The 72,089-nt window shown below is 39.1% G+C and overlaps 1 long non-coding RNA gene and 1 other non-coding gene across 2 annotated transcripts; one reads left to right on the top strand and one right to left on the bottom strand.

Moving 5' to 3' along the window:
- Positions 1-4,265: 4,265 nt before the first annotated feature.
- On the bottom strand, positions 4,266-4,397 carry LOC112850581 (small nucleolar RNA SNORA71). The gene has a single exon (XR_003222690.1). It is a non-coding gene; the product is annotated as a small nucleolar RNA SNORA71 (small nucleolar RNA).
- Positions 4,398-35,253: 30,856 nt separating this feature from the next.
- LOC147577106 (uncharacterized) lies at positions 35,254-52,595 on the top strand. The gene is made up of 3 exons (XR_015255743.1): positions 35,254-35,577; positions 36,243-36,334; positions 51,983-52,595. It is a non-coding gene; the product is annotated as an uncharacterized LOC147577106 (long non-coding RNA).
- Positions 52,596-72,089: the final 19,494 nt, after the last annotated feature.

Genomic DNA, 72,089 nt, shown 5'->3' with positions numbered 1-72,089 from the left:
TATTTCAGTTACAGATTCCGAACTCAACCGTTTACCTGTCATTGGCATGCCCCATCTTTACCTGCAGGTGGTTCTGGTATCAGGCTATATCTAAGTCTGAGAGTTGTGTTTCCCGGTGTGTACGAATAGCCATGAATTTAGGGTCATGACCTCGGCTATCAGTATCACATAGAGTTACTCCTTTTTTTAGGTCTGCTGTGTCCCTTCAGGTAAGGTCAAGAATAATCACACTTGCTAAGTGAGCTTTCGATTAGCACGAAGAGTTCTTTAGACAAAGAACTTTGCCAGCCAACTTACCTAACTAGGATTTAAAAGCATTGTTTTGCTTTCTGTGGTTTTTTACGGGGTGTGCGTGCATATGTGCATGTCACCTATTTATATGTAATGGTCCTGGTTTTCCATTTGTGTTTGTCATATAGAATTTTATTTTCAAGTAAACGGAATAATTTCAAAACCATATTCAGTTACAGAAAAAAGTAACAACAAATGTAGCTCAGAAAGCAAATACATGTGGCAAAAGCTGTGATGAAAAAAACGAGATGTTCAGATGTGTGCCTCCAGGGTCTGCCGACCTCCCAGACCTCCAGCCTCCACTCTGCAGAGCATGGACACGGACAGTCAGGGGACCACTGTCCTGGCTCCCAGCTTGCCTTTCCTGTTCTTGCTTCCATCCTCATCCCAGGCTCCCTGGAGAGGGGGTCTTGAAGGCTTTAGAACATGTTGGAGAAAAGCACTACTTCCTATGGAAACACCCGCCCTGTCCTGTCTTCTTCCCCAGTTAGCACGAGGACCTGACTGTAGAGTCTCCAGTGAAAAGGCTCCTCGGAGACCCTTCAGGCCCTTACTCTTCCCGTTTTGAAACATGTAGGTGCTGTTTAGGGCTGAGTGTACCTTACTGTCAGGAAACTCCTAAGACCCTGCAGGGCTGAGAAGGCTGGATGAATTGCAGCTCCTTCTAGGCCCTGGGCTGTGAGAAGCAGAACTGTCAGGGCCCTTGGAGTTTCTTTTGATAGTGTTAACTCCACTCACCAGTCTAGGAAGGCACTAGCTCAGGGCTAGAGAGGGAGAATTTTCAAGAAACTATCTTTGAGTATCTGAGAAGGGCATAAATCCAGCAGAAAAAGCAGAGGAGGCAGGAACTCTCAATAGTCAAGCAGTTTACATTAGTCCTTTGTATGTGCCAGATACAGTTACTTGTACTGGGGATAGAGAAGTCAACAAAACGGACAGGGACCCTGTTCTAGTGGTGATGACATCCTAGTAGCAGAGACACAGAGTAAACAAGTCTGTAAAATTACATACAGAATAATACCAGATAGTGACAACAGATATGAAGAAAAATTAAGCAGCCTGAAGGGATTAAAAATGAGCATCTATGAGTGTCTACAGGGTGTGTGTGTGTGTGTGTGTGTGTGTGTGTGTGTGTGTACAGAGTGCTAGTTTTGTTAGAGTGGTCATAAAAGTCTTTTTCATGGGAAGACACTTGAGTAGAGACAGGCTGAAGTATTTCCTAGTTAGAGATTGTTAAGTGGCTGAATACGGGCCAACTTCAGACCACAGATGTGATTTGCCTGGATGACATGCTTGGCCAGCATTTCACATAAAATCTGGATTTGGGACTTCCTTAAAATCGTTCTAGAAGCAACACTGGTCCCACCGGACAGTACTTTACTGGAGTGAGTGATAGCTGCCAGCCTTGGATGAGCCACGTGCTTGCTGACTGGCCTGCTTCTCTCATGTACTTTACGTGTCTGGCCCTACATATACTTGAGTTTGCTGACGTTGGTAGTTAGATCAGAAAGCAAAACAAAAATAGCCTCCAAATATTATTAGCAAAACAGGCTCTACTATGTTTTAACAGACACGTTTGGAAGACTGTGCTATGGCCTACTTGCAAAACGCATCATTCAGTCAATAAACATTTTTGACGTAGAGACGAAAATAACCAGGATGATGAAAGCAATGTCCCCTGCCCTCAAGGGACTCACAGTCAAGTGGGCAAGACAAATATTTGAAGAAAGAATCGCAATGCTATGAATGACAGAGTGCTAAAGGAGCACTGGGTTAAGAATTTAACTTGGCTGAGAGGAATGGTGGTTATGGGGGTGGGGGAAGCATTCTAGAAGAAAAAAGCATGAACAGATGATGGAGATGAAAGAGAACAGGGGACTACCCCCTGTGACTGGAATTCCCCCCACTCCATCCTTACCCATTGTGCTACCCTCTGCAGTGCCTTCTTTCTCTAGAATTTTGATATTTCCTTTCTTACAAGCTCGCCTTTGTTGAAGGTAAAGCCAAGAGGCAGGCAGCTTCCCTCCCCTGTTCTTGGAGAGTTTGGGGCACTGCTGAAGAAGAAGGTGGGAGACTGCTTTGAATTTTCCACTTCTCTCCTGTGAAATGCCTCAAAAAGTCTGCTAACCAGTGGTCCCCAGTACTCTCCGTGTATCAGTGTGCAGTGGCACCAGCAAGGTTCCTGGTATTTAGTGCTGCGTAACAAGCCACCACAACATGTAACGTCCTGAAACAATTTATGATTATCTCTAGGCTCTGTGTGTTGATTGGACTCACTTGGGCGGTTCTTCTTGGGGTCTTTTATGTAACCGCAGTCTGAAAGGGCTGGGACTGGAGTTATCCGGAGGCTCAGCTAGGGCTGGATGTCCAGCACGGCTCCTTCATTTGTACATGTGGTGCTCTGATGCCTCTCCTTGTGGCTCTTGGTCAAAGCAGTCATGGGACAGATCAAAGTCAAAGGGATGGAAGGATAGACCCCATCTTCCATGTGGAATGTCATGTATGTACTAAGAGAAGGAACTGGTGGCAACTGTAGAGACATACTACCTCAGTCAACATGGGGGGACATCTTCCCAGTTCTCAGATAATTTCTGGCAATGTCAGGTCACTGAAGGGAGTCCCTGGGCTGAACTTCTTAGGGTTATTCCTTCTGAAGGATTGTAGGGGTTGTTACCTGTGAGATGTCACTAGTAGACATCATTAAAATCAGAAGTCAGCAGTGATATTTGGTTAGCCTTCCTGTTCCTCGGTATGCTCCTCGCTCCTCAAAAGGAAAATTAAACTCTACTTGCCAGTTGGAAGTATTCTAAAAGTTCTCTGAGATGACCATGCAATATGGAGGAAAGAATATGGCCAATGAGACACAGACTCGTTTTTAGGTTCGGCCACACGAGCTAGCCTGGCCAATTTTTACTCTTTCTGAGAAACATTTTGTTTTTCATTTGCAAAAAGGGGATAATAATATATCATTTGTTCTCAGGACTGAAGGGATTGATGTACGTCAAATGCCCATCATAGTCATTAAGTAAATGGCTGTTGAGGCATTGCTGGAAATGCCAGAATATGATGTTCCTCAAATGAAACTTATATCATTCATTCCTTCATTCATTTTTTTCAGCAAGCCTGTAAGGTGTTTTGAATGGGTAGGCAGAGGGGAAAGTGATGAGCATCTGCAATCCAAGAGAAAAACTCTTGGTCATTAAAGTTATTCCAGGCATAGCAATGGGACCTGGGGCTGGCCTTCCCTGTCAATGGCTTCTCAGGGCACCGTTATTAAGACTCAGAGCCAGCTGAAGTGGACCCTGGCCCCAGCCCCAGTGCTTTCCCTCTGACCTCCTGTGTGGAGTGAAGAGCTGATCCATGATGCTCTGAGTGTATGGCGGGAAGTGCTCTCAGGATGTTTCATGTGGGGGCTCCCTTTCCACTCTCTGCCCCTCTGGTGACCACTAACACCACCAAGAGAAACTTGGGGAGAAATATCAGCAAACCCGGACCCCAAGTCATCCCGAGGGTCACTGACTCACGGTCTTAGGACTTACTTCAACAGCCTCAGGATCTAAGGCTGACTTCAGGGCCTTGGGGTCTGGCATCATGGAGCCTCTACATACGCAGACTCACCATGTGGTGCCTTGGTCTCCTCCATCTTGTTTTGTTTTGTCTAAGGCTACATGCCAGGCACCAAGATGGAGGCACTGCCCTCAAGATCACAGCATAGGGGGCATGACAAGCAAATCACCAACGTCTAGTGTAATCAGGGCTGAGAGATGGGGCTGAGGGTGTGGGAAGGGGTGTGATGGGGAGGCAAAGAAAGCTTCCCAGGGAGAGCCCTGGGAGAAAAGGGCTCCTATCGTGGTTCCACCACTGGCCCATGAACAGAAACACCCTGAGGACGGGCCCTACTCTGCAAAGGGCACTCAGTAAGCCACACAGCACCAGGTACCAGGAAGTAACACAAATCAGTGGAAAGAAAGACGTGTATGAAAGCTCCAGAGTTTAGAAAGGATAGGATGAGCTCTTCCAACATGGGGAAATGCTTTCAGCGGTTCCTCTCCCTATACTATCAATGACCAGGGTGCTGGCAGCCCAGAGCACTTTTGAATGAAAGAGTCAAATGAAACTTTTAGAGCCTTCTCTTCCTCTTCATAGGATTCTATTGAATTTACATGACAGAAAACTCAAAATATCTGTGACAAAAGCCAGATAGGACTCAACTTCTCTAATCACATGAAAGAAATGTGAAGTAGACAATACCAACCAATATTGCCTTTCCATGAGAATCAGAGGATCAAGTACCTGTTACTGCGGTGTTCTAATGATGATTTCCTATTTCCCTTATTCCCTACATGCTTATTAATTGGAATGTTGTGAAGAACAGTTGCCTTTTCTTTCTTATTTAATCTTTTCACAGGTCTTTTTCTTTCTTCTTTTCTTTGAATAACACTTCCTTTGTGGCACCACAAAAGGCTCCCAAGCTACTTTTTATTTTCCTTGTTCCAACACTGGAATCAACCACTTGTCCAAGAAACCCTGGTTTCTTTTATCATAGAACGGTATTTCAAAACCAAGATCTAGGTACTAGGTTGCTACTGGGATTTCATTGCTTCTGGGACTTATAACTAGTCTTGGCTTGGAGAGATAGATAAATCGATAGCCATATTTGTCTATTTATCTATTATAACTCATGCAGACACAAATCTATATTTATTTCTGTTTCTATTCCTCTGTGTGCATGTTTAAAAAATCATGAGTTTACCGTGAGACTTTCTTCTTCAACACAGCACAATAGGGTTCTTCTTACCATTACCTTTTGTTTATTTGTAACTTCTGTTCCTTCTCTGACAACAAGAAATGTGGCCCTCCTTATCACATGTGTTATAAGATCCTCCTAAAATTTTCTCAAAATGGCTGTAACTTTTTGCATTCTGATCAGAGTTTTAGTTGCTCTCGAATACACATCAGCATGTGATATCGCAGCGTTTAAAACTTTAGCCATTTCAGTAGATATGTAGTAGTATCTCCCTGGGATTTTAATCTGCATTTCTTAGATGACTGATGATGTTGAACATCTTTTTTTTTTTTTTTTTCCCTTAGAGAGAACGAGTGAGAGAGAGAGTGCATGTGCAAGCTGGGGAGATTGGCAGAGGGAGAGAGAGACAGAATCTTAAGCAGTCTCCATGCTCAGCACAGAGTCCAACACAGGGCTCAGTCCCACAATCCTGGGATCATGACCTGAGCCGAAATCAAAAGTTGGATGCTCAACTGCCTGAGCCACCCAGGAGCCCCTGTTGAATATTTCTCATACTTATTCGCCATTTATATATCTTCTTGGTGAAGTGTCCATATCGCTTGTTTGCTCATTTTTTAAAAATTGATGTTTGTTTTCTTTGTTTTTCATTGTTGAATTGTGACAGTTATTTATATATTCTAGACAAAAGTCTTTTATTGGATATATGATTTGCAAATAATTCCTCCCAGTGTGTGGCTCTTTCTGTTTTCTTAATAGTGCTCTTCGTAGAGCAAATATTTTTAATTTTGATAAATTCCATTTTCTTTCACGTCATATGTTCTTGGATTCATGTTCAAAAATTTGGCCAAACCCAAGTTGTGCAGATTTCCTCTCATCTTTTTCCCCCTAGAACAGCTATAGCTTTATATTTTACATTCTGTCTACGATTAATTTTTGGTTAGTTTTTTATAAAGTATGAGGTATTTGTTGAGTTTTTTTATCTAAACAACTGAAAAAAAAAACAATTCCATTTATTAAGATAGGAGATTCTGCAAAAGGAGTTGAGATTATGCAAAATTTTCAATAGACTACCCCCTTTACAGTCTTGTACCTCCCTGTCACCCTCTTCTGTATTTGGTGCTTCTGAATACAAGCCTTCCCTTTCACTTTCACTGGAGAATAGAACCTGGCTGTCAGTCGTGGGCAATGGAGCATTTGGCTGCTGGCACGTCTGCATGGGGATAGAGGGAGGTGGGATATGAACACACATCTGGGATTTCAAGCCGTCCAGGCACCTTTTTTGCGTAGCCTTACCCCTGGCCATGGGTCCCTGTGTTTTCTGCTGAGTTCTCCAGGGCACATAAGTGTACTTCTCCTTGGTGTCCCTTTGGGTATGAATTGTAGGTTTAAGCTTCTTCTTCTATCACATCAGCCACCACTCCACCACCTGCTTTACATCTTCCAAAAGTGTGAACAAGTCTCTCCTTTTCCTTTTTTACTCCTTTACCACTATTTTGTTGGAGGAGATAAGGGAACGTGTTCCATCCATCATTTGTAGCTGTCCAGGCAATGTTTGGAAAAAGGAGGAAGATAGGGTGGGGTGTTAAGAGTGGATTATATGTGATTTGGGGAAAAAATGTCAAAATATATTTTTATATTTGGAAAGCAAAATGCCTTTGTCACATAATAATTCGAAAACTTACCACCATAGTTTTTTTTCTTGTCTGACGTGATATGCAGGAAATAGAATTTATTTTCTGAACACACAAAACCCACTGGTCAGGGTAGGAGTCAGAGGTGGAGGGAAGGTGTCATGAGATTTTCAGGTTTATCCAAAGAGGCCATGGGTTTAAAAAGGTTGCAAAGCACTGCAATAGTGAGATGGACTGGTTTCTGAGGAAAGGTGAGAAAAAACCATTAACTCCAACTGTCACTCTTCCAACTGAATATTGAAACCACTAGGGAAAAAATTTTGAGTGAGGTTAACAGTCATAAGCAATGTTGGTGTTTTTGAGGTTTGCCTGTGAATCGCCATTTAGCTGTACCACATGCTTCCTAGAGATGTAATTAATTGTCATATTGTAAAGCTTTCAAACGTGTTAAGTTGTGTTACACGGGGCTAACTTATGGCAAGGTTTCTGTTTGTTTAGATTAGTGGACTTATTTGTTGCATTTTGGGTTAGTGGACAGAAGATTCAGGAGACTGGAATTTTTATTCTACTTTCACAGTGATGGTTTATAAACTAAGTATTTTATCGTTAAGTCTTTGTATAAAATACACTGCATGCAAGGGTGATTTGGCTCGAAATTTGTTACCCATGGACTGCCAAGGTTCGTTTGGCTGATTGACCGACTTGACCAACTAGGTAAGTGTCTTTCTCCTCCTTCCTTCTCTATATCGAAGATAAATGAGGGCATGAAATCCCAGGTGATAGTTACTTGTTGTAGTGTTAGTAGTCATGACATTAATGGTAGTGGTAGTCTTACTACATAGATCACTCCTTAATGTAAGAGGGGAGATGAATTAAGGAGACCGGAGCATTAAAAGCAGTGGGTCTAGAGGCAAGAAAGCTGATTTTGAGCCTTAATTCTGCCAGCTCTGTGAGCTTGGTCAGGATGGCTTAAGCTCTCTGATCTTCAGGTTCCTTGTTAATAAAATTGAGATCACAATGGCTACCTGACAGCATTGCTTTGAGAACTAAGGGAAATAATTTTAAGAACTAAGACTGTGCCTGGCATTCTGTCCCAAAGATGATGGGAGCCACTGTAAATTTTTAAGTAAAGAATAATACAATTAGGTGTACATTTTAGTAAAAGTGAAGTGTAAGGAGCAGGCACAAAAGACGGGACAATGAGCTTTGAAGCAGGGAAACCGGTGAGAAGATGATACGATAGCTGAAAAATTACAGAGCTTAAATCAAACAGAAGAAGCAGTGGAGAGAATGAGATCTACTTGGGTGAGACAGAGGGGCTCACTCTCATTCATCTTTGTGCCCCAGCATTGAGCACCATGCTGGCCTACAGTAGGGGCTGAGCAAATATTTCCCTTGATCATAGAATTGCCTCAATTTGATTGAACGTCATCAAAAAAGGTAATAAGGTGAGAAATTGTGTGATTCTCCCTGATAGGTCTTTCTCATGTTTCCTATTCTCTCCAACTCTCTCCTTCCTTTTGTGTACTTGCACTTGGGGACATGAGGCATTTTGCCTTCCTGTCCTTGGGAAAGTGGCAGCATAGGAGAAGGTAGACTTTTAAAATGCTGTGAAATTAACAAGTGACCATTTTTCAAAAAAGCCTCTTCCCATTTGGAAGAATACATGATGAATCAGAGCCAGTGTCTCCCTCACAGAGGTAAACAAAGATCTCCTATCCTGAGTGATGGAGAGCTGCAGAGGGTGCATGACGAGACCTGGTGGCTTTCTCGAGCAATTGTGGGGTTGGAGGGAGGGGGGGTGAGCTGAGGATTGAGAAAATGGGATGAGTTTGGAGGTAGGAGAGCAGAGGAGACCCAGGCTTCTGTCCCTGGGTGGTGCCTGGGGGTGTGACGGGGGAGATGCAAGCCCCGGGCCTGGCCACCAGCCTGATGAGGAAGCTTAACTGTGCTCCGGGTGGTGTAAGCCTCCAAGAGTTCCTTGTGTCAGAGAATAGCATTGCAACAGCAGATGAGTCTAGGACTGGAAAATGCAAGCTTTCCCCAGATCAGAGCAATGCCCTACAGTGGAATTTTCCCACACAGAAGTGTGACTCAGAGGAGAGTCAGGATCTTAAAGAGGCTTTAATGATGAGAATGGCAGGGTAGGGCCGGAGGGTGCCATACTGGCAGCAATGACCAATGACTTTGGTCTAGAAGGGAACCAGAACCTCTGAGTGGATGATAGCGTAGATACGCACTGACAACCAGATATTCTCTCCCTTTCCATCCTGACACCTTGACTCGATGAGTTCTGTGAACCTTGCGGCCCCCAGAATTCTGATGTAAACGTGGGGCAAGCCAGGGAGTCTGAATTTGAATTAACTCAAATTAAGTCTTTACCATCCAGGAGTGTGGGGACTCACCCTATAAATTGAATTCAGTTATAAAAACACAAAAAAGAGCTCTTGGACACATTTTGTCAATGGACATTCCTGCTCCTTAGATGAATAACTTTTTGTACATATTCATAGAAGTGCAGTAGGCATTGATCTTAAGTTGCTGCATGAATACATTCTACATGGCAGAGATATAGGTTCAATCCAGGAACCCAATTTCCAAGAGTATTGCCAAATTGGAGCCTGATAAGGATGGACAGAGAATAAAAATCAGACAATATGAGAAATCCTACTAAGACCTGGGATCCTCAGTCGGGACTCTCGCAGTTTTCTAGCATTCAAAGAGAGCAGTGAAGACCAAGGCTGGACTTCCTGCAACCTTTCTGTAGCACTGGCTGTTTCCCAGGCACTGTCTCAAGCCCTTCATAAAATTTAGCTTTCAATTTTTACAACAACCAGAGCAATAAGTACTATTACTATCCCCATTTGCCAGGTGAAAAAATGGAGATGCAGAGAGGGTACATCATTTGCCCGAGTTCCTACAGCTGGTGAGTGACAGAGCCAGGATTCAAACTTACTTCTGCTCCAGAGTTGATGGCCTCACCTCATTCCCTGTCATGTTCTAATTAGCGTGAGAAAGAACTTTATTTATAGTTGGAAAGGAGCATGGGCCACAGAAGCAGTGATTTCACTGAAAGTGGGTTAGGCAGGTGTCATGGTTGGTATTGACAGATTTGAGGTTCTGGTGGAGAGTCTGAGGTCTCTGATTCTGAACTTCTAGGAGGCCAATATTCCCCTGAGATTTCTTGCTGGTTAGTCAACATTTTTAAAAATTTGGTTTGAAATAAGCTTTTCCTCCCTCAAGTGGCATAGGAGACTTGCTTAACAAAAAGCAATAAAAATCTAGCTCAGGTGATGTCGTTCTCACTCTGTGTACATAATCACCGTTTGAAGTATCCTACTGAAAAACAGCAGGTCGTTTGGAAGTGAAAGTATTTTATTTATATAGCTACAGAGCTCATGGCGGATGACTTTATGAAATTATTTCCGGTTCTTCTATACTTAAAAAAATTTATTTTTTGGTGAGGGGTGACTCTATCTCCTGATTGTTGATTCCAGTGGCTGAATTTCTTGGGGTTAGTTTCTCCATATTTTGGAATTTGGGCTTGAGAGCTCATTTTGGGGGGTCCTCCACCCACTCTCCCTTCTTCTATACACATTCACTTGCGTCTCACATACTTGAGATGATCACTGTCAATCTAGTATTCCATCTCATTATAATATTGGGAAGGTCACACTTGGTGATCCATGAAGATCTGTCCTGTAGGAATGTCAAGAGTTTATGGCACTTCTGGAATGCATTCAGAAAGTCCATGAGGATGATGACACGACTCCAGACTCCAACTTGCTTCGTGTATACACTGCCTGCTTCAAGTATGCAACTACCTAAAAATCAAGAAAAGGATTGCATTGTGTTTTATTTTTTTTTTTTAATTTTTTTTAACGTTTATTTATTTTTTGAGACAGAGAGACAGACAGAGCATGAACGGGGGAGGAGCAGAGAGAGAGGGAGACACAGAATCGGAAACAGGCTCCAGGCTCTGAGCCATCAGCCCAGAGCCCGACGCGGGGCTCGAACTCACGGACCACGAGATCGCGAGATCGTGACCTGAGCTGAAGTCGGATGCCCAACCGACTGAGCCACCCAGGCGCCCCTGCATTGTGTTTTAGACTGAACGTTATCAACAGAGGTTTACCATTTTGGAAAATCAAACTACTGACGGTCTCTCCACTTAGGCTTTTGAGTTGCCAATATTGCGCACTCCATTCTGCTTTTGTAGCCGTCTTATTCCCTGTGATTGCTACACGGAGTGTAAATATGTAACAACTTCCTTACACCTTTCGGTGTAAGCATTTCGGTGACCAATCATTTACATATGGAAACGATACATTTCTTTCCTTCTATTTATCCTGTATATTAAAGTTAGACTTCTGTTGATTTTTAAAAATCTGGGTGTAGGTAGGTTAATTTATTACAAATTAAATTTCATTTGGGCCATAACAGAGGGCATTATGATATATTTATTATAAAATGGAGGTTTGAGGATTTAAAGAGCTTTCATTTTGTTTTGAGTTTCTATCATCCCCCAAACCTCAAAATGAAACCAAGCCAAAACCTCTCAATTATAAAACCAGGGCTTCCTTGAATCTTGACTCAGATTTACTAAAAGAATATATGACACTTCGCGAAAGTTGGTGACAGGTTAAGTTTTCCAGGGAGGGCAGCGTGAAGCCCATATCAGGTGTAGGAAAAACCATTATAAAATAAAATTTTACTCTCTCAGAATATTTTCAGAAACTTTCTATTTAGACACCATGTGCTGAAGAGCAAATTCAAGAAGCAAGTGCTGTGGTAAGCCTGCAGTATTCACACACATTGATATTAGAGTATTTATGTATTTTTTCCTTCTCCAATTCTCTTAAGTAGATGAGCTGATATCAGAGGATATATTCTAGCTTCCAGATCGGTGAGATGAGACAGATGACCTTCCTTTGTCAAACTCAACATTACTTTCCATCTATTTACTGGAAGTTCTTTGTCTTTTGTCCTCCTTGAAATACCTTTTCTCTCTTTATCTCCATGCTTTCAAGTCCTATATTATACTTTGAAAGAATGAATCGGCAAAAATGTCTTATGAAAAAAGGGAAGCAACACTTAATGAGTGAAGATCCATCTCGCCAAATAATAAAATGCATTATAAAGCTATACTGAATAAAATAGCATGTTAAAGGTACGAGAATAGGTACAAATGAAAGAGATATTACAGAAGCAAACTTTATCAAAAATTGTTATGATAAAAATGACATTGGAAATGAGTAGAGAAAGATTATGAAATGAAGGGTGAGTATACAATAGATAAAATTTTGAGAGCAAATTAGATTCTCACTATATATCATGCATTAAAATAAACCTAACAGAATTAAAAGGTATTTTAATGTAAAAAATAGCAGAAAAATATGGATGATCAGTGCATGATCTCAGGGAAATAACTATAAGCCAAACCAGAGAGCAAACCAATGGAGGAAATCACAAAGGAATAGATGGATCAGATTAATGACTTTAAATTTTGTTTTTATTTGTAGAAAAGTAATGCCTGCTTGCTTAGTACTTACGCTATGCTGATGAAATGGTCTCCAGACCCTACGAACGTGTGTCTCCAACAGGAGCACATCTGCTGCCTACAGATGTCCAGGTTGTGTCCCATACAAGGAAATGGCAACTAAGACAGTGACATTCACATTGGAGACATATTTAGTATGTTTCTGTATTTTTATTATAACTTCCTTAGGTTTCAAAGAGAGGCTATTTGTGTATTTATTATAACAGTTCCCTAACTAATCAAGTAAAATATCTTTTCATAATAGAGTACATACATACCGTTTTGCTTTGACTCACAAAGAAAGAACAAGTTTAACAAACAAAAGACTCTCTTGATGTAACAATTAACAAGGCTTCTACTACTGGAAGCTGCTTTTCACAAATTTCACGAGCTCATCAGAAAATATCTTAAAATGAAAAAAGGAAAATTTCCAATTGGTAAAATGTAGCTAAATTTCATGTTTCATTTTGTAGTTAACAGTATTGTCATTTGTTTATTTTACTAAAATGACATTGCAGAGTTTCCAATTTAAGCCTATACTTTCAGTGACTCACTATAGAATAAGTAATATTTATTTACCATTAGCACATAATGATCTAACTGTATCACAGTCATTATCATGCTGTGAAAATTTTATCATACAATTTTAATTGCTGTTAAATCTTAAGGGCTCACTACATAAATATAATTTTAAAATATTACACATTCTAAAGGAAATGTATTAAATGATCACATTATCTCTGCCCAGATGCTCAAAACATAATAGTTTATCATATCAGAAAAACAGAAAGTGAGAATCCACTATACAATAAAATGAAAAAAAAAAAAAAAAGTTTGGATCATTGAATGCCAGGGGGAAGAAAGAAAAGGAAATGATTAGCCTCAGAAGATTCTAGCACAGACTTCACAGAGAGGGCAAGAGGTGAATTTACCCTCTATTTCCATGTCAAAAGAATGGATGAATTCTTCTTAAAAAAGTGAGAGAAGAAAAAAAAAAACATGTAGAATCCATTAAATGAAATACACTCACAGTTGATCTAGTTAAAGTCCATGTATTTGAATATCGAAAGCAAAATCCTCCTGTTGAGCATCAAATAGGACAAATTTATCTCCCAGAAGAAAGCACATGTACGAAGTCTTTGGAAACTTCGTACATAAGAATTCTGACAAATGTTGAAAATAAAAATCCTAACTCTTGTTACTTTTATTTTAAGCTGAAAGAATTCTTTAAAAAAAAAAAAGTTATGTAAATCCCTTAAAGAAAAAAAAAAAAACAGCTGAATAAAGGGAATGGGGATATAGATTGACATTTTTGTCACTTAATTGTTGTAAAACAGGAATACAGTGAAATGCACCACAAACATTTTATTAAGTGTTCAAAATTAAAAACTGTTTTGAAAAAAGTAGATAATTATTGATGCTACAGGAAATAAACTATTTGAGGATGAAAAAAAATATCAACAGGCTATTAGAAGAGGTATATTATAAATACTTATGTGTTTAGCCAAACAATTTGGCACTCAGAGAATAATCTATACAACTGAATGACAATAGGAATTTCCTCATTTGGTAGAAACAATAGTAAAAGTCAATAACGTTATGACTGACATGCATAATACGAACATCAACAACAAATAATAATATTGTACGCTATTTAGGGGCTGAAATACAAAACCAAAAATTAAGATTATAGCAGATGGAATGAATAAGATTATTTAATAAGGCGAGTAATGCTAATTATCATTCATTTTAGATACAAGTGGTGTGCTGATAAACTGACCCTTTTAAAAAAGAAAAAAGAAAAAAAAAAGCCCTGATCTGTGGCATTTGCCAATCACAATGGTGTAAACACTCCTAATAAGACTGATTTCAAATGTCCAATGTTTTAACAATTGGCTTATAAAATTCCTGAATATTTAACGGTAGGCTTTCACCAGCCCGTGCAAGCCGGCTCCTACATTGCACATACACATGCAGTCAAAGCCACGCAGAACAGATGATAATTGTTAGATCTGAGAATTTAAAAATGCAAGTCTTGTTATTTCTACATGCAACTCTTTTGGGCAACTCTGCCCAGAAGGTGACATAAGTAAAGAAGGATTATACATGTATTTTTAGTAGACCACTTACAAGAGAAAATCTGGAAATCTAAGATTCAATAATAGAATAAATGGGCATGGAAAACATAACAAATTGCAACAGATGATATTCAAAAATGATAGACTATCCCATATTCTGCTTTCTGTGCATTTTTTAAACTGAGAGGAAATGAGACAGCAAAACTCTCTCTGACAACACTCTGAATAGCTTTTTATATTGCACAGACTATACAAGTACTTTTTAGCCTCAATGAAAATTAAGAGTATTGGATACATACTTACCAAGTATGAGTATTTGGCCATTGTTGAATTTGTGATAGGAAATGCAGTTGGTAACATTATGTTACTAGAAACACAAGTAGAAGGGGGATAGTGGGAGGGGGGGTGACTGAAATAGGTGATGGGGATTTAGGGTGCACTTGTGATGAACACCAGGTAATGTATGGAAGTGTGCAATCACCATATTGTATACCTGAAACTTATACAACACTGTACGCTAACAGTACTGAAATTAAAATGAAAATTTAAAAATTTTCAAAATAAAAATAAATAAAATGAAATGAAATGAAATAAAATAAATAAAACTAAAAACACAAGTAGGGGCAGGTTAAAAACTCTTCTAGAATTTTTTGGTGGCATTAATAAAGATGAATAGCCTCGAAAAGAAGCCAAAGAATACATGAAAAAATATCAACATTTATATGTATTTGTTTAGCTCTAATTTATCATATCTTTAAAAGTACTAATACTGTGAGCAAAATGTTGCAGAAACTGAAAGTCACGACTTAATACCCTTGAAACATCGGAGATTAAGAAATCTCTTTAAAAAAGAAATTATGGTTATGATATCTATGAAAAATATATTATTGTTGCTGTAGAAATTGCAGTCACTGGACATAGATATGGAACTCAAAAAGTACAAGTGAGAAGACCAAGTTGGACTGCGAATCCTATGGTCACCCCGACTCTGTCCAAAACCCAAATTTCCAAGTGAGGAATTTTGTTTTCTGTGTCAGATACAATAATATTATCATTAAGGAAAATTTTACAATGCCAGGAGAATACTATGCCTGTTCTGGTGTTCTAGATTATACTATTTGATGAAATATGAAGGATATGAAATACTACAATTACACAGAAAGTTACAGTTGGTATCTATTGATGACTACAACAGCAAATGTGATATTTATGGGTCATGAGTATTTTGAGAAACTAAAATCTTTAAGCTGTTTTCTAGAATCTACATAGATTTCCTCTGAAATATTGCAATTTCAATATTGAAATGCTTGCAGCAATAACTCACTGGATACATTTTCAAATAACCTGATAGCCTCAGAGCTAGTGGCAAATATAGTTTCCACTATATATTGATTTTCCACTATCAGTTGCCAGTGGCAAATATAGTTTCAAAATTAAAATGTACTTAAAACTACTTAAGGTCTGCAATATCTGAAGAAAACTAGCAAGTCAATTGGAGATGATTTCTCTGGAAAATGAGATACTGGGTCAAGTAAGCATTGAAATCATCATAAAGAATTCGTTTCCATAAAACAACCGTTAAAAATGCATGTTCTGGGGCGCCTGGGTGGCTCAGTCGGTTAGGCGTCCGACTTCGGCTCAGGTCATGGTCTCACAGTTTGTGAGTTCGAGCCCCGTGTCGGGCTCTGTGCTGACAGCTCAGAACCTGGAGCCTGCTTCGGATTTTGTGTCTCCCTCTCTCTCTGCTCTTCCCCCACTCATGCTGTCTCTCTCTGTCTCTCAAAAATAAAACAAAACATTAAAATTTTTTTAAATAAAAAAATGCATGTTCTAATTGTGATTTATAACTATTTTGATTAAAGTTTTCATTTTCTATTATTTTATACTCAACAATCTTATTTTTATAATTTATACAGAATGTTTTTTATCTTGTAGAAATAAACAATAACTAATAAAAAAAAAGTTTTACTTAAAGAAAGATCCCTATTTCTAATTTGCCCATTGTGTGAGCCAGCAGTATACCTGTATAAACATTTATCTATTTATACATAGTCATATATGACTATATATAAAAATTAAACAAGTACACATTTTTAAATGCTGTGATAAAATGAAAATGGAAATTATTGTATTTGCTTTATTATGTTTATTTTTGTATTATTAGTACTAATGTATTTTACTTATACCCTTAAACGGTTATAAATAATATTTTCTTAATAGCACCATGATTAAATCTGCTTCACTAAAATATTGCTTTAACTATTTTTGAGAGAGTGTCCAAAGGACTGTTTCTTATCCTTTTTTTTTCTTAAGATTTTATTTTTAAGTTATCTCGATAGCCAACATGGGACTCAAACTCACAACCCCAAGATCAAGAGTTGTATGCCCTTCTAACTGAGCTAGCCAAGTGCCCCCAAAGGACTGTTTCTTGAGTTTATTTCAATACCAATTTTTAATGGCCATCACAACTGAAAGTTTTCCCTCAGAAAGATGTTAAGTAAGAAACTTCAGTATAAACGTTTAAACTCAGTATATATCATTAAGCTTAGGGGAAAAGATTTAAATAGTGAATAAATGTCATGTGAATTTTGATATCTGAGGAAAATATAGATATTTGTCTTTACATATTAGATAGTCATGTAGACCATCTTGAGAATCATAGTGACTTCATGCTACCATTAGCTACCCAAATGCAATGTACACATGGGACATAAGTGTGTATCTGTATGTGAGACAGTCTTCTTACTCATTTTAACTGTTCTGGCCCATCTCTTGGCAAATTTGATGAGTTTTTAAGGTAACAAGAAGTAGAGTGTCAGCCTCACTATTTTCACATTGTTCCCTTATGTTTGCATTGATAAGAGTATATTCAATCCATATTTATTTGCAGGAAACTTTCTAGGCACTTGTCCATATTTGAAGGATAGTTTTTATTTTTAATTAAAAAAGTTTTTTTAAGTAATCTCTACACCCAACATGAGGCTTGAACTCATGACCTGAAGATCAAGAGTTGCCTGCTTTTCCAATACATCCAGCCAGGTGCCCATAAAGGATAGTTTAAATAAAGCTGGGTACTATAACCTGTAGATCTTTTTAGTCATATGCAAACGGAAACACATGAAAATCTTCCCAAAAGGAATAAAGGGTAGGACCACCAACCTTCCATGTTTTTTTAGAGTGCCATGTTCTCTCGTTTATCCCCTATACCTGGTGTGTGATCCAAACAAAGGTCCCAGGATTTGTATCTATGTTAAGTATGGGTAAAGTTTAATTTCTATATTTTTTAAAGATAAAGTAAATAAAAAGAAATATCTCAGTATTTTCTCTCTGCTCCTAGTGAACCACATGTGTGTACCCCAGGGGTATGTGCCTTGTACAATACCAAACCCAGACCGTTGGAAATTCCCTCAAACTAGGAAAGGCATAAAGATGTTATACTGCCAACAAGATAATGAATAGTCACTATAATCATGTATTTTGTGTATTATCACTGAATATGTTATCAAGAAAACGAAACAGATTTTGTTACTTGAAAATAAAAATTTTAGAATGCATTTTGCATTTAAAAACTTAATGCTATATGACAGAGTTTTACAATAAATTTGACAGGAAATTGATTAACATCCTATTTTCTCATAAGCAACAAACATACAAAGACTTAAAAAAATTTTTTTAGCGTTTATTTATATTTGAGACAGCAAGAGATACAGAATGCAAACAGGGGAGGGGCAGAGAGAGAGGGGGACAGAATCTGAAGCAGGCTCCAGGCTCCAAGCTGTCAGTGAAGAGTCCGAATCAGGGTTTGAACCCACCAATCTCAAGATCCTGACCTGAGCCTGACCTGAGCTGAAGTCAGACGCTTAACCCACTGAGCTACCCAGGCACCCCTACATACAAAAACATTTATAGAAAATTTAAAAAAACTGCTGGAGAAAGTTTTTACAAGTCACAAGGCATAAACATGATTCACAGAACTACAAACGACTGGGAAACATGAAAAAAAAAACCTTATAAGTAATCAAAGAAATGTAAAATAAAACATAAGACTATCATTATCCCTATATCAAATTATCTATGTAAATGGTCCCTAAAGATAGCCTTCTATAATTCCTCCATCACTGTACAAACATGTTACACCTCTCATCAAGAGGTGGCATTATTTCTTTTTCGTTACAGCCTGGGCTGGTCTTGTGACATGCCTTGAACAATAGAATGGGGTAGAAGTAATGCTGTGCTTCTAATGTATAAAGATGTACAATTGCCTGATCATATGGTGGCTCCATGTTTAATTTTTTGAGGAAATTCCATACCGGTTTCCATAGTGGCTTCACCATTTTACAATTGCATAAGTAGTATGCCAGAGTTCTGATTTCCTTGCACCTTTTTGTTTAAGTTTATTTATTTTGAGAGAGAGAGAGAGAGAGACAGAGACAGAGAGAATGAATGGGGGAGGGGCAGAGAGAGAGAGAGAGAGAGAATCCCAAGCAGGTTCTGTAGGCAGACATCAAGAGGGGCTCGATTGCACAAACCATGAGATCTTGACCTGAGCCGAAATCAAGAGTCAGACATTTAACCCCCTGAGCCACCCAGGTGCCCCTGATTTCCCTACATCCTTGCCAGTACTTATTTTCTATTTTGTTTTGTTTTTGTAACAGTCAGGTTAATGGGTAAGAGGTGGAATCTCGTTGTTTTGATTTTCATTTATCTTATGATTAGTGATGTTGAGTATTTTTTCATAGGCTTGTGGGCCATTTTTATATCATCATTGGAGAAATTTGTATTCAAGTCCTTTATTCCAAAGACTTGAAAGCAGAGTCTTCAAGAGATATTTGTATGCTCATATTTGTAGTAGTTTTACTCACAATAGCTAACAAATGTAAGCAACCTAAATGTTCATCAATGGATGAGTGGATTAACAAAATTTAGTGTATATATATACATGTATATATATATATATATATATATATATATATATATATATATATATACACATATATATGATATTAATCAGCCTTAAAAAAGAAGGAAATCCTATCACATGCTACAACATAGATGAATCTTGAGGACATTCTGCTAAGTAAAATAAGCCAATCATGAAAAGACGAATACTGCCTGAATCACTTGTATGAGTTATCTAAAATGGTTAAATTGATAGAAACAGAAAGTAGAATGGTGGTTACCAGGGGGTAGGGGGAGAAGGAAATGAGGAGTTGTTTAATGGGTATAAGAGTTTCGGTTTTACAAAATGAAAAAGTTCTGGAAATTTGTTGCACAGCAATGTGAATATATTTAATGCCACTGAACTGTTCACTCAAAAAACTAAAATGGTTAAGACGGTAAGCTTTATGCCATATGACTTTTGCTGCAATTAAAAATTTTAAAATTTGATAAAGATTTCTCAAACAGTTGGATAATAATATCAATAGTGTTAAAATAAAATTCATAATCTTACTCCAGGAAGTAATAATATAGGTGGAGAGTCATAAAGATGTTCATTGGAGTGCTCTTTCTGGTAGTAAATTAGTGATTTATTATTGAAATATCCAACAACAGAATTAGGGTTGTTCACATGAATTGTGGTATATCTATCTATATGACGGCTTATTTCAATGCATAAAAAAATTTTATAGTAAAGTGATGAGTGAATAAGGCATAACAGAAAACTTTATATAGAGAGTGTAATCCAAATATATGAAAACATACATCCACAAACATATGTATAGCTGTTTGTCATATATGGGATATAATGATACACAGATATATTCTCTGCAGGTGTGTGTACATATATGTTTATATATCATGTCTATTATATACATGCATGTAACCAGCTTATTGAAAGACCCAGTCTTGGCAGGTTCCAAATATAATGTAACTTTATTCTTCCACATACTACCTTTTTCAAAGAAACTCTAGAGACTCATCCTTCCAGTATTCAAGATGACCTTGTGAGGAGGCCTTTTAGCTTGTATAGTCATCTGCAGATATTAAAAAGTCTTGCCTAGGCTAGCATCACATGTTCAGTCTCTTGTTGTTGTTTTTAATGTTTATTTATTTTGGAGAGAAAGAGAGTGAGCGGCGGAGGGGCAGAGAGAGAGGGCAACAAGAGGATCCGAAAAGCGGCTCTGCACTGACACTGTGAACTGAGATCATGACCTGAGCTGAAGTCGGATGCTTAACCAACGAAGCCACCCAGGTGCCCCTTCAGGCTCTTGTTTTATGTAAGCTTCTCTCCTGGCCCAGCTTAGGAAACCTGCAGTAGGTAAAGGGGATTGGTTGGTTGCTTCACAATTACCCACTCGGTCCCTTCATCCTCCTTTCTACTCGCTGGCTTCCTCTCTATCCTGCTGGGTTGAAGGAAGGCAGGGAGGAAAGGGAAAATGGGAAGATGGGAAGATCATCCCCTTGGGTGTGACAACGGTTTAAATGCTCGTTTTCAGAGGCTGTCTTGATGTTCTCTAAAGACTGTCCCTGGCCCGACAGGATCCTCCTGCCCTTTCGCTCTTTGCAGACCTCCCTCCTACTTTTTCCACTCAGGAAGATGTATGCTGCCCTTGCCTGGTTTTGTGCTGCTGTCTTCTCAGCCTTCACTCCGTTTCCAGTCTCTTCTTAGAGGTGACCTCTTGCAGCCATAGTCCTTGAGGCCCAGAAAAACAGGGATCTTTGTTTCACTGAACTTTCCCTCAGCCTGTCCTCTTCAGGGTTTTTCCAGAAGGGAATGAAATACAGATATTCGTGTCTACCAAACTCCAAAGAACCCCGGCCAAATGATCCAAAGAGTTTTCTTGAATCCTCGTACTTGGATCGGGGTGAGAGAGAAGCACAACTCCCGCAGATGTGGGCAGGAGCAGCGCACCTGTTCGAGGACAACCCTCTCTCTGAGGCAGCGTTTCTCAGCGATAGCACCCTTGGCGTTTGGGGCCAGATGAGTATTTGTTGCCGGAAGCCGTCCTGTGCATTGAGGGATGTTAAGCAGCCTCTCTGGCTTTTACTCACTAGATGCTAGCGGCACCCCCAGCCCCGCAGTTGTGACAACCAAAAATATCTCCAGGCATTGCCAAATGTCCATTGGGGGTACAAAACTGCCTCCAGTTGAGAGGCACTGACCTAAAGACATTCTAAAGTACAAAACTTTCTACTTCCCACTGACTTCTTCACCTTAATTTTTTTTTTTTTTTAAGGATGAAGTGGGTGGTGGGCAAATGCTGGCAAAAGACCACCCAAAATGCAAATTCTTCATAGATGGTGTGGGACTTTGCTTTAGAATGTGGGGACACTAGGCATGCTGAAACCCCACAATAAGAATAATTCTATTCTGTTCTATAATTCTATTTAACACCTTGTTGTTCAACATAAAATGAATGAAAATGGTGAAATCACGGTAACTTTTAAAAATTATCACTTCAATATTTTACACGAAGAATTTATAGTTTATGTACAGACCTTTTTTCTTAATTAAAAAAATGTTCATTTATTTATTTTGAGAGAGAGAGAGAGCATGAGCAGAGAAGGGGCAGAGAGAGAGGGAGAGAGAGAGAATCCACGCTAGCAGCATAGAGGCCGATGAGGAACTCGATCCCATAACCTGATCATGACCTGAGTTGAAATCAATACTTAGATGGGGCGCCTGGGTGGCGCAGTCGGTTAAGCGTCCGACTTCAGCCAGGTCACGATCTCGCGGTCCGTGAGTTCGAGCCCCGCATCAGGCTCTGGGCTGATGGCTCAGAGCCTGGAGCCTGTTTCCGATTCATTCTGTGTCTCCCTCTCTCTCTGCCCCTCCCCCATTCATGCTCTGTCTCTCTCTGTCCCAAAAAAATAAATAAACGTTGAAAAAAAAAATTTAAAAAAAAGAAATCAATAGTTGGCACTTAACCCGATGAGCCGCCGGCGTTCCCCCCCCCCTTTTTTTTTAAAAGAACACCAAACAAATATTACCAGTTTTAAAGACCTAACTCAAATGCTATCTTCTTCATGGTGCCTTTTCAGATTAGCAGCCTAGAGACCCGTTTTTTCTTGAAACAACAATAGCAGTAAGTCTTCTGCTGAGCACCACTCCCTGTACATGCATTCAATCTTCACAGTCACCCCCTTAACTAGGGGTTTTGTTATTCTTGTTTTGTAGATGAGGAAACTAACCCTAGAGAAATAAATAAGTTGCCTAAATGGCCTAATGTCGGAAATTGTCACTCAAACCTGACTATCTCTTCAGTCCATTTTCTGTCCCCCATTGTACTGGTCACTGGGCACCTAGAACTTAGCGGTGTTTTAAGCGAATGTGGACATTCCTAGGACATTTTTTTCTTTGTCTGCATAGTACTCTCCAGTGAAATTATAAACAGCTTCTTTTAGAGAATAGGCTATTGAGCATTTATTAAATATCTTCATGGAGGGCCACAGGGTAGATAGGTTACTGAAATAGTGTTTAGCTAGAACAAAATGATGGACCCTTATAAGTTATACGTAAACATGAGACTAACCCATAGTTTCTACCATAACTACTCAACATTGCTTTGTAATGGCAATATCATAAACCACGAACATGATATGAAGATTTACAATTAGGCAGATGATCTGCTGCCTAAATATTAGTGTCATTTATGCTCATGGAAAAGGAGAAACAATATATACCATGATAAAAGACATTGTTAGTCATACTACACAGGTTTTAGGACAAGATTGTTATGTAAATTCAACACATCGATTGTACCAAGCTATTTGAAATGCAAACTCAATGTAATAATAATTGCAGAGCCTATGATAATTAAAAAGAGAGGTTACAACCGAGGAGACATGTGGCCCAGGGAGACCCATAGGGACGTGGCCTAGGGAGATCTCTAGGTTTGGAGAAACAGGAGCCAGCTGATCTCCACTTGATGGAGGAGATGAAACACTCCAGATAGAACAAGCATTGGTCCTAGCGGCTCAACAACTGGCAGAGTGAGAGTGAATGGGTTGCAAGTTTTCAATCCTCTGCCTGTGTGGGGCTGGTAGAAACAGAAACTGATATGCGTGCCGTGGGAAAGGCCTTCATTTCTATCACTGCGGCCAAAATAGGTACAACTAGTCTTCTCTTGGAAACCTAACGAAAACAGTAAGGTTAACGATAAAACTGAAGGACGCAGACTTTGTACCATGGGTACTCAAAAATGTGGTTTATGGACGAACATCAGCATTATTTTGGGTGTGCAAATGCTTGGTCCCTACACCAGAACCAATTAATCAGAATCTTTGGAGTTAGGACTCAGGAATTTGCATTTTAACCTGTTCTCCAGGTGATTCTCATGGATGCTAAAGTTTAAGAGGCACTGGTCAATACCGCCCCTACCACAGCCACCACCCTCCCAATAAAAGGAAACTCCTAAGAATCCATTTAAAATGGAAGTGTCTGGGGTGCCTGGGTGGTTCAGTCAGTTAAACATCTGACTTCTGCTCAGGTCATGATCTCATGGCTTGTGAGTTGGAGCCCCAAGTTGGGCTCTGTGCTGCCAGCTCGGAGCCTGGAGCCTGCTTCGGATTCTGTGTCTCCCTCTCTCTCTGCCCCTCCCCTGCTTGCACTCTCTGTCTCTCTCTGTCTCTCTCTCTCAAAAATAAATAAACATAAAAAAAAAACTTAAAATGGAAGCTTCTAACTGTGCTATCCAAGGCAGTAGACATTAGCTACATGTGGCTACTGAGCACTTGAAATGTGGCTGGTCCAAAGAACCGTGAGATCATGACCTGAGCTGAAGTCGGACGCTTAACCGACTGAGCCACCCAGGTGCCCCTCTTCTGTGGGTTTGAAAGCCAATTGGACCCTGTCCACCAATGGTGTCATCAAGGAGGTATATAAGTGAACAACAGAATTCCATCAACTGGAACTTCTAGGAGACGTCTGTTGTCCTCACAACGTTTATTCCCAGCACTACAACTGCAGACTTTTCAGGTTCTGAGTTAATAGAGAAGACATTAAAAACAAAACAAAACAAAAGTCCACTGCTTTGCTTTGGAGTCCTCAATCCATATAGACTGGTAATACCATCAGTAAAACAGGCCTAATCTCTCCTAGATCAACAGAGGTCAACTCCAAGAATATAATCTTCAAAATTGAGTCATGAATATTTCTTGTTGCAGTAAAGGCTGACAGTCAAGTCATTTTTTTTTTTTTTTTTTTTTTTTTGGAAACTAGTGGTTGGGTCCAGGGTGGGAAATGACAGTAGTTATATGCACATAAAGCATTTTTGCAGCTTATCCTCAGGTGACTTCTTGGAAGCTGATGCCTGTGGACTTTTATAAGCTCTGTTTTTTCATCAAGTCCTTAGGAAAGCCAAATTTCAATTGCCACTTAGAGTTCCCAGAGCTTGAAAGTGCCAGCCCCTATATTTCCATAACTCACTCAGACTCTCATCCAATATGAAATGCAGGGGACTAATGTCTAATGACAGTTTTTTCCACCTGGGAAATACTAGCTTTCACTTGCATGAGAAGTTCAAGATGAAGGGGAAACAAAGCCTTCCTCCTGATAGCAGAAACTCATGGAAATGTGAGTCCCCCAGTCTAGCCAGCGGTGAAAAGCATCAGCATAACTGTAGCCTTAGACCCAAATTAAAACCATCAGCTCAGCCTGACTGTGATGTGGCCATAACATTTCACCACATTAAATGTGTGATAACTGTGCATGAACAGGTAATGTGATCTGACAGTGTTTGTTGTCACCACGGAGCTGTCGTGTCTGAATTGTTTTCTCAATCCCAGAGACTCAGTGTCCATCATGAGTCTTTATTCTAGCCTAAATTTACTGTGACAGTAATAATATATGCAGTGATGGGAGAAGAATCCAAAGCAGAGGAAGCAAATTAATATGTATCGGGTGTGCACTATGTATCTGTGGCAGACAGATCCTACCATGACCCCCACGGATTTCCCACTTCCCAAGTCCACGCCTTCGTGTAATCTCCTTCCCCTGAGTGTGTGCAGGACCTGGGACTTGCTTCTAACTAACAGAATATGTCAAAAGTGATGACATGTCATGCCCTTGATTAGGTTACATTATATGGCAAAGGTGATAGGCAGTCATTCCTGTGATTATATTATGTTACATGAGATTCCCTCTTAGCAGTGATTCTCCTTGCTGGCTTGATGAAGTAAACAGTTATCCAGAGGAAGCCCATATGGCAAAAACTTGTGGATGGCTTCTAGGACCTGAGTACAGTCTCCAGCTGACAGCCTGCAAAAAGCCAGAGCCCTGCGTCACATAGCTGCAAGGAGATGAATTCTGCCAAGAGCCTGAATAAGCTTGGAAGTAGGTTGTTTCCACAGGTGAAAATGGAGCCCAGCTGACACCTTGCTCACAGTCCTGTGAGATCCTGAGCAAGGGACCATGCTCAGCTGGGCCTGGACTTCTGACCCAGGGAAACCATGAGATAGCATAGGCCTGTATCGTTTCCAGCTGCTATATTTGTGCCAATCTGTTACAGCAGCAGTGGAACACTCATTCACTGCCATGAACCGTGTTTCTATTCTGCATCCTCTGCCTTGTTTCATCACCTTGCTAACCTTAGGAACTCTGATAATGAAGCAGGGCATAAGGTGGAAAAGTTCTTGCCATCATCTTAAGGAAATGGTCTCACAAGTTTTCAGAATTTTGCCTATGAGTGGAGGGAAATCTACCTTGATATCTTGAGTCTAAGATGTCACTAGTCATATATGAATTATGACAGCAACCCTGTTTGAAGTAGGTTGATACAAATTCTGCCCAGTAGGATATTAGCAGAGGCCATCAACGGCCGGCACAAATCCCTCCCCACTCTTGATGCCTATTCACCCCAGGACTTCCTGCTGCCAGCCTCTGTGACCCAAGTAGCTAATGCTCTGTTGTATGCTCAGCTCATGGGTGGGGCAGGTCAAATCCTTCTAGGGAATTAACACCTCTGGGAATGTCCCTTAGGCAATGGTCGATGGAATGGGAAGATAAGGGCCCCAGGTTCTTCTGTCCTCAAGTGCAGCCATTCTAGGGAGTGTTTTGTATCACTTCCCACAAATGTCCAGTGGGACGGAGACCCCGGTGCCCCAAATGATAGCCTACACCTTAACACACTCTGTAATTGTTCCTTCTCTTCCTGCCTCACTTCCCAGCTCTTACCGGTGGTTTCTGCAATCTCCTCCTGAAATAAATGGTTTGAACTAATTCCTTTTCTCAGGGTCTGCTTCTGGGTGAACTCAACCAAAGAGGTACAAGCATTTTGTGTGAGATGGACATTTGGTAGAAACCAATTAAGGACAAAAATAAGCACAGAGTTTGTCTTGAAGAGTGCTCTGAAAATGTTCTAGGAAAAGTGTGTGTAAAAGGAGAAATAAGCTTACCAGAAACTTTACTGATTCTGTTTATTAAACTCAGTATTTACTAGCCAAACTTTGATGAATAATTTGACCCCCGAATACAAATACTAGAAAGGTAGTGTGTTGGATGATAGACATTGATGTTCTCCGCTGGACAGTTATCTCCCCTGTTGTGAAGTCATATGCTAGCATTCTGATTTATACATCAGTCTCTTAAGTTTGGTTATTGTGAGTCAGTTTCAAAAGTACTGTTAATTTGGGTAGCAACCACTGTTACTGAACTCATCGTAGTGATCATTTCACAGAATACACGAATATTGAATCATTACGTTATATACTTGAAACTAATAAAACGTCTTATGTCAATTATACCTCAATAAAAAAAAAAAGGATCAGACTCTAGAACTGCCACCCCAAAAGTCTCTCTCTGGGCAGGCAAGCAGATTCCTATTATATATTTAGCACTTGCTCCAACCACCCTCATTATGCAATCAAAACCCTACGCAAATCCCAGCTAGTCGTATCTTGAGAAATAGAGCATTTTTATTTCTTTTCACCATGAAAGAATACCAGAAGGGGCATCGCTAAAAAAATAAAGGATATTCCAACATGAGCCAATAAAAATGAGAAAATGCCTGTTTTCACGTCCCCTTTCTGCATGTACAACTTCGTAAAGACAGATCCTTACGCACTGTGGCTTTGGGTCCTCACCAACTTCAACACCCAGTCCCACTTTTTTAAACTTTCAAAATAATGCCCCTAACCACACGGACACAACAACTAGAACACCACTGGCCAAAAAACCTCAAAAAAACAACAAAAAACCCATTTGCTAGTTCTTCAGGAAACATAAGCGTTTACTGGCATTAAATTCTAAAAGAAATTAGTGGTCTGTTTGTAAGTGGCACTAGATAACATAATTGTCAATCTTCAGTCTGAGGGTGACATCTTCAACAATAGCAGAGTGAAAGTGTTTCTAGTGAGGCAAAGCTAAGGAGGTCATGGAAGCTTGACGTTCTTAAACTAGGAGCAGGGATTCTCAACCAGGGTCCAAAGCCCCCATGGGGAACACATCAGCTCTCGTGAGAGTTTCTTCACATGCACTGCCTACAGACTGAATACATACATCTCACACTTATCTGCATAGCTGGTTTTTTATAGGTATAAATGTTTTCAATGATAGTACTTTTGAATTCATGATGGTGGTTAGTATTTTTGATGATCACTGTGTATTTTCTCAATCAGTGGTCACTAAATAAAACTGTTGTCATATAGAAAGGCCTTGATAAAATGTTTTGGTTAGCAAGGAATCCTCACACGCTAAAAGATTAAGAGCCATGATTTAGACAGTCAAATAGATAGCATGGACCTTTGAATATCCTCCTTAAGAATCCATTTTCTTTTTTCTTTTTAACTAATTAATTTTTTTTAAGTAACTCTCCCCCCAACATGGGGCTCAAACTCATGACCCTGAGATCAAGAGTTGCATACTCTACTGACTGAGCCAGTCAGGCACCCCAAGAATGTATTTTCTCAACTGATTTTTGAAAGGTGAGAGAGAGGGAGTAGTGGGTTCAATGGTATCTTCTCTGGTGGCCCTGGAATTTAGAGGTTCTGAACTTTTGCCCAAAGGGGATCCCTGTGTTATGGGGTAAGGACGACATTGTGTTATGAAAATTCCCAAGTCTAACTGAAGTTCTTCTCTGGGTGGGGTTATATGATGACCTGTGGTGGTAGTGTTAGGATGCAGGGAAGGAGGAACAATGTCTCTACTTGAGGCTCAGTCCAACATACGGACCAAGACAGAGTAATTCCCCCATAAAATATGGAAGAAGAAAGCTCAACTCTAAACAGCAGCCTTGGTTCCACCCTGGCATCTCCAGGAGCTCTTTCTGGGGTTCTAGGGCTTGTGTATTCAATGAAAACCTTGATCCCTAAGCCCACAGGTGTAAACATATGTCAGGTGTTCACCATACTCTTCAGAATAATGATATTTCTCATTACTAGAGTGCTTCACCCCTTTGTATGTATCTTCTCTTGATCCTTTCTGCATCCTGGTGAGGTGGGAAGGGGAGAATTATCCCATTTTATAGATAGGATAAACACTCAGTCTCACTTGGGTTGCCTTTCTTTTTTTTTTTTTTTAATAAATTTTTTTTATATTTATTTATTTTTGAGAGACAGAGTGAGACAAAGTGAGAGTGGGGGAGGGGCAGAGAGAGAGGGAGACACAGGATTGGAAGCAGGCTCCAGGCTCTGAGCTGGCAGCACAGAGCCTGACGCGGGGCTCGAACCCACAGACTGTGAGATCATGACCTGAGCCGAAGTCGGACGCTCAACTGACTGAGCCACCCAGGCGCCCCATGGGTTGCCTTTCTAAGGGCCACATCACTATCACATGACAGAAGACCTGAACCCTTCTGAAACTAACCCAGAAGACAATTCTAAGTCAAACATTAAATAAAGTAGTTGCCTTTTAAGAATCACAAAAATCTCCCTATAATCTTTCTCTAAATCAGAATTTATACTCATATTGTATTCTTATACACCTTTATTTTTTTTTATTTTTTATTTATTTTTTATTTTTTTCAACGTTTATTTATTTTTTGGGACAGAGAGAGACAGAGCATGAACGGGGGAGGGGCAGAGAGAGAGGGAGACACAGAATTGGAAACAGGCTCCAGGCTCTGAGCCATCAGCCCAGAGCCCGACGCGGGGCTCGAACTCACGGACCGCGAGATCGTGACCTGGCTGAAGTCGGACGCTCAACCGACTGCGCCACCCAGGCGCCCCATCTTATACACCTTTAAAACAGCACACATGCCACACAAAATGTGATATTTAACAAAATATATTTGGGAATCCGGGAGTTCAAAATGGAAAAAGAATGTTTAGAACAAATAACATGTAATATTTAAATCTCACTACTTTGAATATGTTTTTATGCACATTATATTTTGTGTAGATTATTCCATTTCATCATCACCACTGTCCTCTAAGGCCTGTCACCTCATTTTTAAGAATGGAAAGCTGGCCCAGAGAGTTTAAGTGACTTGTCCACAGTCACACAGCTCAATACTGGCAAGAAGGGAATTTGAAAATTGCCTGGCTGCTATTGTCTCTTATTCCTCACTTCCTCCCTGATGCTTAAATATTTCTCTCAAGAGAACCTACACTTTTCTTAGATCAATATTATCTTTTGCCCCTACCACCTAGAACATAAATACTTAAGGGTGGTAGACTCTTCGCTTTCAGTTCATTTCCCCACGCACTCCTCGAAACATTGTGCGAATTATCCCAACAGATCGCAGACAAAGGGAATTGGACTTGCTTATCAGGCCCTTCTCTCTCACCCACTAAATATCTCATTACCATTGACCAGCTGGATGTCAGCGTGTCACGCATTATTCTGAGAGCAGAGCAAGAGCCCCTCAGGTCGGCAGATAATCAAGAAACAATGTTATGAGAGTTGACATCTTATGAATAATTATTTTAAAAATCTGTTCATTTCTCTTCCTTCAACTCCAGATAGGCAAGCTGGTCCTACCAAGTTGCTCAGTCCGACTGTGATGAGAACATCACTTAAACAAGGTGGCCTGTTACCATTATTCATTTATTTTTTAAAGTAAGTTTATTCAAAGGTTACATTGTGAGAGTGGACGGTCAAAAGAGTAGGAGGCAAACAGCTCTGAATGTAAAATAGGCAACTGCTGGACTCCTCTCAGAATGCCTCTTAGACCTCTCGGGCCCCACTTCTCCTGATTCACATAACTGTTGGTATCAAGTTTTCGTCGCTGGGATGGCAAAGGGCAGAAAGTTGATAATTACGACAGATGTGAACACAATACGTTTTAAGCTCATTATGACTTTGAGAGGCACCTGGCTACATTTTGAGATGGACAAGTTTGACAGTTGAGCTAACTAATGACTTCCAAAAATACTGTTTGAGCTGCAGTCTCACGTTCTCCAAGAATGTGGGATCCATGCGTGTTAAGTTGCCAAACTGAAGAAGGGCTGTGTGAGCGCTCTGTTGCCTTTAGGAAAGCTGACATGGGCTCCAGCCCAGGGTGGGGGATGGGGGGTTGCACGATGGCTTTAAGGCAACTCTACGTTCTCCAAAAGCTACCTCCAGGGCTGCTGGTTGAATTAAAAGACAGTTTCGTTTTCTGCATCTAATAACTCCATTAAGTGTATTGATATACCATTAATTCAGGGGCAGTTTGGGGAGGAAAGGAAAATAGCATCACGTATGATGCACCCATTGATCATAATACCCATCTTTGTTTCAGAAACATAAAACATGAAAAATGTCAACAATAAAGCCCTAATACAGCATTTTTCAATGGGTGGCCTGAAAGGAGTGGGGAGGGAACTGGAACCTTCCCTTCAAGAGGCTACTCAGGCATAATCTAAACCCACCTCCAGGAGCTAGAACTTGGGACAAATTAAGGTATCTCCACCAAACACATTTTACAAAGATGACCTTAGTTCCAAATAAGCATAAAAGAGAAATATCCATACAAGCCATATACTGGAGGGAGTGTGTGGAAGGTGGGTGGCTCACTGCGTTGCTCTTAGCCTGAGGTGGTGATTCATTCCCAGCTGGAGAATACCTCCTGAAGGCCCTCCAGGACAGCGGCAGTGGAAGACATTTAGGCCTGAGAGGCAAGGCACACTTCAGTTCAATGACTAAAGCGCTGTCATTTAGCCTCCTTGAGCCTCAGTTTCCTCTTCTGTCACATGCACTGTTGTTTGATGCCCGCAACATGGCAGCGAGGAGGAAACTCTTATTGTTAAAGAGTTCAGTGACTCCCCCCAGGGTCACAGCTAGGGAATGGCAGAAGAAGGGCTGTATCCAACCTGGGCTTTGGGTGTGTAAACCCAGTGTTGTGTCCAATGCGTAATTACAGAGGGTGCATATGTGACTCAGGCTTTCTTGGGAGGTTGAGAGGAAAGACTTATAGGTCTAAAGTGATCAACTGTCCTGGTTTACCTGGGACTGAGGGCTTCCTGGGACATGAGACTCTAATAAAACCAGGAAAGTCTAAGGCAAATGAACACAAATTGCTCGCTGGAGCTGGCCCATCATTTTTTTTTGCAGTGGTTCTCAACCCTGGCTGCAGCACAGAATCACCTGGAGAGCTTAAAAATGCTGATGCCTAGGCACCATACCAGACCATTGAATATGAATCTCTGGGTATACCTATATTATTTTTTGAAATAAGTCTCTGAAGGCTACTTTGATGTATAGTGAAGATTGGGAAACGCTGGTTTAGAATATATTATCAATGACTTTCAGCTGACCACACAAAAGGGTTAAGTTTACATAATTGTCCACAATAAAAGTGGAGACAGTGGCTCAACAAAGTCTTACTAAAAGGCATCTCAGAGAAGTGTTTCCTCAAGGATGTAACAGCTGGGGAGAGCCCTGGTTTGCCTAAACCATCCAATTGTAGGGCAAGGGGACTCCAAGAACCACAGCGCCAGCTACAGCCCCAGGACTTGTGTGGAGAGACAGATGCTGCTCTGGAAAACCATTTTCCATAGGTTGGCATCCAGTCACCCTGGCTCACCTCAAGGAGGAGGCAGCACATGGCCAATTAGGTGTGATGAAAACAAATCTCTGCAGAGTGTTCTTCTAACTACCAAACAAAATAAACATTTTTTGAGAGGTTTATGGAGGCTTTTGTTTAAAAAGAATGAAAGATTCTGGAAAACCTCAAGACAAAATCTTATGAGAAAAGAAGAATCATTTCTGAACCAAGCTTCAAACGAAACAAAGATCACTTAATGATTCGGGTAACCGACATGCCTTGTTTTTCCTGATCATGTGGCATTCTGCATCATTCTGCTGTCTTTTGAGAACAGACCGAAGCTGTACTTGTATGAACAGCACAAAGTTGAGAGTAACTTCTCACCTATGTATATAAAAATTACACATCAGAGTTAACTGATGCCCATGCTATGACATGATTTGCCCATAGCCTGTCGCAAAGGCCCAAAGTGCCACTTGAAGTAAAATTTCAACCAGGCTGTATATTGTTACTTTCTGATCACTGTTTTTTTTCTTTTAACTTTATTTATTTTGACAGAGAGAGAGAGAGAGAGAGAGAGCCAGGGAGAGGCAGAGGGAGAGGGATTCCCAAACAGGCTTAGCGCTGCCAGCACAGAGCCCGACGTGGGGCTCAATCCCACAAACCATGAGATCGTGACCTGAGCCAAAATCAAGAGTCGGATGCTTAACTGACTGAGCGACCCAAGCACCCTTCTAATCACTGTCTTTTTTTTTTATGTAAAAACAATGGAGTTGAATACAGTTTTGAGCAAATTTTTTACTCGTCCCCAGCAATTATTTTCATTTGGGTGCTTCCACATTCATCTTCTTTTCCAACAACAGTATCAATAAGAAGACAAGAAGCAACCAGAATTTAATAGTTACTAAATGTCTCTGGAGTGGGATGATTTTATAAGTTTGGAAGCAATAGAATACATTACAAAGATAAAGACTGACCGATTTAATTATATAAAATTTAAATCTCTCAGAAAGTACTGTGTGTTTATATGTCTACAGTAGACAAAGTCAAGTGGCATTTAGGATCTTGTCCGCCCCTTTTTCATGTGCCTTCCTGTACTTCAGAGGTTGGAAGGTAAAAATGACATTTCCCAGGCTCCTTTGCACCTGGGATGGCAGATTCAAATTAGATTTACTCATTAATACATTCCTGCGATAATTTGGAGGCAGAAGTGAGGCAGAGCCTGCATTTGGCTATTTGTTTTTGTTTTTAGGTCTGGCTGTGGAGGTGTGAGGCCTTCTGGAACAGCATTCCAGTGTCTAATCCTTACCTTTGTGGTTGTCAGGAGATATTTGCGTTGCAATGGTGGTGGCTCCCTGACCCTCGCACCCCAGCTGCAGTGGAGTGTTCTTCCTGATGGTGGCAGATGGGGCCAAAACCTTTAAGGACCAGTTCTGTGACGTTGCAAGAGTCATTCACAGAAACCTGGCCTAGAGGCTGTCCCTACAGAACTTCCAGGGATTTTACAAGCATCTAATTTTCTGTGTTCGATCCCATTCTGTTTACAATATCTAGAATGATTTCTGTTTTCTGCATTGAATTGTGACTGATATAAACTGGAAAAATGTTTTCAGAAAGCTAAACAGAAAGGTCAATATTTTTATCGACCTGGTAGGAAAAAGAAAAGATGCCAAAATGGAAAAATGGAAAAAATTAAGAAGATGAACCAGTTCACACAAGAGGAAATGCAAATCAGCAGAAAGCGTGTGAAGTGGATCTCTTTTCAGGAACTGCCTTGTGGCAGACTCACCCTAACGACGGTGGCAAAGCAGCCATGCCCAAAATGGATCCCACTGTCTTACCACAAGTGGTTGCTGGCCCTATAAATCCCTTCTTAATAAACTTGACTTTGGAAATGGAGTCTCTGTGTTTTCCTGGTGGGTGGAGTGAAGACATGTATAGCTTGTCTGTAGACTCAGACACAGAAAGTTGCTTTGTAGTGGGAAAGAAAAATAAGCAAGGAACAAGAAGGATCTGAAGGAAACTGAGGTAAGAAGGAGGTGGAGAGAGAAAGGTCCTCTGGTTTTAGTTTTGTTCCCGAGGCCTAGGAAGAAATATCTGGTTTTGTTTAAGCTAATGTGTGTTGGCTACTTGCAAATAACAATAACAATAATTATAATAAATATGGTCACACTATTAGAAAATACATGAAAGATCATTCATTCAACTAGTAAGTATTGGGTATCTTGCGCACAGGAATTGAGGAATAGGGCTTTGGACAAGACTAAGCCTTTGTCTTCATATAGCACATAGTAGAGTAAGGAGAGAGATACTGATCAAATAATTATGAGATACAGCAGATTTCCCAAAGAGTGTACACCAGGATTGATGTATCCTTTGTTAGGTCATTTAGAATAGAAGATTAGCCCAAGATAATCACTTATTCATTTGTGGTTGAAGAAGTGTCTTCCAAGTGTTTGTGATGCTTTTATCCTCTCTTCAGGCAGAGCACCCTTTTATTACTATCATCACACATCCAAAGGCAAAACCTTGCATGACGGAAGGGTAGAAAATCTAACTGTAGAATCTGAGACTTAAAGCATGACTGGCCAACTCACAGATTTCCTACTTACTCCATCAAAAGTTGCATTTTGTCCCTGGTCCTAGATAAGTGTCTTTCCTCCCAATGACAAACACTGAGTGATTCAAAAGGCTGAACCCAGAAATATGTGGACACTGAAGAAATTACAGTTCTTATGCAGACACCCATGATTTCTCCTGAATGGTCTTGCTTTGATTCCAAAATCTGCATGTGAAGATATTTATCATCATTTTCTTCCATGATATCTCACACCAAAGAGGTTTTGGAAAGGGTTAAAAACATCTTTTGGGGTATTTTTTAAAGTCCATGTTTTTTTTTAAAGATGCTAGAGAACTTTCTGTGATTCTTGGATCTAGCTATCAGCTGGCTAACACTTTGACCTGTTATAAGCTGAGGACTCTAGCGCTGGGGCAATGTTTGTCCAGGGGAAATGCATCTGGAACCAGAAAGGCTGGTTTCTGATGACATCCTGACTGATATTTCCAAGTTGCATGAGCTTCTAGGCTTTATTTTACTTCTCTGTGAAATATTGTGTTTCAGCTCTGTAATTCTCCTTTGACCGAGAGCTGACAAAAGGAGAATAAAAATGCAAGGCACAAACAGAAGATGGAAGGAGAGCACTTTGTGTAGTTGCTGCACTGCCTGCAGACTACAAGTTGGTGTGAAACCCTGAACTAGAGGGAGCGGAAGATGAGCCAGACTCAGCTCACACCAACGAACATGTTATAGCCAGAGGATGCATCACCCTGGTTAAATACCAGATGAATTAAAGGCTGTTGCCAGCAGCTGTGAAAAATGTCACTGGGATGCCATCTGATTGCCCAATGAATGCTATGAGTGAAGGGTGTCGGCTCCTAAGGGAAGGTCAGTGCATTTCCGATGGTTCAACTGTGGGGTTTGGCTGGAGGCACCCAATGACACACAGGTGCCAGGAAATGTCTCTTTCTTGCATTGTGCATTGGGACAGGCCAACTCCACGCTGTCAGATGAAGTGTAGCATAGACAGCCTGGGTCACAATGGGAAAAGACAGCAAATCTGGGGCAGGCAATGGGCTCTGGGGAGCAGAGGAGTATGTCTATGTTGGGACCTCTTTATTTTTTTTTTCATCTCTCCTTTATTTCTTCCTTCCTTCTTTCCTTCCTTCTCTTCTTCTCTTCCTTCTCTTTCTCCTACAAGAGAGGACTAATTGTCTTGTCAGTTTGCCTACAAGTTGTTATTATAAACTTTACTTGAGAGAGAGATTGAGAGAGAGAGAAAGAGATCTGACCCACTTGTGTTGGATTCCTAGGGCAGAGGGGTTGGGGGTTTCTATCAGGTGGGGGCAAGCAGGTGGGCTGAGGGTTCCTAGACTCTCTTCATCCAGAGAGGCTCAATTTTCATTTGTTCATATATCAAGCTTCAATATAAGATGTTGATTAAGAAATTATTTCATTGATCAAAATAAAATGATAAGTAAAATGTAAGACCACTAAATCAGAGCTTCTTATTTCACTGGGTATTTGAATCACTTGACTCTGTTAAAATGCAGATGCTGAGTCAGCAGGTGGGGCCTGAGATTCTGCCCTTCTAACAAGTTCCCAGATCATGCCCAAGCTGCTGGACCATACTTGGAGAAGCAAGGTACTAGATGCACTTTCTAGATGAATGTCTCATAGCACCCATATCACTCTTCGGATACTGCCCTTTCTTGTATTTATTTTTATTCTTAATTTTTGAAAAATTTACAAAATTTACAATTTTTTATGTATTGTATTTGTTTATTTTTAAATCACTTTAATGAGATTTAATTTACATATTATTCAATTTATTCTTTCAAAGTGCACAATTCAGTGGGTTTTATAATATTAGTGTATATATTTAGTATAGTATATTTCATACATATTTAGCAGGTTTAGTATATTTAGAGTTGTATAACTATCACCACTATCTAATTTTAGAACATTTTTATCACACCAAAAAACAAACTTGTGATGGTTAATTATATGCGTTAACTTGACTGGGCCAATTTTTGTTTGTTTTTTGTTTAGGGAGAGAAAGCACACATGCATGAGAGGGGTGGCAGATAGAGGGAGAATGAGAGAGAGGGAGAATCTTAAGCAGGCTCAATGCTCAGCACAGAGCCTGACCCAGGACTTGATTCCAAGATTCTGGGATCATGACCTGAACCAAAATCAGGAGTCTGACACTCAATTGACTGAGCCACACAGGTGCCCCTAAATTTTTTTAAATAATCTCTACACCCAACATGTGGCTATTACTCATGACCCTGAGATCAAGAGTCAGATGCTCTACCAACTGGACCAGTGAGGTGCCCCAATTGGGCCCATTTTTCGTCAAAATTATTGGTCAAAAATTATTCTAGGTGTTTCTGTGAAGGTGATTTTGGATGTGATAAACATTTAAATTGGGAGACTGAGTAAAGTAGATTGTTCTCTCTAATGTGAGTGAGCCACATCCAATCAGTTGAAGAAGTCAAACTGATCATCAGGTCTTCATGGATCTTGATCCCAATAGCTTTCAGACTAGAGCTACACCATCAGCTCTCCTGGGGGTCCAGCTAAGAACTCAACCTAAAAACCTTGGGACTTTCCAAGCTCCATAATTATGTGAACTAAATCTCATGCTAAATCTCTTATAATAAATACATATACCCATCCTTATTGGGTTCTGTTTCGTTGGAGAACTGTGACTAATACAAATACCCATAGCCATTACTTGCTCCCCTCAGCCCCTAATTAGCAACCACTCATCTACTTTCTGCCTCCATGGATTTGCCAATTCTGGGCATTTCATATAAATGGCATCATAAACTATATGGCCTCTTGTGAACGCCTTCTTTCACTCAACACAATGTTTTTAAGGCATCTGTGTTGTACCATATATCATATACTGCCTACCCTTTTCTGACTCAGCTTCAGATCTCACCAGTAGCGCAGCCAGAGGAACAGGCATTATCAATTGCTAGACCGTCAGCACCAAGAACAGTGCCTGGAATATGACAAGGGTAAAATGAATGGTTGTTCAATGGATGCATGAAAGAAAAACACCTGCTGAGCTAGAGGTACTAGAGAGCAATTTCAAGGGATATAGACAGAGAGAGTGGCCAAGAGGTTTCAGTGTATATACAGGGAGTGTTGAGGGTGAGGTGACTGTGGTTGTCTTAACAGCTATAGAATTGCTCTCAAGTGGGGGTAGGAAGCATGACTAAGGGGCTTTCCAGTGAACACATAAACCCAGTTTTCATCTAACCTTTTCCTTGAGCTAGATTTTCAGAGCAACTGGCTGAGCTTCAAAGCTGTTATAAGAAGGTCAATTTAATTTATATATTGATTATGGGAGTCCATTTAAGCTTTAAGGACCTACCATGAGAGTCTTAGGAAATGTGGAATGAATGGCATAAAAATAATTCTGAAACACGAGTCACTTTCTTCTGAATTAAGTTCAGTTATATAAAGGAAAATATGAATCATACATGTACCATGCATAAAGTACTGTAGATATAAGGATGAACAAGACATATTCTTTACAAAGTCCGCAATCTAATATGTGGTCATTACTTCTTGAAAATAATCTTTGAAAACTTAAAACAGCATTGAACAGTTTACCTCGTGCCTGGTAGACAGTCTCTTGAACTATGGTGTAAGACCCTCCTTTCTCACCATTTTTCTTCCAGAGGCTGTGGACATCTAAATGATATCATTTCACTTTAAAAAAAATTTTTTTTAAAGAGATTTTTATGTTTAAGTAATCTCTACACCCAACACGGGGCTTGAACCCACAACTCCAAGATCAAGAGTTGCACGCTCCACTGACTGAGCATGCCAGGCACCCCTATCATTTCATTTTTAGATAAATACTAAAATGGGGCCAGAGCACTAAAATTTTAAGCTAGAAACCTAAGTCCAAATTCCACCTGCCTTCAATCGCATTCCTTTCCACTTTCTTCTCTATCTCTAGAAAGGGTATGCAATTTTTTATATGTAAATCCAATAATACTATTCATCTGCTTAAAATCTCTCTCAGTCCGATTGCCTGTAGCACAGACCACTCCTCACTTATGGAGTGGTGACAAATTCAACCAGTTATATGTTACTCACAAGAGATGCTCCAGAAATGAAGTGATACAAAAAGGCTCAGAATAAATGGAACAGAAACATATTCTGAAATACTAATAAGTGACATAGTTATGCAACGTTAAAAACAGACTGAATAGAATCTAAGTCACAGAATTTAACAAAAAAGGGGTTTTTATATTGGTAAAGGGGTAAAGAAACTTTTTAACTTCTACTGGCACATCCAGAAAAAAAAAAGAATTTTAGGGACAAATTAATAAACCGATATGCATAAGGGAAGGCTAATAAATTACCCCTGCCAAAATGTGACAGATGAAGTAGGTGAGACGTAAGGGTATAATGAGTATGAATAGCATAATTAACATAATATGCAATTAACTTTAGATAAAATATGGATATACGGTAAATTCGTAGCAATTTCAAATATTCATGAGACAATGGAAAATTTGGCAATGCACAAACAACAAAGAAAACTCACAATAAATCAATCCTTAAAGCAGAAATCATATAGATCATATTCTCTGACTGTATTTTAATAAAACTAAAAATTAGCAAGAAAATGAAAGCCAAACAAATCGATTCATTTTAAAATTGAAGGGGTGCCTGGGTGGCTCAGTCGGTTAAGCATCCGACTTCAGCTCAGGTCACGATCTCACAGTCCGTGAGTTCGAGCCCCGCGTCGGGCTCTGGGCTGATGGCTCAGAGCTTGGAGCCTGTTTCCGATTCTGTGTCTCCCTCTCTCTCTGCCCCTCCCCCATTCATGCTCTGTCTCTCTCTGTCTCAAAAATAAATAAACGTTAAAAAAAATAAAAAAAAAAACTTTAAAAAAAAATTAAAAAAATAAAATTGAAAATAATCACAGAATAGTTTAGTAACTGTTCATATAAGTGAGTTTTTAGAAATAATAATGAGAAAACCTCATGCAAAAAGCTGGGTTTTGTGCCCTATGTTACTCATAGCACAATTTTAGCCTTCGGTTGCATTTATTAGAAAACCAGAAAAGTGACTACATGGCATTTGATCACAGGTATTTATACTTTCTCTTTCCCCAAACCATATTAGAATGCCAGTAAAGATATTAACATGCTCTCGATTGACAAAGAGGGAGAGGAGAAAACTTTAGCTGAGGAGTTTCAATTATTTGGCAAGTTGAAAAGCACTTGATTTAACTGAATAGTTAAAATTGTTATCCAAATTTCTGCAGACAATGATATCAACAAATAGTATGCAATTCATCTCAGTACCTCTGTCAAGCTTGGCTCCAAATGATACCAGGGAGCATGGAAGGTGCAACGGGTTCATGGGGCTGACATGAGAGGCCATTCGGAGTTCCCTCCACAGAGCAGCCACTTAGGTCCTTCTCCGCTATGCAGCCAAACACCTGGCCACGTCCCCACACTGCCCACGTGGCACTGAAGGTGATGTTCTAAAGGACTTGAGACGTTGAGGCCTAAACCTTGAGGACCGCAGGAGTAGTATGAAACAAGGGAGCAGGGGAAAGAAGTAGGGCTGGGAACAGGAAGATAAATTTCCTGACACTGCTCATCAGAATGCCAGCAGTCAGAAGGGTGGCTGACTCCCGTCTGAAGTGAGTGAACTAGAAACGCTGACATTTGAGGATACTTCAACAAACATGGCGTTTTGGAGTCCCTCCGCTATGCAACTAACTTACCTGTGTATAAGATTCCTATCAGCATTTTAGTGCCTAGATCTTAAATATGATGGGACAGTCAACAATCTTTAAACATTTTGAGAAATCTACCTAAATGAAAAGGAAAACCACCAAAAAACAGGGAAAAGGAATCCCAAAATAATTTGGGGCTGGGGATAGCAGAAGGAAGTTTCAAAATAACTACTATGACCTGAGAGAGAAAAGAAAACAACACGCTGACAAATGATAAAAAGGCATACTTGGCAGATAAGAAAGATCTCTTGGCAATAGAGAATGTGCTGTTAGAAATTTTAAATTCTGTAGAAGAAGTCAAAGATAAAGTTAAGGAAACTTCACAGAAGCTAAAATAAATCAAAGAATTAATAAATAAGCAAATAAGTGGAATATGGAAAAGACCACATGAGGACATTGGAGGATCAAGCCAAGAATGTGGCATCCCACTGTCAGTAGCTACACAGAGAAAACTGGGGATATAGAAAGGAGAAAATTATCGAGAAAACTTACAAGAAAACTTGCAAACCCAAAGGGTACATCTATAGATTGAGAGGGCCCATCAAATGGAGTGAAAAAGACACCTACCAACATGCATCAGTATAAAAATTTCAAAATCCTGTAGGTGGAAAGAAGATGTAAAAATAGGTCATAAACAAGGACATGGGAATGAGAATCACTACATTTCTTAATCTTGAATACTAGATGCTGAAAGGTAGTGGAACAATGCCTTCAGAACCAAGAGAAAATGATTTTTAAACCAGAGCTGCATATCTAGCCAAACCATCAATTAAACATGAGCCTAAAATTGAGGTAAATCAGACTTACAAGCATCTCCCATTCATTGTTCTTATGGAAAATCTTGGAGGATGTACTTCAGTAAAATGAGAATAAAATGAAAACTGAGGGGTGCCTGGGTGGCTCAGTGGGTTGAGCGTGGGACTCTTGATTTCGTCTCAGGTCATGATCTCACGGTCGTGGAATCAAGCCCCACGTCGGGGCCTGCACTAAGCATGGTGCTTGCTTGAGATTCTTTCTCTCTCTCTCTCTCTTGCCCTCTATCCCTCCCCCACTCATGCACATGTAAGCTCTCTATCTCTCTCTCAGAAAGAAAGAAAGAAAGAAAGAAAGAAAGAAAGAAAGAAAGAGAGGAAGGAAGGAAGGAAGGAAGGAAGAAAGAAAGAAAGAAAGAAAGAAAGAAAGAAAGAAAGAAAGAAAGAAAAGGAAGGAGAGAAAGAAAGAAAGAAAGAAAGAAAGAAAGAAAGAAAGAAAGAAAGAAAGAAAGAAAGAAAAGGAAGGAGAGAAAGAAAGAAAGAAAGAACGAAAGAAAGAAAGAAAGAAAGAAAGAAAGAAAGAAAGAAAGAAAGGAAGGAAGAAAGAAAGGAGCAAAAACATGAGATCCAGGAAATACAGGATTTTAGATCAGAGAAGAATGGAAGGAAGTGTCTGGGCAGCATCTCTACAACTCTTCTAGAGGCCAGCCAGTCCAGATGGAGTTGGAGGCTGGGGAACTGGGGTGAGCAAGTAACCAGGACAGAAATGTGCTCAAAAGATTATTTTCTGTGCTTTACTGTTTGAGGAAAAAGTGATAGGTTTCTCTTGGAACATTTGGAAAATCATTGCCTTACATACATAGACTACTAAACAAAAGAAAAGGTAGGATAAATATTAACTCCAGAGAAAAAGAAAAAGTACACAAGAAAGAAAAGACTATATGGCTCGATAGCAAACTATATTTTTACACAATCATTATATTGTAAATACTGACTATAACTTAAGCCAAGTTGTAGTCTAAGAGGATGTTGGGTTATATGGAATTTCTGTAACAAAGCAAAGCCTAACAGAAGTATATAGATAATAAGTTATGGATAATATCTAAAACTGACAAATCAATAAATAACAAAAGAAGTAATTTTTAATTGTAGGATAGTAAGTAAGGACCAAATACAATAGTAAAAGATTTATCTGTGGTTTCCTCTAAGAAACAGAACTGGAATATATAAAGGAGTGGTGCAGGGGACAGTTGCTTTTCTGGGGGGTTGATGGTTATCCACTTTGTAGTAGTAATTGATTTTATAATCTTTGTGCTTACATTTACTTTGTTAAGATTCTGCATTAATTTTAAAAAGGAAAATAAGTGTATAAGCACTAAATTTAGAAAACTAAAAAGAAGACTGGTAAAACTAAAGAAAGTGGATGGAATTAGTAATGATAAAACCGTGATAAAATAAAAATAAAATAAAATAAAATAAAATAAAATAAAATAAAATAATAAAAGCAGACTTAATAAAATTAAAACTTGTTCTCCTAAAAGTCCAATGCAATAGTAAAACTTTGGGCACATCTATTCAAGAAAAGGAGAAAATAAGTCACTAAGCAATATTAGTGATAAGAAAAAAGTCATAACCACAAAAATGGGAAATGAAAACAAGAAGAAAATGGTAGAAGGATGACTTATACATCTTGATACCAAAAAAAGTATGTACAAGTCCAGAAGAAATAGATGATCTTTCAGCAAAATCAAGGATAGACACATGAGTAGATCTGTAACTACAGAAGAAACTGCGCGGTTAACAATACGATATGTACAAAGTCCAGACAATTTTCAAGGCTGTTCATTTAAGGTCCAAGAGAGAGAATTCCTATTATTATCCAAAAAAAGAAAATTATAGACCATATAAAAGAGCAAAATAGCATAATTATTGCAACAGATGGTTGTTAAAAGCTTATCATTTTAACATCTGGTTCTGACTCAAATTTCATTAAATTGATAAAAGTAGTCTATTGAAAACCTTGAACAAACATCATAATTAAAGGTAAAATAGTTTGAAACATCCCATTTATATCAGGAAAAAAGCATAGATGCCAGTTAATACATGTAGTATTCAATGGTATTTTTGAAGTTTTAGTTGATACTTGAGATAAGTAAATAAAAGAGACAAAGACATGAAAATAATAGAACCACTTACATTTTTAGTTACAGTGGTTGTCTACAGACAACCATATAATTTGTTTATAATTTGTTTACAAATTGAAAAACTGCAACCAATAAAAGAGTTGAGTCCAATACATGGAGGATAGAAGATGTAGAAGCAAAAATCAATACTTCTATGCACTAGAAATAAAAAATTATAAAATATAAAAGTTCCATTTCCACAAATAGCAAGAGTAAAAATCATACATTATTTAGAAATATACCTAACTGAAAATGTGGAAGACCCCATCAATACCCAAGATATACAAAGATATAAATTATTTTCTGGAGGAATTAAAGGAAATCCTAAATAAATGGAAAGACACACTTGATTCTTGGATAAGAAGAATCCATAATATATCAACTCTCCCCAAATGATTTTATAAACACCAATCCCAATCAATAATTCTCATTATTCACATGGTTAACTCCTTCACCTTCTTCAATTTTTGCCCAAATATCCCTTCCTCATTGAAACCTTTCCCTATCACCCTATTCAAAACTTCAACACTTTTTCCATCCAGGGAACTCTGACTCTTTTACCAGACTCCTCTACTTTGTATCTTTTTTCATAGCATATGTACCTACTAATTAGCCGATAATTATTTATTGTGTTCCTTGTTTATTGTTGGCTTTACCCTGTTAGAGTGTTAATTCCACACAGGAATTATCACCTGAGTTATTCATTGAGAAATGCCCAGCACCTTATGCCTGACATATAAAGTTGCTCAACTACTTTGCAAATATTTTTTATGACAGACTGTCAACTGTCTTCTAACTCTGTTTATGATATATTTGCCATATGGAAGTTAATTTTTTGTTGTTTTTTTTTCAAGTAGTAAAATCCGCTTTCTTAGTCAATCCAGAATTACATATGAACTATTTATATTTTAGTCTATGGTTTAATCATTTTTAAAATAAAAACTGAACTGAAGTAAACTAGAAAACTCAACGGCATTTTTAAAGAACCATTTGAGGAATGCCTGGGTGGGTCGGTTGGTTAATCGTCCGACTCTTGATTTCTGCTCAGGTCATGATCTCATGGTTCGTGAGATCGATCCCTGTGTCGGGTTCTTGCGGAGACTGCTTGGGATTCTCTCTCTCTTCTTTCTCTCTGCCCTTCCTCCCACTCATTGTTGTGTCTCTCTCTCTCTCTCTAAAAAATAAATAAATAAACTTACAAAATATATACCATTTGAATAACTGAAATATTATTCTGGAAGAGTAAATGTGCTAGAAAGCTCAAGATAATTTCAGAAAGACACAGAACTTGCCTCATTAAATATCAAAACATAATAAGAATTTGCAGAAATTAAGTAGTGTGATAATGGTATAAGAACAGGAAAAAAAGAATTAATGGTGAAAAATAGAATAGAGAACCTGGTTCATATACAGTGGGAATTGAGTATGATTAAGGTATAGAAAAGATAGATGATTTAATAAAATTTTTGCTGAAATTGGATTATACAGTCAAAAAATAAAATAAAGTTATATTCCTTCTTTCATCACAAACACAAAAATTCCTGGTGAATTTGAAAGTGAAATATGTTTTTCAAAACCTGGGTGGCTCAGTCTGTTGATACTGAGATTTCAGCTCAGGTCAAGATCTCACAGTTCATGGGTTCAAGTCCGGTGTCGGGCTGTGTGCTGACAGCTCAGAACCCAGATCCTGCTTCTGATTCTGTGTCTCCTTCTCTCTCTGCCCTTCCCCCGCTATGCTCTGTCTCTCAAAAATAAATAAATGTTAAAAAAATTAAAAAAACATTTAAAAATGAGGCCAAAATTTAACTAATTATTACATAATCTTGGCAAGCAAGTCACAGAATTCAGAAACAGTAAAGGCAATATTTGATAGATTTTACTATGAAAAACAAAATACAATCTTCACTTGGATATGGCAAATACACCATAAAAAGATAGCTGAAAATCTGTCAAAAAATATTTGCAATCAACATAAGACAAGGGGTAAACGTCAATACTAACTAATGAGCTTGGGGAAATTAATAAGTAAGAAGTCCAACAATCCACTGGAAATGAAATTGCCAATGGATATTACAAGAAAATAAATGTGTGAACACAGGCTTTGGATGAAATTCAGCACTGAAGCAAGTCCAGGAAAAAGCCACAATGATATTCAGTTCATGATTATCAGCTGAGGAAACTTATCTAAACCATACAACATGACTCATTTGTGGGAGGCCATCACCATCATTTTATAAACATTGTGCCTGGAAAGACACTAGAGATACATAAAATGTTGACGATGCCAAAAATTTCAACCCTCATTGGAGCCATGTTACTCTAGTTAATCCTATGGAAACGGAAGCCAGCTCCAGAAAAAAGAACTAAGATTCTTAGTACTTTAACTCTTTAGTCTCTGGACACTGTTCTCTTATTCTTCTATTTCTCATCAAAAGCTGCTATTCAAAATTGTGATATATTAAGAGTGTAGTTGAAATGCTATTGGATAACAGGTCAAGTAATTTTGGTTCCATTTTTAAGGTCACAACTTAATATATATGATTTTGGAAATGTTATTAGCTTCCTTAATCCCTTAATCTCCTTGTATACTGATGTCCTCATCTGCAAAGTGGCAAGAGAGTATTTGCTCTCCAAGGGGCATCCTGGAGCTATTATGAATGTTGAGTCAGGGGACAGCAACCTGGAAATGGCCACACTGTAATAAAAACCACAGGGAAATGAATACATACGAGATTTTGAAGATGACAAAATCATTTTTTTTTTAGAGAGAGAGTGAGCACATGAGCAGGGAGAGGGACAGGGGAGAGAGAGAGAGACAGAGACAGAGAGAGAGAGAGAGAGAGAGAGAGAGAGAGAGAGAGAATCTTAAGCAGGATCCATACTCAGTGCGGAGCCTGAAGCCGGGCTTAATCCCACGATCCTGGGATCATGACCTGAGCTGAAATCAGGAGTCAGACACTCGATAGACTGAGCCACCCAGGTGCCCTGACAAAATCATTTTTAAAGATTGAAATTTTTGACCGGTTAGAAAAGTTCAGAGAGGATAGGGAATACATTTGTTTTCTGATTTATACACAGAAAAATTGAAATATGGAGAATTAAGGTAATTTACCTAAATCCATGCCAACAGGTCACTTTTCATTTGTACATACTGTAATAGTATTTCTATTTATTTAAACCACAGAAGGAAGGAGTCACTACATCCTTACTCTTGAAATTACAGCATTTTATTTGGTTAGTGTTATAGATTGAAATGTGTCCCTCCAAAATTCCTATGTTTTAGTCTTAACCTTCAGCATCTCAGAATGTGACTGTATAAAGCCATAGGATCTTTAAAGACATAATTAGGTATAAATGGGGTCATTCAGGTGGGCTCTAATCCAATAGGACTACTGTCCTTGTAAAAATAGGAAATTTGGAAACAAAAAAGTTCAGTGGGGAGATCATGTGAATATAGGAAGAAGAAGGCCATCTAATCAACATGCAAAAGAATGAAATTGGACCCTTATCTTCCACCACACACACAAAAATCAACTCCAATTAGGTTAAAAACTTAAATATAAGGCCTGAAACTATAAAAGTTCTAGAAGAAAACGGGAAAATCTTCATAATATTGATCTTGACAATGATTTCTTGCCTATGACATCAAAAGCACAAGCAACAAAAGCAAAAATAGATAAGTGGAACTATAACAAATTAAAAAGCTTTTACACAGCAAAGGAAACAATCAACAGAGTGAAGAAAATATTTGCAAACCATCTAACAGATAAGGGGTTAATATCCAAAATACATAAGAAACTCTTACAACTCAATAGCAAGAAGTCCAAATAACCTGTTTTTAAAAATGGACAAAAGACTTAAATAGACATCTCTCCAAAAAAGGTAAAAAATACTCAACAAGTTATGAAAAGATACTCAACATTGCTAATCATTAGGGAAATGAAAATAAAAAACCTATGAAATATCACCTCATACCTGTTAGGATAGTTACTATCCAAAACACAAAAGATAAGTGTTGGCAAGGATGTGGAGAGATAGAAACCCTTGTACACTGTTGGTGGCGATGTAAAATGGTGAAGTTATCACTGCCAATAGTATGGAAGTGCCTCAAATAATTAAAAATAGAATTATCATATGATCCAGCAATGCCACTTCTGGGTATATCTCCCAAAGAATTGAAATCAGGATCTCAGATATTTTCACTCCCATGTTCACTGAAGTATTGTTTACAATAGTCAAGACATGGAAACAACCTAAATATTCAGCAACAGATGAATGGATAAAGAAAATGTGGTATACACATACAATGGAATTAATATTCCTTAGCCTTAAAACAAAAGAACATCGGGGTGCCTGGGTGGCTCAGTTGGTTAAGCATCTGACTCTTGGTTTTGGCTCAGGTCCTAATCTCACAGTTCATGGATTTGAGCCCCAAGTTGGGCTCCACGCTGACCTGACAGTTCAGAGCCTGCTTGGAATTCTCTCTCCCTTTCTCTCTGCCCTTCCCCTGCTCATGCGCTTTCTCTCCCAAAATAAATAAACAAACTAAAAAAATAGAGAGAGAGAAGGAAATCTTGCCATATACAGCAACATGCTGAATCTGGAGGACGTTATGCTAAGTAAAATAAGCCAGTCACAGAAGGACTAATGCTGTATGCGTCCACCTATATGAAGTCTCTAAAATTGTCAAATTCATAAAAACAAAGTAGAATGGCAGTTGGCAAGGGCTGAGGGGAAAGAAGAGGGGAGCTGCTGTACAATGGGTACATAGTTTCAGTTACACAAGATGAGTAAGTTCTAGTGAGCTGTTGTATCACATTGTACCTACAGTTAACAACACTGAATTGTGCACTTAAAATTTTTTCAGAAGGGTAGATCTCAGGTGAAGTGTACCTACCAAAATTAAAAAAAAGTGTTTTAACTATAAAAGAGAACATGTTAAAAGATGGCCATCTCTAAGCTAACAAAAGAGGCCTCGGAAGAAATGAACTTGGCTCACTCTCGAACTCATAACTCTACCCTCTAGAGCTGTGTGAAAACAAACCTCTGTTGTGTAAGCTGCCCAGTCTGTGGTACTTGGTCGACAGTGTTTCTTGCCAATGGATATAGAGCAGTCCTTCTTGGTTTTGTTAGTCTGTATTTTAAGGGGATATTTTACGAAGCTTAAACTGCATGAACAGGGTCAGTGATATCAGTCTGTTTGACTGAATTAGGAAAATCATTCTGTCTTTATTGAGAACTAGATTCACACCTTGAAGTGGACTTTTTGAGCCCAAGGTGTGTAGTTTCTAACTGAAGGTGACAAATAGAGAATACATTACCCTGTTGATGGTAACATTTTCCATATTTACTTGTCATGGTGAAGCACGCTCACAAGCTTGGGATATTTTCTTAAATCATCAATTGCATCAATTGCATATATACTGCATCAATTGCAGTATATATAATAATCATGCAATTGATTAAGTATATATAATTATATACTTATAAATAAGTAATAAACAAGTAGAGAGGTGACAGTGGTACAAGTTACACATAGGCTGTCTAGGCCCTGGGGGTGGAGGAGAAACAAAGGCATGAGGCTTTGATAAGTCAAACCAGAGTGGTGACAGTAACGACTCCACAGCCAAGCATGGGTTCTTCCACTACTGCCTCAGTCCATTTTCAGAGAGACGGTCTCTGATGGAGCCAGCGTGACCATATTATGACTCACTGGTGGCACAACATGGCTGCCCTTAGGGCAGGCGCTCCTCCCTTGCCCCATGACCGGGAGGGCAGTAGGTTTCCTGTGTCCTCATCGGGGCTACTGATGTGCTGTTTCATATAAAGGGGATGTAAATGGAGTAGACTCCATGACTGACATTTCTAATGTAGATCCTTTCTCCAGACCCACCCCTTGTTTGGAGATCCAGGCTCGACATCTAACGATAAACGAGATTTGCTTATTAGTAATCCTCCAGCCTTCTGTGGTATGTCATTTCTCATCTTTCTGTTTGTGGATACAGAGCCCTCCTAGACTGCCCCTAGCGTGCACACCGTTTTACATTCAAGCATTAAATAGCCGCTCCAAGAACTTTTATATAGGTGGAATCAAAAGCCTCAGGAGGTCTCTGGCCATCTTACCTGGGCCGGCCTAGGATCTGTTTTCATTTGACTCCTTTGCACAGCCCATTCCACTCAGAGACCACAGACAGAATGAGAAGGGTATTATTTTTCCGTTCACTAAAAGATTTACAAATGCAGACAGGATCACACCCCAGAGGCTGAGAAACAACACTCCTGTGAATTCCTAAGAGAAAAACAAATTGTTGAGATTTTTTTTTCCATCTGCAGTTCTTTATAACTCACTAGCCTAGCAAATACTGAAACTAAGGAAACAGGGTTTTACAGCTAAATGTTTCTCAATACTGCATTTGAACAAAACAATTTATAGGGTTCTTCACCTGCCTCCTTCAATGCTCCATTTAGCATATATATTCCTGAGTCCAAAGTAACTGTACACACTAGGCATAATTCTTTCTGATGTACAGACCCCCACCTGATTCTCTGCAGAGAATAGGATTGGGAGCCCAGGAGTCTGTAGAATCCGCTGCCCAGAGCAGCATCTCTACCTTCTACTGTATCTAGAAAAAAAAAAAAAAAAAGATGGGGGGCCTTGAGTGGCACAGTTAGTTGAGCCTCCGACTCCAGCTCCTGTTATGATCTCATGGTACATGAGTTCCGTGAGTTCAAGCCCTGCATGGGGCTCACTGCTGTCAGTGCAGAGCCCTGCACTTTGGATCCTCTGTGTCCCTCTCTCCCTGCCCCTCTCCCGCTTGCATGCAGGTACATGCCTGCATTCTTACAAAAAGAAAGAAAACATTAAAAAAAAGAAAACCAAACATAAAAACTTTGGAGAAAAGTGATGCCTGGTCTATGTTCATGCCGGTTGGCATTTCTGCCATCGTGCTCCATAGCACTTGTTCAATGTCCTCAAACAATTAGAGGTTGTCAATGGATGAAGACTTTCACTACCTTCATAACTATCTGGGTGAGGCTCTCCTGTTAATACATTTCTTTTAGTCCTAATGCTACTAACTCTCTTCCGGGGCAACCTTTCTCTCCTTCCTAGGTGGCTTTAAATTTTATTTTTTAAAATAAAATACTAGTGTTTAGATAGGTGCCAACACAAAACGCAGCCTAGGATCCAAATTCATTTTTAACCAAAGCTAGGTAGGGGTTCAACTGAGCTTTGAAATACTAGTTATATCCCTGTCCCTGTAGGCAGGAAAGAGGGGATTGTAGCATGGGCTGCTAACAGCTAGCCAGTCTCAGGGGTAGAAAATCCTAGAGACAGGTGGCACAGAATGAAGACCTCACGGGGAAACCAAGCCTATTCTCTAAGAAAAAGGCCAGCCTGTCAGTCTTTTTTTTCACTGTTGCATGTCCCTGAGAACCAATTACTTAGCCAGGCATGCCGTCTGCAAAGTAAAATCCTGTGACCAGAGTATAGTCACCTCTCCTTCTGTCCAACATTCTAAACATGGAGAAATCTAGATATGGATGCTAGAAAATCCCATCAGATCCCACTGTCCAAAATAAAGCCCAGAAGTTCTAGAGTTAATACAAATAGTATAATGACTAAAGATTTCAATAAGGTCTGACCAAGATAGAGTAATCTATGTCCCTGTGAATTGAAATGTTGGTGCCTTTTTCCAAATTTCTAAGAAGGAGCTGGATTTTTAAAATAATCATTATAACAACAAGAACAACAATAAATCACAAGTCCTTTTCCTCTCTCCTTCCCTAGTCTTCCATTTTTATCTTTCATTGCCATTGTTGTTGTCATTCTTGTTTTTAGCTTTTTCTCATCTTGGTGATTCTTTTTCTTTTTCTCTAAATTTCTCGGAAGAGAGATAGATAGTATTGACTGAAACCGAGGGCAGTGCTGGAGACACAGTGGGCTTTCTGAGAGGAGAATCAATAGTGATGACAGAGTCTGATCTGGCTGGGATTTTGTTAATGAAATGTTCCCCTCCCCACAGCTACAGGAAGAAGATGAATTGGAAATGGTAGCTCACAGCAGGCTATTCTGACCTAAGCGCCCTTTCTCATTCAACCTTTGGAAGGAAAGGATGCCCATTTACTTGAATGGAACCCTTTTGCGTTCCCATCCCATTGGAGGCTCAGAGTACTTGGACATATTAAGCTCTCTGAGGCCCAAGGGCATTGAATTGAGCCCAATAATAATTTTCTGAGAATCTCATTTGCGTTTAACTTTCAGATTCAGGGGCACACCAAAAAAAGAGTTCCAAGCTGCGACTTGGGTGGGCGAGAAGAATATGTCTTATGGTAGAGATATCATTAATTTTATTCCTGTGGGTGGGCGGTGGTAGTAGAGAAATAAGCATTAGTGGTTGCGGAAAAGTGATGAATAAAAGGCCCCATCCTTGGTGTTAGGAGGACTGTGTTTTAGAGCCATCTTGTTGCTAGCTAAGTGCTTTCATTTAACATAAAATCACGTAACAACTGGAAAATACCCAAGAATATCTTTGAATTCCCTTCTCACTTTTTTATTCTATGTCGCACCAATCCAGGAGGCCAAGGATCCTCAAAGAATGGAGCTACAGGGTTATTACATGAGACAAGATGACTGAAAACAGTTCTCTCCAACTCAGAGCTTTGCATACCCGCAGATGGCATTGAGCATTTCACATGAGACTCCATGTTGATGGTGATGCTCTCCTTTCATATATTTCAGTCAATTTGTTAGTTTGGGGATATTTTTTAAAAACCTCTCTTCTCTTCTTTTTTCCATCTCCTACACAGCTACCACGTCAATTGTTTTTTCTCACCAAATATGCCCTCATGTGATACCCCACACACAAGTGTGAAAATGACTTGGTCTGAATAGGCATTTACACAGCAGGTAAATTCCATCATGGTTGGATGGGAGATTTGGTACCTTATTTCTTCTTGAATGTTCTATTAATAATGACCCAAACTAATTGTTTTTCCCAGTATTTTCTCTTCCTTAAGCTTTTAGAAGTAGTTGTCACTAACAAGAAGCCAAAGGAAAATATAGTTGCAGTGTCTGCTTTTAGGATTTAGGTTTTTCTGTACGTTTTTAAATCATTAATGGTGGGTGTCTTGGGGAAAAAATTCTTTAAGTAGTCCTCTGAAAATATTAAAATCTACTTATTTGGTGAATACTTATTGAAGATTTATTATGTGCATAGCACTGTAATAGGCACTTTGGAGAAATATGAAAAAAATATGTACAAAGCAGTGGTAGAGTCTTCTAGTTTTCTATTCAATATCCCTTTAATCATTTTCATCATACCCCAACCATTAGTAAGTTATGCCATCCCTATCTTCAAAACAGATTCAAAGTCTGATCCTCCAGTCATCATTATCTTTTAACTAGATTATTCCAATAGCTTCCTAACTGACCTCTCAGTTTCTCCTGGATCTTCCCACTGTCTATTCTCTATGAAGAACCAGAGTGATTCTTTGAAATCTCACCAATGGCTTTGCATCTGACTCACTGGAAAAACATTGTTCTAGAGTTCCTACTACCTGGCCTCTCCCTGCTACTATGACTTCATCTCCTACTGCTCCTGTCTTTCTCCTCCATTCCATCCCATCAGTCCTCTCTTTACTCAAACATGTCAAACACCTTCCTTCATCAGGGCCTTTGCACTCCCTCTTCTCTTGCCTAAAGTGTTCTTCCCTCAGATATCTGCGTATCTTGCTTTGACACTTCTTTCAGGTCTCCACAAAAAATTATCTTATAAGATAATTCAGTATAAGTTTACTGGATTATTTGTCTATTTACTTTGTCCATGAACTATTGTTTTTAAATTTTTTTAATCTTCATTTATTTTTGAGAGAGAGAGAGATGCAGTGTGAGCAGGGGAGGAACAGAGAGAGAGGGAGACACAGAATCCGAAGCAGGCTCCAGGCTCTGAGCCATCCACACAGAGCCCGACGCGGGGATCGAACTCACAAACCATGTGATAGTGACCTGAGCCAAAGTTGGACACTCAATTGAGAGAGCCACCCAGGCGCCCCTGTCCATGCACTATTAATGTGAGGTCCATGAGGGTAGAATCTTTATGCATTTTGTTCATTGTTTTATTCCTAGGAACTAGAACAGGGTCTGGCACATAAAATATGATCAATACATATTTGTGGAACCAATTTTCTCCTTTCTTACTAACAAAACATGAAGTTTATTCAAAATGGTAATGTAACCTAAAACACTGCATTTTCACAGCCTGTCTTGACTGGATTTAAGCCTAAGTCATTGGGTGGGTAGGGAGCTTTTGGAGAGCCCAATGAAAGGGAATGACTCATCTAGGAAACATTATTTTGTTGTTCCCTATTTCCTCTTCATTCCCGCCTGAATGTAGACTTGATGGCTGAAACTCCAACAGCTATACCGTGTTAATGAAGACACTCTAATGTTGATAGCCACAGTTTAAGGAAGACAAAGCATAAGGATAGAGTCTGAGTCTCTCTGATGAACACCAGTCCTAGGCTGCTTGTCATATTATTTCTTTATAAATTCCACCATGTTTAATTCACTGTTAATTCAGGTCTCTGTAACTAGCAAACGAGCAGAATTCCTAACGCATGCAATGGCCATTTTCCTTCAGAAGCATATATTCATTTAAGAAGAGAAAGTATAGGGGCACCTGGGTGGCTCAGTTAGTTGACACCCAACTTTGGCTCAGGTCATGATCTCGCATTCATGGATTTGAGCCCACGTCGGGCTCTGTGCTGACAGCTCAGAGCCTGGAGCCTGCTACGCATTCTGTTTCTCCCTCTCTCTCTGCTCCTCCCACACTCATGCTCTGTCTCTCTCAAAAATAAATAAAACATTAAAAATTAAAATAAATAAAAAGAAAGAAAGAAAGAAAGAAAGAAAGAAAGAAAGAAAGAAAGAAAGAAAGAAAGAATAAACAATGGGAATGAGAAAAGCTACAAAGAATCTGGTCTTGGGAAACAGAGTAAGTGTGGCCAAACAGACTATTGAGAGAGGTGAGAGCCAAACATCAGGCTTAGTTTCTCAGGGAAGGTGAAGGGTCTGGCTTCAGACATACTTAATTTAGTCTGTCAGACTACTACCCAAATGCAGCTGTCTGGTAGATGACTGGAGATGCAGAGGTGGCCCTTGGAAAAGAAGTCAGAATTGGAGAATTAGGTGGGGCAGACCCCGAAGGGTATGTGAATAATGGGTTAGGCAGCTGTAGACAGTGGCAATTGGTAGTCCGTAGGAGAGGATTCTGAAAGCATCAGACTGGGACCAATGAACAAGCAGATTGGAAACTAGAAGCTTAAGGGGGCCAACAGAGAGTGGTTCAAGGGTTAGAAGGTAGACAATTGTGTTCAAAACAAAACAAAACAACTTTAGAAAAAAAACAAACACCAAAAGCAAAAGCAAAAGGAAAATGAGAAAAAGAGGACTGGATTGGGTGATTGGTTGCCTCGGGAGCTTTGTGAGTGCAGCTTCTGAGGTGAGGAAAGGCCACTGGGAGTAAGGAAGCCAGCGACAGGGAGAGAGGCAGCCCGAGGTGAGCCCAACTCGAAGAGTTTGGTGGCAGGGAGCCCCTAGCTTGAGAGGCAGCAGGGTCTGAAAGCAGTTTTATTCTGTGCCTTTAAAAGAGATCTTTATGTTTGAAGGTAAAGGCAAAGAAATCAGTACAAGAAAGATTGATGCTGTGGGGAAGGAAAGAGATAAATGCAGAAGGAGTTTACAAAGAAGATCTCCCCCTTTGAGGCCAGAGAGAATGTTAAAGGCTCAGAGATATTTTCAAGGTGGAAAATGAGGGATCACGTTTGGAAGGAGATGGCTTTATCCATTCAATAAGAGAGCTGCTGAGAACTGAATTAAAGAGAAATGGAATGAGATTAAGAAGAGTGAAGAAGTTTTCTGTGGCTCCTGGGGAGGGCGTCTTGGCAAACCTGTTAGTGTCATAGTTACTAAGTAGTTTGTGGTGGTGATGATGTACGCAGAAAGGTGAGAAGAGTAATTTCAAATTGGAATAGGAAATCCAATCGCCGCTCAAAGCCAGCATTAAAATTAATCCTAAACTTTAACTTTCATCAATTCAGAATCAATTAGAATTCTTTTAAGGGGTCAGGAAAATGTGGCCTCAGAGCAAGAACTAGAATAATCTCAGGCCAAAATTAGAGGAAGTAACTTTCAGAGGGGAGGCGATTCATGTTCATCTGCATTCTCAGTAGTGACGGAACTAAAATATAAGCTCCATGAAAGTACGCACTTTGCTTTACTACTGTATTTCCAGCACTTAGACTAGCAAGGCACACAGAAAACACTCAATGAGTATTTACTGACTGATTGTTGAATGGATACATGCACAAGGGTTGTAATCATGTATTCTCTCTGCTCCAAACCACTGTTACTTTGAGTTACTGTTTACACACGTGCACACACACACATACACACTCTTTTGCATATTTTATAAAGTTTCTCTCTTTTATAAACTTTATTTATTTATTTTGAGAGACAGAGTATGTGTGAGCTCTTGCATGTGCGAGTGGAATAGGTGCAGAGAGAGAGAGAGAATCCCAAGCAGGCTCTGAGCTGGCAGCACAGAGCCTGATGGGACTGATCTCATGAACCATGAGATCATGACCTGACCCGAAATCAAGAGTCAGATGCTTAACTGACAGAGCCACCCAGGCACCCCTATTTTATAAAGTTTCTTAAAGGACCCAAGTGCTCCCTTCTTGAATTGAGTATCCTAGGCACCCCTCTGTGGTTCTGCCTACGTGGTTCCGGGTGAGGATGGTTGATGGGACTCCTGAATTTCACCTGTGCTCACAAGCACAAGAGCTTAAAGACTCAGTTCAATGCCAAGATGAAGGCTCAAAGGTAACAAAAGCAACATAAAGATCACCTACCTCTCCATCTATTGTAACTTTTATAGAACAATGGAATCATATGATAGACAATTGTTTTACAACTTTTCTTTTGTTAACTTAATAGCATCCTGGCCATGTTTTCAGATCCGTAAATGTGGATCTACCTCGTGATTTCCTATTGGGGTTGCACTCTCATGAGTGTACCATAATTTACTTAGACATTCTGTTACTGATGGGCATTTTCACAGTTTCTGTTACAACCTCTGATCCAGTGAGCATGTTTGTACACATATCTTTTTAGGCTTGTGACACTTGAGACACGATGAAATCCTAAAGTTAGCTTTGTCGCTGACAACTTTTTCATCAAACATTATACCCAGTAAGTCCTTAGCAACCTGCAAATGCTTCTTTTCCAGAACTTTTGCTCACATTGGCTCTTAATAATCTTTTAAATTTTAGCCACAGAGGGGCGCCTGGGTGGCGCAGTTGGTTAAGCGTCCGACTTCAGCCAGGTCACGATCTCGCGGTCTGGGAGTTCGAGCCCCGTGTCAGGCTCTGGGCTGATGGCTCAGAGCCTGGAGCCTGTTTCCGATTCTGTGTCTCCCTCTCTCTCTGCCCCTCCCCCGTTCATGCTCTGTCTCTCTCTGTCCCAAAAATAAATAAAAAACGTTGAAAAAAAAATTAAAAAAAAAATAAATAAATTTTAGCCACAGAGAAGCAAAATGACTTGTTTTAAAATTTGTGTTTCCTAAACATAAAATTAAATTAAAATTAAATTAAATTAAATTTGTGTTTCCTTAGTTACAGCTAATGTTTACCATCTTTTTCTATGTTTGTTGTCATTTGTGTTTATTTTTGTGTAAACTTCCTGTTCATATCTATTGCTCAATTTCCTATTAGATTGGCTTTTCCATGTTTATATCTGTATCCATATTTATATGTACTTATATATCCTATGTTTATATAAATGCATTTTGTATTTTAACTAATCCTTTATGTGTCATATATTACTATTGTTTTCTCCTAGTCTGCCATTTTCATTTTTGTTTATGTATTCTTTGCCTTAATAATGTTTTTAACACTCATATAATTATATTTAAGTTTTTGCTGAGAGATTTTGGATTTTAAGTTTTCCCAATACCAAACTTAAAAAAATTATTTCCTGTACATTTTCTTCTAATACTTCTATCATTTTTTTTTTATATTTAGATCTCTAATCCAGATGAAATTTATTTATTTTTTTTACAATTCAAGCTATCATCTATTTCCTTAAATACAGATATCCAGTTGCTTTAACACAAGTTGCATCAATCCATTTTCCCCCAGGATATAAACTACTATTGTTAGTACGTGTTAAATTTCCAATTGTTTTTGAGTTTCTTCAGATTCTGCTCCTGTAATTGGTTTATCTGATAGTGCTAACCTTTCATTATAATTCATTTTCTAAACTATATTGGCTATTCTCACTCACTTATTCAAGGGATTCCATAATCAGTTTGTCAAGTTAAAAATTAAACACATATATGAAATAATTGGGATTGGTACAGAATCATCTTAAATTTATATATTCAGTGTTTCCATTTGAGCATATGACATATCTCTCTATTTATTCAAACATTATTTCATGTCTTCAGAACAATTTTGGTATTTTTATTGTCCTTTTTGGCACCACTTTATACTAAGGAACTAACACTGTGTTAATAGGTTTTTTTTTTTTGTAAGTGTGTGAGTCATCCTTAAAAATAGTGTCTTATTGTTTTAATTATTTTCTGCATTTGATTTGCTGATGTTTTGTTTAGAAATTTTTGTATATATATAAGTGGTAACCTACCAGCCTATTTCTTCCAGTGTTAATATTTTTGGCTTTGATGTTTCTGTTGGCTTTCTCATCTGAATAACGTGGAAATTACCTGTTTCTGGAGGGTTAGGTTTACTCTGATCCTGGCACACTTTCAAAGAGTAGATCTTTGACAAACCTCAGTTTCCTGTTTGGATTTTAGACAATTTAGTTTATATATCTTTTCCTGAGTGTTTTCCCCATTTTATTTTGACTATTTTCATTCAGTCTGGACCTTCAAATTTTTGGTGGGAGGAACACAAAATAATTACTTAAAATTTTGGAACTTATTTAATAACTGTTGTAGTTCTTTCCTATTTCATTCCTAATATTGTCTTTTTTCCCCCTTCTTTTATAGTTTTCCTTAGTATATTAAGTATTTATCCATTAAATTCAGTTATTTGAAGAAACTTATCTTAGTTTCATGTCTAAATTTTATTTTTTAATTTTTAGAAATATTTTTATATTTTTATATTTCTTTTTAATTTTAGCTTTAAATGAATTCTTTCCTTCTATTTCCTTTTGGTTTATTTTATATTTTCTTCCTTCTATTCCTAGTTTGTGGAGAGTTTTTTTTTTTTTTTTTTTTTTACTTAATTGTATGTTAGATTTTTTCAAAACTTTTTCTGTACCTATTTTGAGGTGATCATACGATGTTTATTTTTTTATCTGTTAATATGGGGTTACCGATTCTTAGATGTTAAGCCAACATGGCCCAAGAATGCCCTTAATGGGTTATCCTTTTCTATACTGTTGAATTTAATTTGCTAATTTTTTTGTTCAGTTTCCTAATGTGTTCATGTGGGATGTTGGTGTGTAGTTTTCTTACATCTTTGATTTAGTATTAGAGTAATGCTGGCTTCTTAGAATGTTTTCTTCTCTTATAACTTCTGCAAAGACTTTGTGTAGAATTGATGTTATTTCTTCCTTAAATATTTGATAGAATTCACTAATGAAGTCATTTGACCTGAGTTTTCTTTGTAGGAAGTTTGTTAACTACAAATGAAATTTTTTTTGTCAATAATGGTGACCACAATAATGCCTCATCTGTTTTATTGCTTATTATGTGCCGGACATTGTGAAATTTGTATGAAAATGTCAGTGCTTACAACATTCTTATGAAGTTTGTGGTATCATTCTTCTCATTTTTAGACTAAGTAACTATGTCTTAGGGGAGCTCAGTAAGTTGCCAAAACACACAGTAAATAATAAAGCAAGGCTTAAAATTTATGTCTTTCCTACAGAACCCATTAAGCACATATTGATTATAAATTTTTCATTTTAGTAATAGGCAGTGAGTAGGAAGTATAGTCTCTAATTCCTTTGTTTACTCATTCATCTATTCATTTCTTGCTGTCATTCAACAAGCATGCTTACCATGGGGCTTTACTACATGGCAGTCTCTAGGTGCAGGGCATGCTTATTAGAGACCCAAGAAAAGAGGTAGGGATAAAGGGCGAGGTACTGAGGATGAGTGTAAATGTCTTCTATACACATTCAGTGAAAGATTTTCTGCACAGATCCTCAGGAATGCTTACCTCTGCCAGTATTACAGTATTTTGATTAACTTCTTTCCTATCTAACTCTTTCCTGAACTCTTTCTAACCTCAGTCACATGATTCAATATTTCCTCATGCTTAAGAAACTTTTTTACCTGGATGCCAGTTCAGTTTATTACCACCAATAAAATCACACCATTGCTTGACAAATAAAGACAGAAAGTAAACAATGTTAGACCCTATATACCAGCTGCCATGCTAGGGCAAACCAAAATTCTCTGATGTGGAAATTTTCAAGAAGCAATTGAAACTAAGTCTACATAATTTCCTTAGCAATCAAAAAGACAGACACCCCCCAAACCCTGGCCCCACCCAATAGTTTTTGGTTTCTCACCAACAGTCCTGAAGTATTATAGACTGACAGATGTCTAACATTTATCATCTTGCTAGGTACAGTAGAGATAGAATAAAATCATCTGTGTAGCTCCTAGGAGATTCTCAACTATTTTTTTCTCTTACTTGACACCAGTTGTTTCTTTCCTTTAAATATTTTTCAGTTGGGTTAAAGGAAGCTAGAAGATGTTCTTACACTTAAAAAATAGTTGTTGCCAGGAGGGTTTTTCCCAGTTTGAAAAATAATGCAGTGTGCCTCCAAACAAATTCATCACAAGAACTGGAAGCCAAGAGGCTAAAAACAAACAAACCAAAAACAAAACAAAAAAATGCTCAGCCCCAACATCTGCTTGGGTATATGTTCATGCTTGGTAGAAAAAATTAGGCCCACATCTGTTATCGCTGTCTAGGGTCATATTATGCGATCTATGCTTTGATAGGTCTGATTGGAAAGCTGGACCCAGGAAGAGACAGCATTACACTTGTACCCAATGACTCCTTGCATTGTCAGAAATTTGGCTTTAAGTTACAGACTCTGGGGGCACTTGGGTGGCTCAGTCAGGTAAGTGTCCGACTCTTGATTTTGGCTCAGATCATTATCTCACGGTTATGGGATCGAGCCCCACATCAGGCTCCACACTGAGCATGGAGCCTGCTTAAGATTCTCTCTCTCTCTCTCTCTCTCTCTCTCTCTCTCTCTCTGCCCCTCTCCCCTGCTAGCACTCCCTCTCTCTCAAAATAAATAATAAACATTAAGAAAAGGGAACTTTAAGTTATGAACTCTGCTCTCAAATCTCCTGACGAACTACTATAGACCATCAGATGGTGATATACACAATTTTAAAGCATAAAGCATTCTTAAAAAAACTTTAGTCTATGACATCATGTTTTAAATGAGGGAACTGAGGCAAAAGAAGCCTAATTAATTCAGCCAAAATCCAACTTCTAGGTAGTGGTAGAACTCAGACTAGAGCTGAGTAGATCTCATGACTGAGAACTAGATCTCATGACTGAGACAATATATATTTTCGTCTACACCACACAACCTTTATACAGGTAAGAAATGTGGAAGGGTAAGAATAACACTGGAAAAAAGTCAAGCCTCTTTGGTTCTCTGTGTACCTGAGGATTCCAGAACCTGCTTTACTCCAACTCAGATAGAACTTCTTTTTTAATTTTCTTTTTCTTTCTTTGTTTCTTTCTTTCCTTCTTTCTTTTTAGGGACAGAGAGAGAGATAGAGGGAGTATGTGCGTGTGTGAGCAGGGGAGGGGCAGAGGGGGAGAGAGAGAAAATTTTAAGCAGGCTTCACACCCAGCACAGAGTCCAACTTGGGGCTCAATCTCATTACCATGACATCACGACCTGAGTGGAAATCAAGTCAGACACTCGACCGACTGAGCCATCCAGGCGCCCGTATTTCTTTCTTTTTCTTAAGTAAGTTTGTAACTTTAATTCCAGCATAGTTAATGTACAGTGTTTTATTAGTTTCAGGTATACAATATAGTGATTCAACAATTCTATACATTACTCACTGCTCATTATGGTAAGTGTACTCTTAATCCTCATCACCTATTTCATCCATCCACACCCATGTCCCCTGTGGTAACCACCAGTTTGTTCTCTATGGTTAAGGGTCTCACATAGAATTTATATCAAGTAATGAAAGATGTTATGGGGCAAACTTGAAAAGATATGCATAATCAGGATATGGTAATAAAACTTCTGAAGATGAAATGAAATAATACACATAAAACTACTTAGAGCTTAATAGATGCAAACAGTACATGGAACATGTAGGTATGTACTTAACATTTGTCACATCAATGAGCATTTATCTCTTTTCCCAGCTATGTTGAGAGTAAAAGAAGCTGTCTCCCAGAGTGAGTACATTTCCGTAGGGAAGAGCGTGTCCCTAGCGCAAACTTAACACTTTCGGCTCACTAACTGGGACTCCTAATTTTTAGCTACTCAGTGGTGGCAGATAGATGGGGCTGGGCTCTCTCTGCTGATGGAGAAGGACAACTAGGCTTCTGTTTGTGGGGTGGTGGAGACAGCCAGAGGCATGCTTCATCAGCTGGCTGCTGCTACCATACTACTGCATAACAAACAACCACAAAGCTATGGTGAAACCAGTTCATTGACAGAGCAGAGAGGAGGAAGGTGAGATGCCAAGGGGAAAGGTAAAAAGGGAGGATGAGGTCTTTAAGGGAATGTTTTCATGGAAGAGTAATACAGGAATAGAATTTTACTCTCCCTTCCTCTTAAGAACTAGAGGCACTGAGCTGTCTTAGAAACAAGTATCACCAATCACGGTCTCCATCTCTTCATAAGACAGTGACTAAGAAGACTATGTACAGAAAATACTACCTCTGTTAGAGTGCCCTGTCATTGTTGTATACAAAGAAGTGAATACAGGTTTACAAAGCAGACAGATATGGGTCTTAATACTGGTTCCTGCCTTAGTAGACCTTGTACAATATATCAGTAAGCCTTGATTGCCCCATCTGTCAAATGGCAATGATAGTAGGACTTACTCAGAGGGCTTGAGAGCATATATATATGAAACACCTTACTTAGGGCCTACCTTCTCATATTTGGTTTAGTCCAGCTGCTAAAACATCACCAGGTTACACCAGATCTATTCCTTTTGAAAGTCCTACCACAAGCTGGACTTTCATGGGTGGAGACAGTATCTCATCAGACTAACACGACGCAGCTCTATTTTTTCTCTCATTCTTTTGGCTGCCAGTTTGGTAGCCACCATCGCCCATGGCAGCACGTAGACATATAGTAAGAATCCAGTAAGTTCTACTTAGCCCTCTGTGGTTATACTGCAAGCAAATACTTAAAATTAAAGAGCAAAATAGGTCACTAACTAAAAGAAACTGGAGAGTTGACAGGTTGGTAGGTAGCCAGGGTGGTGAGATGTTTGCTTGAGTGAAACAATAGTGGAGAATCATTGACTGTGAGAAATGATGAGACAGTGTCAATCCCTCTTCTAAAACCTTCTAGGCCAATGACATTATTTGCAGCAAACAGAGTTATGAAGCAAGAAATCAGTGAACATTTGCTAATGATATTGGAAGAAAAATCCAGTAATCAAGCAGTAATCAACAGCTGGAAAAATCCAGTAATCAACCAGCAGTAATCAAGGATTGTACTTGCCAGACAAAGGCTGATTTGGGAGTTCTACCGACTTGATCTAAATGTTGCTAAAGTATAAAATATTATGGTGCCTATAATAATACATGAGTCAGGAAATATTGTTTTAAGTTAAAAATTTTTATTTTGGGGGCCGCTGGGTGGCTCATTTGGCTTCCAACTTTGGGTCAGGTCATGATCTCACTGCTCCTGAGTTCGAGACCCACATTGGGCTCTTTGCTGACAGCTTGAGCCTGGAGCCTGCTTCAGGTTCTGTGTCTCCCTCTCTCTCTGCCTCTCCCCTGCTTGTGCTGTCTCACTCTCTCTCTCAACAATAAATAAACATTAAAAAAATTTTATTTGACATAATTGTAGACTCATGCAGTTTTAAGAATTATAGATTCAGGGGTACCTGGGTGGCTCAGTCGGTTAAGCATCTGACTTTGATCTCGCAGTTCATGTGTTCAAGCCCTGCATTGGGCTCCATGCTAACAGCTCAGAGCCTGAAGCCTGCTTCAGATCCTGTGACTCCCTCTCTCTGCCCCTCCCCTGCTCACATTCTCTCTCTCATAAATAAACATTAAAAAAAATTATAGATTCATATGCAGTTGTCAGAAATAGTACAGAGAGAGCTCACGTAGCCTTTATCCAGTTTCTCTCAATGGTAACAACTTGCAAAGCTATAGTATAACATTACAACCAGGATATTGACATTCATGTAGTCAAGATACAGAACAGTTCCATTACCACAAGGATGCCTGGGGTTATCTTTTTATAGTCACCCTCTTGCCTTCTGTCCCCATTCTCTCCTTAGACCCTGATCCGATTTCTGTAATTTTACTATTTCAAAATGTTATACATATGGGAACATACAATGGAAATGAGGTAACCTCTTGTGATTGGCTTATTTACTCAGCCCAGTTCTTTGGGTTTGCAACCAAGTTGTTGGGTAAATCGATAGTTCATTGCTATTTATTGCCAAGCAGCCTTCCATGGTACAGATGTACCACAGATTGTTTACCCATTCACCAGTTGAAGGACATCTGAGTTGTTTCTAGTTTGGAGATACGATGAATGAAACTGCTATAAATATTCTCGTACAGATTTATGTAAACACAAGTCTTCATTTCTCTAGATGAATGTTCAGGCGTGCAATTGCTGGCTTATATGGTGGTTACATGTTTAATTTTTTTAAAGACCACCAAACTGTTTTCCAGAGCGCCCAAACAATTTTACATCCCCATCAGCAATGTATGAGTCATCCAGTTTCTCCACATCCTGCCAGCATTTGGCATTGTCACTATTTTTTATTTTAACCATTCTGATAAGCGTGTAGCGATATTTCATTGCGGTTTTAATTTGCATTCCCTAATGGCTAATAATGTGGAGCACCTTTTCATGTGCTTATTTGCCATCTGTATATCTTTGGTGAAATGTCTCTTCATATCCTTTCCCAATGTTCTAATTGGATTGTTTACTTTTTTACTGTGGAGTTCGAGTTTTGTAAGCAATTTATATATTCCAGATGCTAGCCTTTGTCAGATATATGGTTTGCAAATATATTCTCCCACACCATCATTTGCATTTGCATTTTCTTAGCAGAATCTTTTGCTGGGCAAAGTTTTTAATTTTGATGGGGTAAAATTTATAAATTTTTCCCTTTGTGGATGATGCTTCTGGTGTCAAGTCAAAGAACTCTGCCTGGTCCCAGCTCCCAGAGTTTATCTCTTGTTTGTTCCTTAAAATTTTATAGTTTCACTTTAAAGCCCACAGTGAATTTTGAGATAATTTTTATAAGGTGTGAAGTTTAAATAAATGTTTGGGTCTTTTTGTCTCTTTTTTACACCCCATTTGTTAACATTTATTTATTTATTTTGAGAAGGAGGGAGAGAGAGAGAGAGAAAGAGAGAGAGTGTGTGCACAAGTGGGGGAGGGGCAGAGAGAGAGAATCCCAAGGAGGCTCCATGCTGTCAGCACAGAGCACCATGTGGAGCTCGATCCCACAAACCGTGACATCATGACCTGAGCTGATATCAAGAGTGGGGTGCTTAACTGACAGCCACCCAGGCACCCCGGGATCTTTTTATTATTATTTTTTTAAACTATGGATTGCCTCAGTGCTACTTGCTGAGAAGGCTAAGCTTCCTTCATTAAATTGCGCTTGCACCTTTGGAAACCCGGTTTGGCATATTTGTGTGGGTTGTATTCTCTTTCTGAATTCTCTACACTGTTTCATTAGTTCATGTCCATTTACGTCTGTCAATATTGCACAGTCTCAATCACTGTAGCTATAACAAGTCTTAATAACGGATAGATTGCTTCAACCCACTTTATTTCCCTATGTCAAGATTGTTTAGCTATTATACGGTATGCGCTTTCCCATATAAATTTTAGAATAAGCTTTTCTATATGTACAAAAAATCCGGCAAAAATATTAATAGGAATTACATTAAATCTGTGTATCAGTTTGGGGAGAATTGACATCCTTATTATGTTACTTTTTCAATCAATGAATAGAATACATTCTCCATTTATTTAGGTTCTTAAAAAATTTCTTTCATCAGAATTGTATAGTTTTCAACATATAGATCGTATACATGTTTTGTTAAGTTTCTAAGTATTTAATTTCTTTTGAAGTTGTTAGAAATGGTATTGTGTTTTTAGTTTTGCTTTCCACATGTTTGCTGTGAGTACATAAAAATGAAATCAATTTTTGCATGTTGATCTTATAAACTGACATTTTAAGAAAGCAATTTTATTTCACAATATTTGTTAGTATTCTATCCTGTGGAAATAACATCATATCATGGGGGATATTAAAGTGTAGTTAATTACCACCTATATTTTGATGGTGTTCATTCCACTCAATTTACCCCAGCAGAGGTTCAAAGTGAAAACCATGAGAAAAAATAACTTGAATCCACAGACTATACAGCATACTTGAAGAACTGATGAGAAGTTTGGCAAAGGGAAAAAACTGTTGGATGAAAGGAGTCTGAACAGTGTATCAGGGAGCACGGCACCCAGGCCTTGTGTTTGAAATACCTGAGCTGTTTGGCACTCCTGATTTTCTCTGTGGCTCAAGCAAGTCTCTGAATGATTTCCTCCTCCATCAATGGTTCGCATAAGTCCTTTCTGCCCCAGAAACATATTTTAGAATCCAAAGAAATCATACTTGTGGACAGACTCTGGAAACACAGAAATACTACACTAACATAAGCTTTGAAAGCATTCTTTCCTCCAGTGATTTAAATCATTAAGAGACATTTTCCACTTGGAAAATGATTTTTAAGTTTTATCATAAAGGTGAGATGTGTCTGATCAAGGTAGTCTGCCTACAAACAGCCATGTTTCTGGGGAACAGGAGTTAATTACATCACACCATGTATGAGTGAGTGCCCCTTCCATCCAGGCCAACTGGGCATTATTACAAGTGAGTAATTGCACTGCTTTTCATCACTCGCCTAAATCATTAGAACACAAGATTATTAAACCAAGACCCTACCAATTTAGCTGCTCAAGGATGGAGTCTATTAGACCATCTGCTACCTTATCAACACCAGACACAGCAAGTCCGGGCAACTTTATACCCAACATGTAGCATCTTACCGTTTCCAACCGATCCATATACTATTTTTTAAGTGATGGTTATTTAATTGCTAGAGCTAACAAGCAATAACAACTGCTTCTCGGCTGTTAGTAAGATTTGCCAAAAGTGGACTGTTTGGTTCAGAAAGAACCATTGCACAACGTAAGGGTATTTCAAATCATGTTGTTCAGGGTAGTGCCTGGAAAGAGTACTTCAGGAAGCACACGTGTTAGAACACAGATTTGTGACCTCATTCTCCTCTCTGCTATAGTGCTTTCGATAGTGCTTTCACTATGTGGAGGCTCAGTTATTTTAAAAGGTGAACAGGAAAAGAGAAATGTGGACTCTAGAAAATATTTGCATTTATTGTTACCTTTTCTCTTCTAGTCCCTCCTCTCTACCTTATGTCTCATCTCTCTATGAATGCGGAAGTCATTTCTATATTGTTCTCTATCATTTACAGCACCTTGTAAGTGCTTAACAAGTATTTCATGAACAGATGAGTGTTGTTAAATGAATATATAGGTGTACACACATATCTAGGAAATGAGGCAAGGGATGATATACACACAGCTTGGTAGGAGGAGAACAGGTTTACAGGAAGCAAACAGGCCACTTTCACCACTTCCACTTCCACTTCCGCTTCCATGACTTTCGAGGATCAGAAAGTCTGGGAGAAATTACCTAGGTGTGTTGGAGAACTGACTGGCCGGCAGAGCATCGTAGAAGAAAAACAAGAATGCTTCGGGTAAAAATGGAACGGAGAACTTGCCATCCTCTCCCAAATAAATCCTACCTTGCCATTCTTCAACCATGCAGCACCTCCATGAACCTCAAATTTCTGGAGTAATGAGATCTACCCTACTCACCAGTACTCAACCACTCATTGCTTAATAATGTATTTCACTTTTCGTCTAAGTATGTTTATAAGCATTATAAGTTCTTCAAATGCAAAGCCATGATTGCATTTATATTTCTCAAGGGCACCTGGCTAAGTATGGAGTGCATATTGACCACTGAAGACTGACTGATGGAAAGACCTTTGTTTTACCACCTCAGGAGTTGGGAGGAAGGAACCTGTGTGTCTATGTAACTGTCCACTAGGTTCTTCAGAGTTCAAGGAGCTAAATCACTCAACTTTTCAAAGATTCCCTTCTGATCCCCTTTAAAAAATTAATGGATAACAGGGCCATTGGTTTAAAAGTATTATTTTAGTTAGATTGCTCAAGATGAAAATTTTATTTGAAACATTAAGAGTGAATCAAAACCACACTCAGATATCACCTCACGCCAGTCAGAGTGACCAAAATGAACAAATCAGGAGACTACAGATGCTGGAGAGGATGTGGAGAAACGGGAACCCTCTTGCACTGTTGGTGGGAATGCAAATTGGTGCAGCCTCTCTGGAAAACTGTGTGGAGGTTCCTCAAAAAATTAAAAATAGACCTACCTTATGACTCAGCAATAGCATTGCTAGGAATTTACCCAAGGGATACAGGAGTACTGATGCATAGGGGCACTTGTACCCCAATGTTTATAGCAGCACTTTCAACAATAGCTAAATTATGGAAAGAGCCTAAATGTCCATCAACTGATGAATGGATAAAGAAATTGTGGTTTATATACACAATGGAGTACTACGTGGCAATGAGAAAGAATGAAATATGGCCCTTTGTAGCAACGTGGATGGAACTGGAGAGTGTGATGCTAAGTGAAAAAGCCATACAGAGAAAGACAGATACCATATGTGTTCACTCTTAGGTGGATCCTGAGAAACTTAACAGAAACCTATGGGGGAAGGGAAGGAAAAAAAAAAAAAAGGTTAGAGTGGGAGACAGCCAAACCATAAGAGACTCTTAAAAACTGAGAACAAACTGAGGGTTGATGGGGGGTGGGAGGGAGGGGAGGATGGGTGATGGGTATTGAGGAGGGCACCTTTTGGGAGGAGCACCGGGTGTTGTATGGAATCCAATTTGACAATAAATTTCATATATTGGAAAAAAAAAAGAAACATTAAGAGTGACAGTGATGGTTGGGGCGCCTGGGTGGCTCAGTCAGTTAAGCATCTGACTCATAATTTTGGCTTAGGTCATGATCTCACCATTGTGAGATCAAGCCCCACATGGGGTCCATGCTGAATGTGGAGCCTACTTGAGATTCTCTCTTTCTCTCCCTCTGCCCCTCTCCTCTGTTTTTGTGCTTTCTCTCTCTCTCAAAAAAAAAAAAAAAAAAAAAAAAAGTGACAGTGATGGTATAACAGAGAGTGGTTTCTTTGGAGTCAGATATTTGGTTTCAAATTCAGGCTCATTCCTTATAACCCTGTGGCCAAAGGCAAGTTATTAATCCTTTACAATTCTTGGTTTCCTTTTCTATAAAACAGTAATGATGAGGTGCTGTGAGAATTAAGTGTGCATGAAACCATAGGACAAGGGCTGGTACTTTGGTGAGTACTATTAAAGAGAGGTAATTATCAGCTTCGATTAACCTCTCTGATCCCTGATTTCCTCCTGTTAAAAAGGAAGATCGCAGAATAATATTCATCCCCACAGGGATATGGTGGGGAATGAGTATGTGCATGCAACCGAGGGTGCAGAGTCCTGCTGGGGGGCGATGGTGTACAGAGGTCGTTATCTTGAGGATACATTTTACTCTAGGATGATGAATGCATGAAAGCAAACACAGAACTATATTAGAATAGAAAGTAAAATATGAGAGAATTACCAACAGTTAGGAAATTTCAGAACAAATCCCCCGTCTGCTTCAGAATGCTTAGTGCTACTCCTTAGGCCCTAGAGAGTTCCATTCACTCCACTCTGCCATTAGAGGCAGTTTGGAGGAACTGTTTGAGAAGCACCATGAGAAAATGACTGGCAAACCATAAAATGCCATACACTGTTAGTTGAAACGATGCATCTGGTGTCTGCCAAGTTTCCTCTTATGACCAAGAGCCAGGCATCAGACACACGTAGAATAAAACAAATACAGTTTTCTTCTTCTACATTCTTAGCATAAGCCCGTCTCGCCGTGGTCAGTCTCTCTGCCTCCCAGCCTCTCATTCCATGAAAGACTGCTCTTCCCTGAGATTCTCTCCAGGCTGGTTGATACTGTGGATCTATTCCCCTAAAAGGACATTAAGGAGAGTTTCAGCAAGTCCCTGGAGGTTTTCAAGTGAACCCTATTCAATGTGTTGTCCCTTCAGAGAAAGTGGCAACTCTCAGTCCAAACACTAACCTACCATGTTCTCAGAACTCAGGAGTATCACACTTTATTTTGCTTACAAGCTTTTTCTAAGTTAACCGGATGCTTACCTTTCTTAACAACTCTTTCTATGTCTATCTAAATGTTGCACATTATTAGAATTTTGTGTGTGTGTTAGGAAAGCTATTTGTTGTAAAAATTATACTCACACTTATCCTGCCACTAATATAACAGGCACTACACGCTCCTGAAAACCCCTGAGTGAACCTGGTTCCAGGTGATATCCAGGTAGAATTGCACATGGTCTGTAGATTGTAAGTGGCACATAGTAGACAATCAAGGTTTAGTGGATTTTTTTTACTCATTCATCAGATATTTGCTAAAGGTTTATAATAGGCCAGGCACCGGACAAGGCATTGGATAGACAAATGGATGGATGAATTTATGATGGTTATATCAATGGATGGATAGCTCTCCACAATGTAAGGCAGTTAACATCTGATTTAAATCAAACACAGCAAAGATGAAGGGTAGAAAGCATATTACTTTTTAAGGAACAAGGTCAGATTCATAAAGCACTGGGACACACACTACTGCAGAAGTACCTTGGGCTCTGAGTGAAGTTTCTTGGGTGTGTGATAGTTAATCATAGGAAGAGTTATGAGTAATTTCAGATGTACTAGATGAAAGTTTTTCTTTGATTTTCACCCCCCATAGACAAGTTCCTTTAATCCTATTGTGGGGTAAATGCTTTTATCTTCCAGGTCTATCTACCAAATCTGGTATGTTGGAGCAGAATCAGCCTTTCAAAGTCCAAGTAGAAACTGAAAGTGTCTGTTATGTTTTAATTTATTTTTTCAGTTTTTATAAGCTGTACCCAAACTTTGCCTTTAGAAAAATCATTATTTATTTCAGTGATTTCCCTGTTCATGTTATTTGGTGTAGTATATCCAGTAAGAATATCAAAGGGGTGCCTGGGTGGCTCAGTTGGTTAAGCATCCGACTTCTGCTCAGGTCATGATCTCAGGGTTTGTGGGTTCCAGCCCCACGTCAGGCTCTGTGCTGACAGCTCAGAGCCTGGAGCCTGCTTCGCATTCTGTGTCTCCCTCTCTCTCTCTGCTCCTCCCTGGCTCACACTCTGTCTCTCTCTCTCTCTTTCTCAAAAATAAATAAACAACAACAACAAAAAAAGAATGGTGTTCAGCTTTTTGAAGACAAGGACTTTCTGGCCGTTTGTAGCAACATCTTAGCAACATGAATTAGTACCTGGAGATTTTGTTGACTGAATAAATTCATTAATAAGTTCAAGGCCCAGATTAAGGTTTTCACTACAATAATGACATTCCACCTTGCCACGTGAGGAACGATGCACCTATCCTCAGTGCCTTGTAACTGTTGTCATCTTTGCACTCCCCTTGAGCCTTGGTAACAATGCATAGTCAAAGAAAAGAGTAAAAGCAGTAGGAACAGAGTAAATGTATTAAAGTTGCCTGTATTGAAATAAAATCAGAAAACACCATCTGTGTCTCTGTGTCATACTGGTCATTTCTTTCTCCTGACCACACAATAACAGTGGCTCTAATATGTTTTAAAATCAAGTTATTCCTTACTACTTTCTCAGATCAGATTAGATTACTTCTCTTTAAAGAGGTGTGCATCTTCTCTTTTTTCTAATCTAGGAAGTTCTGTGCAAAAATATCTGTCTTTTAGTGTAAGTTCAAATGCTAGTTGACATTCTCTCCTAGCTATACCCAAGCCTGGAAGTAAACCAAGTCCTACCCCCTACTCCCATTTTCCCAGAATGTTATATGCAGAACATTCTAGAATCACACAAAAAAAATAGTCCTAGTGGATTTCTTTTCTCAAATCTTATTATGTCTCTGTCTGACCTTGGGATTATATAACCTTCATCCTTCAAGATAATGGCTAATACAACGTGCCTAGACCCATTTACACAGAAAATGTCAATTAAATCCTATCCTCCGTGAATTCTGGACCAGCTTGCTTGATGTTTACATACTTTACTCATTTGCTTCATTAAGACATATTTTTCAAATAATAATAATCATAATCTCAATAATACCTCTCCTATCCTCCCCCCAGCTCATTAGGCTCCCCTGATATTGGATTCTGTTTTAATTTAGTCAAGTAT

This window comes from Puma concolor, chromosome C2 (assembly GCF_028749965.1).
Source record: "Puma concolor isolate L17-30 chromosome C2, mPumCon1.1.hap2, whole genome shotgun sequence".
Lineage (NCBI taxonomy): Eukaryota > Metazoa > Chordata > Mammalia > Carnivora > Felidae > Puma > Puma concolor.
The sequence above is the reverse complement of the archived record's forward strand: the minus strand, read 5'-3'. Positions and strand labels throughout refer to the sequence as shown.